The sequence below is a fragment of the Chionomys nivalis genome, chromosome 20 (genome assembly GCF_950005125.1).
Source record: "Chionomys nivalis chromosome 20, mChiNiv1.1, whole genome shotgun sequence".
NCBI lineage: Eukaryota > Metazoa > Chordata > Mammalia > Rodentia > Cricetidae > Chionomys > Chionomys nivalis.
In genome coordinates this window covers 10,805,384-10,877,472 of record NC_080105.1, presented here as the reverse complement: position 1 = coordinate 10,877,472, position 72,089 = coordinate 10,805,384, and the positions used below count along the sequence as shown (strand labels likewise).

Genomic DNA, 72,089 nt, shown 5'->3' with positions numbered 1-72,089 from the left:
TGTTTTAACAAACTAAAATGGCATGAAGGTCAAACACAATGAGTGATCTTCAATTTCTGAAAAGGTCATGCTTGAGATAATAAGGGAGTTGTGACCAAAAGGGACTCTATGTTAGTAACTATCAGCGTTAAAATTCTCAACACCGTTATAACAAGAGACTTATGTGCTTCACCGTTTTTGAAGAAATTGCTTTAATATTTGCAACACTCAAATATTGAAAAAGATAATGTAAAGCCTCTTCAATTATGTATTTGATAAGCTTTTTTGCTTCAATGGCCATTTTAGTTTATGATTGATACACAGACTTCAGTTTATGATTCATACACACTGACTTTTAATTTGATACAATATTAGAGAAGAAAGTTCTGTACGTAGAGTGTAAATCAGTGGTAGGGAACATACTTAGCTTATATAAGACATTCAGATCATTCTCAATGCTCCCTGCAAAACAAGCAAAGAAACAAAACATGATTTGTCCTGTTATATGGTACAATGGTCTCCTTAAAGTCAGCTTTTTTTGTGTGATATAGGGTCTCACTGTGTAGCCCTGGTTGGCTATAAAACCAGGCTAGTCCGTCCTCTGCCTCCTGGTGGTGGATTAAAGACAAGCATCACCACACTCCCCTTTAAAATGGCTTTTAAGATGTTTAATTAACAAATAGAGAATCTATATTTTTCTGGAGTACAACACAATGTTTTGATATATGTACACATTGTGAAATCACTTAATTAAATTGATTAACACATCCATTACTTCACATAGTCAAAACTTGTGGTGAGAACATTTAAACTGTCCTCATCTAATCTTTGGGAAGTGTAGATATGTTACAGCACATGAAGGGGGAAACTAACTATAGTTACCTATGCAATTAAGGCTGCTAGTTATAGAAGACCCTTGAAATAAGATATTTTTCCTAGATTAATAGGTAGGCCAAGTATAATTACAAAATTGCTTGTAAGTGTAAGGAGACAGAGAGGAAGTCTCAAAGTGATGTGGTATGGGAGATCGGTAAAACATTCTTGCTCTTGAAGGAGGTACATGGTGTTAACTAAAGAAGGCAGTGAGTTTCTAGAGACTGAAAGAGAGACATCGATATGGACTTCCTGCTAGAGCTTCAGGAACTTCAGCCAACACCTTGATTTCGGTGGTGGGAAGTGAAGGCCAATAGGCTTCATCTTGCTCACTTGCATAGCTGTCTGCTCGGTTCAGTATCTAACAGTCCACTGGACCAGGGACTTAGTTGCTTGCTGTCCCTTGACCAGACACTTCTCTCTTTTCTCTTTCACATAGTCCATAGCAACTCATAGCATTCTAACTGAACTGTCTTTAATCAGAGAGAGAGAAGAAAGAATTCAGTATGCTCATAGCCAAATTTTACAAATTCTCACCCAGTTTTTGAAAAGTATAATTGACAAAGAAATATTGAATAGATTTGTGTATAGAACATGTGCACTGTTAAATGAGGCAACTAATCTAATTAATACATTTCTTATTTTGTACATTCAAGACTGAAGATGCACACTCAATAACCTCAAACATCTAATATAGATGTTTGTCACCATACTATATGTTTATTCTTAAACATATGGTTGCTAAGACAAATAACAAATAACTATGGCAATTAGATTCTACTAGAAATTCTTAAATGAATAATTGAATACTATTATTGCAAATATCAGTCTACCATATTTTGCAATTTATATACCAAACTACTATTTAATCTGATGATATAAAGCTTAGATGTCAACCACAATCTTTTCTGAGCCATAGAGGGGTGATGTAGATATCCCATTTATGGGAAAGAAAACCCTCAAAATTAAATATTCCTCAGCACCTTGAGCGACCAGGGTATCTGCATTCACAAAAGGAGCTTCTCTGCTCAAGGTTGAAAGCAGCAGTAGTCCCCAAGCCACAAGACCTGATCCTATCTAGGATGTGGTGCTTAGGACTTTATGTGTCTGTATATCCCTGAGCCCATTCTCTCTTCTGGTACCCATGGTCAAACACTCTGACCACAAATGCATTTTTTCATATCCACCCTGGATTTCTAATGGTTTACCTGTCATTTCAAGGGAACTCCAATAAAGACATACAGAGAGAATAAGTAAATATTTAGGCGAGATTATGTTGAGTCATAACTGACATTACTTTTTTCAGAATTAAAACATTTGAATTCCAGATTCCTATATTCTGAAGAACTCTGTACCCCAATAAGCCTCTCTGAAAACAAAGCAGTCCAAATCAGAACAAACCAAACCAAACTAAAAAAAGCCCAGGTTTAATGGATAAAACAGTCCCAGATGATTTTCCAGCAAGCCAGAGAGGAAATGCTAAAGCAAGACTGGAAAATCACATTTTATTTTCTAGGGGGCAGTTTAAATACCGTGTGGGGGTGGTCTTGTGATGGAGGAGGGCCATTTGTCTATGTGTTACTTTCATTGGTTAATAAAGAAACTGCCTTAGCTTTTGATAGGGCAGGAAATTAGGTAGGCAAAGTAGATAGAACAGAATGCTGGGAAGAAAGGAAGTGGGTCAGACACAATGGAGCCTGCCGCCAGATCAGACATGCTGAATCTTTCCCAGTAAGCCTCCACCTCGTGGTGCTACACAGATTATTAGAAATGGGTTAGTCAAGATGTGAGAGCCAAGAAGAGGCTAGATATAATGGGCCAGGCAGTGTTTAAAAGAATACAATTTGTGTGTTGTTATTTCAGGTATAAAGCTAGCCATGTGGGAGATGGGAGGGAAAAAGCAGGCCTGCTTACCTCATTACTACAAATGGATCCCAGACATGGATAACTGAATCCACAGAAAGCCTGAGAAAGCTTGGGAAAGAAAAGCATGTTTTCTTGGTAGCAGCAATTTCTCGGGTCTACTCTGCTTGCTAGAGGCAATCAAGCGCTCTCATCTAAGAGAGGCTTCCTGACTCAGCTTCAGTTGCAAAACCCTGCAGCTCTTAAGAGGTCCTGCTACAAAACACTTAAATGGTGTTGATAAAAGCTGAATGCATGCTTGTTTGTTTTCAGTCATAGCAGGACAGCCTGGTCTACAGAGTTATCCCAGGACAAAGATGTACAAAGAACCTGTCTCAAAAAGTAAAAATAAATGAAATAGAAGTTAAAATAAAGCTTCACAAAGATGGAAAATACACAGAGAATCTTGATACTGTATGCTTTTATGCTCTCTTTGAATTGTTTGAATGCTGAGGAAGGAGCAACAGATGCTAAATGATATTTGTTTATAAATGCTGCTGAACTAATCCAACATAGATATTTTGAAAATACCTTGACTTCAAAATTTGGATCTAAGGGTAATGATGCTTTGGAAAAGTTCTTTTGTTTTCACAGAGGATCAGACCCTGTGGATTGCTTCTATCCCAATATGGTATGATAGACCACGCTCTCCTAAAAGGTTGCTGTGAACACCCTCAAAAAATTACTTCGCTCAACTACCAACTGAGATGAAACTAGCAGATAGGTTATACCATGAAAGACCTAAATAACAATGCCCCCATACAGCAGGAAGCAGTTTGGAGAGAAAAAACTGCACCCATGTTCCCAAATATTGTTTATAAATGTTCTTTTACATTTAAAGGGGGATATAATATAGATATGAATAATTTGCATTGGTATGGATTTTAAGGTCCATTTTGTTATATGTATATGTATTTTTAATATTGATTAAGGTATTGTGATTGTGTAGTTCATTTAAAAATGTAATATATAATTAAGAAATATAGGTTGTTACGGATAATTGTCAATAATAGTCAAGGTTGTAGTCATGTTAGTTGGATTTTCTAGATATATAGAGATATATTTCAGTTAGATAGGCATTCTTCATATCTTTCAAAGACTACAGAATATGGAATTTAATGTTTTAATAAATTAGGGCTTTTCATGATAATAACACATGTCTGCTCCTGGCAGCACCAATCTACTTCAAGAAGAAGATGGGCATTGAAGAGGCTACTTATAGAGTTTGTTAGCCATTTGTGCAAGAAACTGTGCTTGTCTGGACTGTTGCATAAACTGGACACAGAGAACCCGCAGAAAGAGGACTGCTGAACTTGCCTAAAGGTGAGATGGTCTTTCCTGTTTCATGAAAGAGTCTGTGAGACAATCTGCAGGACAAAGCAGAAAGTGACTAAACCTTCTTTGAAATTTCCTGCTTCATGGAAATGTCTGCTGGATACTATGGGCCTGTGGGCTGAAGATGAATGCCCCAATGATACAAAAGAACTTTGGACGACTGTCCAGGCAGTGAGATGTCTCTGTCATTTCTAGCGTTTGGAAGTTACTTACTTTTTGTTTACTTAGGTAATATTATATCCTTCTGAAGTCTTTGATGGAGTTGAAGAATAAACAGATAGTTATAGTTTTTCTTTGTTATGATAAAAGATAAAATAGATAAAAATATTGTAACTGTAATTCTTGCTTTATAACTGTTTTGCTATAGGTAATTTTACTATGTTAAAGTGAAAGCCTTTTTTGTTTAAACAGAGAAAGGGGAAATGATGGAGGAGGGTCATTTGTCTATATGTTACTTTCATTGGTTAATAAAGAAACTGCCTTGGCTTTTGATGGGGCAGGAAATTAGGTAGACGAAGTAGACAGAACAGAATGCTGGGAAGAAAGGAAGTGGGTCAGACACAATGGAGCCTGCCGCCAGGTCAGACATGCTGAATCTTTCCCAGTAAGCCACCACCTCGTGGTGCTATACAGATTATTAGAAATGGGTTAGTCAAGATGTGAGAGCCAAGAAGAGGCTAGATATAATGGGCCAAGCAGTGTTTAAAAGAATACAATTTGTGTGCTGTTATTTCAGGTATAAAGCTAGCCATGTGGGAGCTGGATGGGACGAAAAGCAGGCCTGCTTCCCTCATTACTACAATCTTGAGCATCTCTGTTGGAGGGGCATCATTTGGCAGGCTTTCATGGATACAGCAGGGTTTGGAGAGTGATGGGGGATGGGGCTTGGGGTGGAGATTCCACCAAAACATTACAGATTCTTTGGGCATATAGATGCCAAGGGCTGGAGCAAAGCTTCCACCAGAGCATATTCTTTTTTTTTTTCAGAGCATATTCTTTATGCACTGTTTCTTTTGTTCATCTTTCTCCACTTGAAATATTACATATACTTTCTTGTTAACAAAATTCTTTAGTACCCATGGTGTTACATCCTTGAATATTTTATAAAAGGACTGACATCTTAAATAATTTATATCTTATTGTAAATTTTCAGGAACTAAACTTCTAGCTTGTGCACATGAATAAGACTTTCTTTTCACATGTAAGATTCAGTTTTTATTCTAAAACAATTTTGGAGAATGAATGAAAAATAACATTTCACAAGATGCTGCATGCTGCCATCTGTACCATACATACATCATGATGACTGCCATCACAATGATAGAAATACATGTGATGCTATCCATACGTTAAGAAAGCAATCCCTAATGAGGAGAGCAGAATCAGGAATCAGCTCCCAAATGTCCCACCTCATCATCATTCACACTATTAGGAAGAGGGAAGTTAGAAGAGGAAGATCTGTGGGATCTACAGGAGATGGGAACAGGCTGACAGGGAAGGCTGCCAAAGGTATTCTGCTGAAGAGCTGGAGATGAGATGGGTGTTGGATCTAGGGGAACAAAGGGAGAAGAGAAGATCTGCAGGTGATACCTGTATGAGTTGGGGCTTGGGGTAAACTGATGAGTGGGGAGAAGGAGGTTAGCTTGGGATGGTCTTTGGGATCCACAGGAGATGTGGGCAGGAGGTAGGGTGGGAGTTTGCAGCTGGTGTTCTGTTGCAGTGCTATGGATGAGAGTAGGGAATTATATTTGGAGGGAAGAGGGAGTCTTCAGTTGACTGATTTCCCAGCTCAGCTTGTGTGTCCCCAGTGAGTACCTGCTGGTGTTGGGGCCTGGGATGATAGGATGAGGTAGGGAAAGGAAGGTTCAGGGAAAAGGTCTTTGTGAAACACTAGGGATGAGGTCAGAGAGGAAAAAGAAACCTAGAAGATTTTCTGTTACTGAGTTGTGATTAGACTAAGGAGATTGGATTTGAAAGAGCAGAAGGAGAGGTGTGTATCCACTATCAGCCTACTGGGGTTAGAAGCTAGGACACAGCAGGGAGTTGGGGAACTGAGGTTAGAAGGAAAAGATCTTGTTCATCCCAAGATCAAAATAATCACCATATAAAAGCTAAGTCCCACAGTCTTACAAATTCAAACTTTTCCACCCCTGAGACAGGGTTTCTCTGTAGCTTTGGTGCCTGTCCTAGAATTAGCTGATGTAGACCACGCTGGTCTCGAACTCACAGAAATCTGCCTGCCTCTGCCTCTCAAGTGTTGGGATTAAAGGCATGTGCCACCACCCAGCTACAAATTTAAACACTTTACAAGTTGTCTCTTATATTCAGTCTCTTTTAAAATCTAAACTCTCTGAAAAACTCCAAAATCTTTTTAAAGTTTAAAGCTTCTCAACTGTAGGTTCTTGTTATGTCAAAAATAAAATAAATGCTTTCTTATTTCAAGAGGGAAGAACCAGGACACGGCTGTAGGACCCAGCCACAACAAGCTCAATAGAGGCCTGTGTAGTGATGAGGCAAGCAGGCCTGCTTTTTGTACTGCCTGGCTCCCACACGGCTAGCTTAGCCCCAGAATAATTACATGGAAACTGTATTCATTTAAACACTGACTGGCCCATTAGTTTCAGCCTCTTATTGGCTAACTCTCACATCTTGATTAACATATTTTTATTATTGTGTATGGCCACTTTACTGTGGCTTACCAGCATGAGTTTAACCACCGACCGTCCTGGGTAGGAGAAGCATGGTGTCTGCCTGACTCTGCTTCTTTCTCCCAGCATTCTGTTCTGTCTACTCCGCCTGTCTGAGCTGCTGTCCTATCAAAGGCCAAGACAGTCTCTTTGTTTGACCAATGAAAGTAACACATAGACAGAAGACCCACCTACATCAGGCCTGAGCCTCAGTAGTTTACCCTGAGATAAACTACTAAGAAAGACCACAAACTGAGACTACCCAGGCACCACTCAAAACAGATCATCCAAAGGAAATTTTTAACACTCCAACCATTGTCGACAGGATCACCTGCCAGCACATACCCACAATTTTTCACCAGGACACCCCTAGACAAATGTCAGCCAATCAGGATTGAACCTGTCACCCCAAACCCTGCTAATGTAACTTTTCTGGTTTTTCCCTTTAAATAGTGCCCTCTGGAAGGGTGGGGGACCTCCTCTCACTGCTGTGCTGATGAGCTAGCTCCCTGTTGGGTTGTAACATGCACCCAATAAACCTTGCTTTTGCATTTTGGTGGGTCAGTCTCCCTGGTGGTCTTTTGGGGTCCCCACAAACTAGACATAACATTTAGGGGCTTACCCAGGATCCCCAGAGACCCCCATTGGGACTCCCAACCCCGAAGATTTATTCTGATAGATCATGATAAGTCTATCTGTGTTCAAAGTCTTGTCTGTCTGTCTTCCGTTTCTGTTGGCACCAATCTCAGAATTTGAATCTGAATCTGAACAGATCGGTTTGCTCTTGTGGACATGCTAGAGGGCTGACCTGAGGGAATCGGGAGATGTCCCCTTTTCTCATCTGGACAGGGGTCTCTCATCTGAGACTATCCTGTCAGGGACCAGGGCCCTGTCTGTAACTCTGAAACTAAAGAATCCGGAGATTAGGTAGCCTTACTAAAAGACTCCCATCTCATTTGTATGGTTTTTGGTCTTGTTGAGGATGAATTTCCTGGCTCTCAACAAACCAGACTATCTGGTACCCATGGGAGTCTGTTTTGGGCCCTTTGTCTAACTGTTGTGTTTGTCGCCCTTGTGTGTTCTGTCTTTGTATCTGTTGATGACTGACTTGACGAGACAAGCTTTTCATTTCACCTAATCCGACTACATCCCCTTCACCTTTGCAGGTTATTCCCTTAAACCCCCATGCTGCATGTCACCCTGCCCCCTCCCACACCCATGGATGGATTCCTTTGGCCTGCCCTGGAGGCTGCAGGCCTCAATTTCTGGCCAAACCTGGTCAAGGTTTGGTTCTGCTGGCCAAGGGCAATGAGTCACAGTCACTGGCTAGAGATGTTAAGCAGTGGCCGTGTTGTGACACTGTAGCCAGACTTCCCTCCACCAGAGCTGATTTGGTCATTCAGATCCAATGGGTTATAAATATCTGTCATCATTTAGCAGGGCTGGTTACAAGTTACTATTGGTTAGGGTATGGAAAAAAAAAACTACTGTTTGTCTCAGATGTTTCACATTGGTACAGGATTTTATGTGATGCAAATTTAAACTTATTTATGTTATAGTATATACATGTTTCTGTTCTTGTTTAAAATACTGTAGCCATACAATATATTATATACTACTGAGGGAAACCATAGGAAAAATTTTGGTAAGAGATTTTATGTTGTCTGAGAAGCGAGAAAGACTTTGGTATGTTGTCTGGAAAGCAAGGAGAAAGCAGGAGACTAAAAGAATGAAGGGAGGAAAAAGGAATTGAAAGTATGTAAAAAGTTATAGGAGGTCAGAAGAAAATGTGAACCATATTATATGTGGTTTCTCATACGTGCAAATATTGAATATGCTTGTTTTGTTGAAAAGTTTGTCTATGGAAGTTTTCTTGCAAGCATGGAGCTGAGACAGAAATGTTTGGATATTTTAACTGTGTCTGCCGCCCATCACTGCTGTGGCCACATTTACGGGCCTGACCTCAGAATTTATCATTGAGCTCTGGTTACTGGATTTGGGTTAGCAGAAATTCAGATGACTTTTTAGTATAGATAATGTTAAAATTGTTTTATGTTGTTCTTTACTGAAAAGCCAGTTATAGAGTTGGATTATGACTCTTCCTTTGCTAGGCCGCATGCTTTTTTAAAAGTTTCCTCTGCCACTCTGTTGTCAGCCCCTGAAACAATGACAGGGAGAATAAAACAAAGCAGAAGAGTCACATTCTGTAGCTTCAGTTTTATAAGTTTATTTTGTTAGATATAGTCAAAAGTCTGTCAAAATTAAAATAAAACTTGTTAAAAGTTAATTAGTAACACTGGGAATTGATAGCTTAAAATCTATGCATGGGTAATTTTAAAGAAATCATGAGGCACAATTTCATTTTAAACTTTGAATTGCCATTTTGCTAGAGTTAAAAAAAACTAGATGCTGCATGATTTCACCAGTATCCTGATTAAAGGTGACCATGTGGAGGGCGCCCAAATAGGAGGCAACAACATATCTCTAAGATAGTTTGGATTGGGATAGATTTTTGCATGATGACTCATGGTTCCATTATATATCTTTATTTTATAATATGTATTATATATATGATTTAAATATTAATGCTGCACATCAATGTTTTTATACTCAGAAATGTACCTTGCTCTGCCAGCTAGATCTTGTTAATTTAAGAGTCACCCACTTGATAATTGTTATAAAGACATAAAGGAATAGGAAACAGCTGAGGTATGGCAGGACTAGAGTCCCAAAGAATGTGCAGTTACAAGAATGGACCCTAACAGTTTTAGAAATGCCAGTGTAGGTGATAGTCACCAGAAGTACCAGCCATAAGGAAATAGAGTAGGCTGAGCTCTAAAAGACAGGCTATGTATATGCCACCAAAAATGGAGCCAAAGAGGTACTTTATTTTTGATATTACAGGAAGACATTTAAGAGATTTCAATTTTTTTAAAAAATTTTTCAAAATACTTAAATTTATAAATCTGTGGAACATGTGCTTATAATGTGTTTTATTGTTAATATTTGAACATAAAAGATTAAAAATTAGGTCATATCCATAAGCACCAAATGCTAACCAGAAACTGGATGTTCATTTCATTTATGATGCAGAAGACAGTGACCTAGTCAGTTTGATAAAAGACTTGAAACAGCATCCAGGCCCATGAATCTCAATCCTTTGAGGGATGTATAGTTGTAGCTTAGGACCACCTGAATGTCAGATGTCCGAATTGAGATTCACAACATTCAAAACTGCAATTGTAAAATAACAACAGGAAAATTTTTGTAATGGGGGATCACTGTAACAAGGGAAATTATATCAAAAAGTCATAGCATTAAAAATATTAACTAATGCTTTAAAAATGTATTTCCTTGTTCAAGGTCTAATCAGGCTTAAAAATCTAACTTTGGGCATAATACTTTTACATAGAGAACTCTGTCTCCTAGTTGGTTTTGGGGAAACCCCATGATCTGTGTATAACAATGTCACACTCTGAACAAAACCAAACCAAACTGCAACAATGTAAATACTCAATGTTCTATGTCTGGCAACCACTCCTGATCTTCTGGACAGGAGTCATGGGGTTTCAGTCACTTCTCCAGCTGTACTTTCTACAGCACACACAGCTTTTCTTCTAGAATCCAGCTGGCTCCACTGCTCTATTGGTGGTGAACAGTCCATGGTAAGGTCATCTTCAAAACTGCTAGCGTCTTCTGCTGCAACTGGGCTACATTTTTACCAATAGCCTCTCCTGGACTCTTTTCTGGGACTCCTGTCCTGCCACACAGTGTCAAGCCTCATCTTCTCTCCATGACTTAAACATACCTTCAAAACCAGTAGCACTGGAGTGACTACCAAGTTTGGCTGCTAATCGAAGGTACAACATAGGCCACTTCTAGAACATAACTTCTATGCACTGATTCTGGAAAAACACTTTCAAGATTTCACCTCAGTGACACCAATCTCTTCTTAATCACAGGTAGTTGTTCAGCCCCAGTTATCAGCATTTTTTGACCCAGCAAAGCAATGGTTTTACTTGTTGGTTATGGTCTCTTGCTGATTCTTCTGTTGTAGCTGTTTAGCAGATTCACTGTATCTGGGGTAGACATTAGAATGAATAGCTGGAGGGAGTGCGGCCCCTGCTTCTGGGGCTGCAGAGTCTGCTGTGCTCTCCTGGACCTGCCCTGCCTGCCTCCTTCTTCCCTTGGTCCCTGGCTCTTTGGGCTACCAGGTGTCCCTGTGTAGGTGCTGAGAAGTTTCATCTGGATGGGTGAGTGTGTGCTATGCAGGGGCGGACTGTCCCGGAAGAGAGCACAACCCCCCTCCCCCAGCTCCTGCTGCAGGGCTTTCTTTCCTACACACGCCCCCCCACCCCCCAAGCCTGCCTTGTCTGCAAGGTCCTTTACTGAGGAACAGCTTCCTGCTCCTACACTAAGGCTACCCACTCAGAGTGGTGAGTGCCTGCCTACTGGGCAGGCACGACCACGCCCTACCCCCCCCCGCATTTGCCCTTTTGTCCACGGGTCATTGGACTACCGGGTGTTCATGTTTTGGTATTGAGGAGTCCATCTGGAAAGGAACGGTTCCTGCCCCTACACTGAGGAGATACACCCAGAGAGGTAGTCACAGCAAAGACTGGACCAAGACACCAGACCTCTCCTGGCTCCATTTGAAGGAAGAGATGGGCAGGCGCCAATGCAAGAATTCCTCCAACAACCTGAAAGGCAACGTGACATCACCAGAATCCATGAATCCCGAAATAAGAAGAATTGCACACCATATTCCAGAAGAATTAGAAGAATTCGACTCAAAAGTGAATTTTATGAATATAATAGAGGACCTTAAACAGGAGGTGAAAAACTGCCATAATCAATTAGAGATTACAAATAAAAAGATAGAGGAAATGAATAAATCTCTCAAAGATACCCAAGAAAACCAAGAGAAACAAGAAAAAGCAATCAAACTGGTAAGGGAAACGGTTCAAGACTTGAAGAATGAAGTGGAAGTAATAAAGAAAACACAAACTGAGGGAAGGATGGAGATGGAAAATTTGGATAAACGAACAGGAACTACCAACAGATTACAAGAGATAGAAGAAAGAATCTCAGACACTGAAGATACCATAGAGAAAATAAACACACTGATCAAAGAAAACAGCAAAACCAACAAATTCTCATCACAAAACATTCAGGAAATCTGGGACACAATAAAAGGACCAAACCTAAGAATAATAGGGATAGAAGAAGGAAAAGAAGTACAGCTCAATGGTCCAGAAAATATATTTAATAATTATAGAAGAAAACTTTCCCAACCTTAAGAAAGATATTCCTTTGAAGGTCCAAGAAGCATACAGAACACCGAATAGACTGGATCAAAAAAAACATCCCCTCTTCATAAAATAATCAAAACACAAAACATACAGAATAAAGAAAGAATATTAAGAGCTGCAAAGGAAAAAGGTCAAGTTACCTATAAAGGTAAACCTATCAGACTTACACCTGACTTCTCTATGGAAACCATGAAAGCCAGAAGGTCCTGGATAGATGTACTGCAGAAACTAAGAGACCATGGATGCAAGCCCAGACTACTATACCCAGCCAAGCTTTCATTCACTATAAATGGAGAAAACAAAATTTTCCAGGATAAAAACAAATTTAAACAATACGTAGCCACAAATCCAGCCCTTCAGAAAGTAAGGAAAACCAAACCCAAGGAGTCCAACAATGCCCACAATAACTCAGACATCTAATGACCCTTCAACAGCACAACTTGAAGAAGGGAAACACACAAACTCTACTACCAAAAAAAGAAAGAAAGAAAGAAAAAAAAATGACCAGAGTTAACAACCACTGGTCATTAATATCACTTAATGTCAATGGACTCAACTCACCTATAAAGAGGCACAGGCTAAGAGATTGGATACAAAAACATGATCCAACATTCTGCTGTTTACAAGAAACATACCTCAACCACAAAGACAAACATCTACTCGGAGTAAAAAGCTGGGAAAAGGTTTATCAAGCAAACGGACCTAAGAAACAACAGGTGTGGCCATACTAATTTCTAACAAAGTTGACTTCAAACTAAAATCAATCAGAAGAGATGGAGAGGGACATTTTTTACTCATAACAGGAACAATTCATCAGGATGAAGTCTCAATCTTGAATATCTATGCCCCTAATATAAAAGCACCCACTTATGTAAAAGAAACATTACTAAAACTCAAGGCAGTCATCAAACCACACACACTAATAGTAGGAGATTTCAACACTCCTCTCTCACCAATGGACAGGTCAATCTGACAGAAACCTAACAGAGAAATAAGAGGATTAAGGGAGGTAATGAATCAAATGGACTTAACAGACATCTATAGAACATTCCACCCAAATAGGAAAGAATATAACTTCTTCTCTGCAGCTCATGGAACCTTCTCAAAAATAGACCACATATTCGGTAACAAAGCAAACTTACACAGTTACAAAAAAATATTAGTAACCACCTGTGTCTTATCAGATCACCATGGATTAAAGTTAGAATTCAACAACAATGCTATCTCCAGAAAGCCTACGAACTCATGGAAACTGGACAGTCAACTACTGAACCACACCTGGATCAAGGAAGAAATAAAGAAAGAAATTAAAGTCTTTCTTGAATTCAATGAAAACGAAGACTCAACATACTCAAACATATGGAACACTATGAAAGCAGTGCTAAGAGGAAAGTTCATAGCATTGAGTGCCCACTTAAAGAAAACTGAGAAAGCACACAATGGAGACTTAATAGCCCACCTGAAAGCCTTAGAAAAAAAAGAAGCAGACTCACCAAAGAGAAGTAGAAGACTGGAAATAATCAAATTGAGGGCTGAAATCAACAAAATAGAAACACAGAAAACAATCCAAAGAATCAATGAAACAAAAAGCTGCTTCTTGGAGAAAATCAACAAGATTGATAAACCCCTATCCAAACTAATCAAACGGCGGAGAGAAAATACGCAAATTAATAAGATCAGAAACGAAAAGGGAGACAGAGAGGAAATTCAGAGAATCATTAGATCTTACTACAAAAGACTGTATGCCACAGAACTGGAAAATGTAAAAGAAATGGACACTTTTTTAGATAAGTACCATATACCAAAGTTAAACCAGGACCAGGTGAACAATCTAAATAGACCTGTTAGTTGTGAAGAATTAGAAGTTGTTATAAAAAACCTCCCTACCAAAAAAAGCCCAGGTCCAGATGGCTTCAATGCAGAATTCGACCAGAACTTCCAAGAAGACCTAATACCTATACCCCTTAATGTATTTCACAATATAAAAACAGAGAAGTCATTGCCAAATTCCTTTTATGAAGCTGCAGTTACTCTGATACCAAAACCACACAAAGATTCAACCAAGAAAGAGAACTACAGGCCAGTCTCACTCATGAACATAGATGTGAAAATCCTCAATAAAATACTGGCAAACTCAATCCAAGAACACATTAGAAAAATTATCCATTATGATCAAGTAGGCTTCATCCCAGAGATGCAGGGCTGGTTCAACACACGAAAATCTATCAATGTAATCCATCATATAAATAAATTGAAAGAAAAAAACCATATGATCATTTCATTAGATGCGGAAAAAGCATTTGACAAAATTCAACATCCCTTTATGATAAAGGTCTTAGAGAGATTAGTGATACAGGGGTCATACCTAAGTATAATAAAAGCTATTTATAGCAAGCGACAGCTAACATCAAATTAAATGGAGAGAAACTCAAAGCTATTCCACTGAAATCAGGAACACGACAAGGCTGTCCACTCTCTCCATACCTCTTTAATATAGTGCTTGAAGTTCTAGCGATAGCAATAAAACAACGTAAGGGGATCAAAGGGATTCAAATTGGAAAGAAAGAAGTTAAACTTTCATTATTTGCAGACGATATGATAGTGTACATAAGCGACCCCAAAAACTCCAGCAAAGAATTCCTACAGCTGATTAACACCTTTGGTAGCGTGGCAGGATACAAAATCAATTCCAAAAAATCAGTTGCCCTCCTATACACAAAGGATAAGGAAGCAGAGAGGGAAATAAGAGAATCATCACCTTTCACGATAGCCAGAAATAGCATAAAATATCTTGGGGGTAACTCTAACCAAGGAAGTGAAGGATCTATTTGACAAGAACTTTAAGTGTTTGAAGAAAGAAATTGAGGAGGATACCAGAAAATGGAAGGATCTCCCTTGCTCTTGGATTGGGAGGATCAACATAGTAAAAATGGCAATTCTACCAAGGGCAATTTATAGATTCAATGCAATCCCCATTAAAATCTCATCAAAATTCTTCACAGATCTTGAGAGGACAATAATCAACTTTATATGGAGAAACAAAAAACCCAGGATAGCCAAAACAATCTTATATAATAAAGGATCGTCTGGAGGCATTACCATCCCTGACTTCAAACTCTATTACAGAGCGTCAGTATTGAAAACAGCTTGGTACTGGCATAAAAGCAGAGAAGTCGATCAATGGGACCGAGTAGAAGACTCTGATTTTAACCCACAAACATATGAACACCTGATTTTTTATAAAGGAGCTAAAAGTATTCAATGAAAAAAAGAGAGCATCTTCAACAAATGGTGCTGGCAGAACTGGTTGTCAACCTGTAGAAGAATGAAAATAGATCCATATCTATCACCATGCAAAAAACTCAAGTCCAAATGGATTAAAGACCACAATATCAGTCTGAACACACTGAACCTGATAGAAGAAAAAGTGGGAAGTACTCTACAACATATGGGTACAGGAGATCACTTCCTACGTATATCCCCAGCAGCACAGACATTAAGGACAACATTGAATAAATGGGACCTCCTGAAACTGAGAAACTCCTGTAAAGCAAAGGACACTGTCACTAAGACAAAAAGGCAACCCACTGACTGGGAGAAGATCTTCACTAACCCTGCAACAGACAAAGGTCTGATCTCCAAAATATATAAAGAACTCAAGAAACTAGACTTTAAAAGGATAATTAACCCAATTAAAAAATGGGGCACTGAACTGAACAGAGAATTCTCAACAGAAGAAATTCAAATGGCCAAAAGACACTTAAGGTCATGCTCAACCTCCCTAGCGATAAGGGAAATGCAAATTAAAACAACTTTGAGATACCATCTTACACCTGTCAGAATGGCTAAAATCAAAAACACCAATGATAGCCTTTGCTGGAGAGGTTGTGGAGTACGGGGTACACTCATCCATTGCTGGTGGGAATGCAAACTTGTGCAACCACTTTGGAAATCAGTGTGGTGATTTCTCAGGAAATTTGGGATCAACCTACCCCAAGATCCAGTAATACCACTCTTGGGAATATACCCAAGAGATGCCCTATCATATGACAAAAGCATCTGTTCAACTATGTTCATAGCAGCATTGTTTGTAATAGCCAGAACCTGGAAACAACCTAGATGCCCTTCAATGGAGGAATGGATGAAGAAAGTGTGGAATATATACATATTAGAGTACTACTGAGTGGTAAAAAACAACGACTTCTCAAATTTTGCATGCAAATGGATGGAAATAGAAAACACTATCCTGAGTGAGGTATCCCAGACCCAAAAAGAGGAACATGGGATGTACTCACTCATAATTGGTTTCTAGCCATAATTAAAGGACATTGAGCATATAATTTGTGATCCTAGAGAAGCTAAATAAGAAAGTGAACCCAAAGAAAAACATATAGTCATTCGCCTGGATAGGGGAAGTAGACAAGATTGCCGGGCAAAAACTGGGAACTTACGGGTGAGGTGGCATGGGGCTAAAGGGAAATGGGGTGAGAAACGTGAGAAGGGGAGGATGGGAGGAGCTTGGGGGAATGGGATGGTTGGGATATAGGAAGGGTGGATACGGGAGCAGAGAAGTATATATCCTAACTAAGGGAGCCATCTTGGGGTTGGCAAGAGACTTGACTCTAGGGGGGCTCGCAGGTGTCCAGGGAGATGTCCCCAGCTGGTACCTTGGACAACTGAGGAGAGGGAACCTGAAATGACTCTATCCTATACTGATGAATATCTTGCATATCACCTTAGAACCTTCATCTGGCGATGGATCGAGGTAGAGACAGAGTCTCAGTTTGGAGCTACGGTCTGAGCTCTTAAGGTCCAAATGAGGAGCAGAAGGAGGGAGAACATGAGCAAGGAAATCAGGACCACGAGGGGTGCACCCACCTACTGTGACAGTGGAACTGATTTATTGGGAGCCCACCAAGGCCAGCTGGACTGGGACTGAATAAGCATGGGTTGAAACTGGACTCTCTTAACATGGCGGACAATGAAGGCTGATGAGAAGCCAAGGACAATGGCACTAGGTTTTGATCCTAATACATGAACTGGCTTTGTGGGAGCTTAGTCTGTTTGGAAGCTCACCTTCCTGGACCTAGATAGAAGTGGGAGGACCTTGGTCTTCCCTCAGGGCAGGGAATTTGGACTGCTCTTCAGTATCAAGAGGGAGGGGGAATGGATTGGAGGGAGGAGAAGAGGAGTGGGGATAGGGGAGGGGAGTGGGGGGAGGGGGCAATATTTGGGAGGAGGGGGAGGGAAATGGGAAACGGGGAGCAGGTGGAAATTTTAATTAAAAAAGAATAAAAATAATAAATAAATAAATAAATAAAAAGTTTTACACACAAGTAAAAAAAAAAATAGAATGAATAGCTGTTTTCTAGAAGTGCTTTCACCCTGACAAATACATGTGGAAAATAACGATTGTTTCCTGTATCTGTAGAATGGTTTTACTGAAGGACATCACATGACTTTAGTCATAAGACAACTCAGGCACACTGAAGCTCCTGTATTATTGTGTATTGCAAATGACACATAATAAAGGACTAATAAAGTCATGAGGGTGTGTGATGCTTTCCTTTAGTAAGAACTGCTTTTTAGATTAGAGACCTTGGTATGAGGAAATATTTTGTGTAACAATCGATAAATATGGCTTTGTCTGACTGTTCTGGGTGTTCAGTTCATCAGAGAGGTAGGACTTTCCTGCTGCCACGTAGGCCTTAAAATTTCACCTTGGAGAGCCTTCTTTCTTCAACTGACCCATGCTACACAGAACACCCTTACATTTGGTGACATGGAACACCAGGAAAGATGGGACTGTACATCCCAAGAGTGGAGGTAAGGGAGGCCTATGGTAGTAGGTGAAACTCCAGGATTGAGCAGGAACAAGGGAACTGTCCCATCTCAGAAGCAGCAATGTATACAGTTACTGGCGTGTTGGTTAGGAGAAAATGGAGTGGAAGTGGAAGGAAAAGCTCATAAGCTGTTGGTATCGGTTAAATGACATCATTGGCTCCAGGCTACTCCTCATGTCCAGTTAAAATAAGCTTGAGAGCCTTGAGAACTCGCCAGGGAGGGGAGCCCATACCATTAAAAATTTGGTCTTTATGTAATTTAATTTCAAATACTCTGGAGCAATTGCAGAGTGAGGAGTCACTGTTAGTTCCGTTTGATGTAGAACAGGGAAGTAAAAAGAGTACAGACTGGCTAGAAATTGCCAGCCTGCGAGAAGAATGTTCTTTCACAGGAAGGTAAGAGAGCTGTTTCAGAGAAAAAGAAAGTGAGGAGAGCTAAGACACAGGAGATGACCCTCCTTTTTCTTTAGAAGAAACAGGTTTAGAAATAAGAAAGGTTGAAAACCTAGCTAAACATTTGCAAACACATGAGCTCCCAAGACAAAGAATAAAAGAAGCTTTTTAAAAAGGAATAGAAAGAAATGATATGTTTTTTTTTTAAAGGTGTTTCTCACTGGAAGGAGGAGAAATGTTTAGTCAAGTAAAAGAAGGGAAAATACTGAATCAAGGCCTAAAAATAAAAAGGTCTTATAAACAAAAAATAAAGGAAAGAAAAATCCTCTTCCCAGTAGAAATAGAGGTATAAAAAAAGGCTCTTCGGATTAAAAAAAAAGAAAAAAAGAAATTAAGGATTTCTGAAACTTGGAGCTCTCTGCCTTCACTCTGCCAGTCAACTCTTTCAGGAAATTGACCACAGGGCTGTGGCATCTGAATTGCAAAGAATGGTGAGTGCGGCCTCACTGCTGCAGCCGACCAGGCACAACTGATGGAGAGCTTAGAATCTTGTTGCTTATTTGCTTAATTTTGGTTTACATATTGTTGGGTTCAGGGGGGTCATGTAAAGATGGGGACAGACCACAAAGGTCTAATAAACCAGAAGCAAACTTTATTCCAGAAACCAGATTCCAGGAGAAATAAAAATAAAATAAAATAAAAATATCTCCAGGGACACAAAAAGTTTATCAGCTTGCTGAGACCACAGCCAGAGACGGATTCTGTAAGACTGTGGCAAAGGCCGGTTTCTGAACCCACATTTTTATACTAGGGGCACCAGGCATTAGGTCTGAACAAAGGAATTTTACAACCTCAGATACAGATTGCCTTACTTTACAATCTTCATTAACAGAGTTTTTCAGTTGAACTAGTATTTGTACTTAATCTATTGCCTTCCTTGGTACTTCCAGGTTGTGTTTACTGAAGCCCTGTGCGCTCCCCTTTGATGCTGCCCGTTTCACATAGTAGGGATAATGTGTAACCCAGAGGTCATATATCTACCTCCTAAAACTTAACTCAGCTCATATCCGTGTTAATCAAGGATGGCCGGGGTGTTAGGCTCTCAGTTTGCAGAGAGATGCTTTGGCCTTGTAAGTATACTTACGGGTTGTAAAGCAAAATAACCCACTGTTAATAACTAATCTGTAAGCTCTGAGAAAGCTGCTGACAGTCCGTTCTCATTCTCCTAGGCTTACAACTTTACATTTCTTTATTTCTACTTTTTTTTTAGAATCTACATTTTTATATTCTTATTCTTGGACCCTTCACATATTTTTGTTGTTGTTGTTCCCTCAGAACAAGAATAACTCAATATTAAAATTCCTTTTGTGGGAAATGTTTTTTTCCCTGATAATGGAAGTAAGTCATTATCAATTGTCCCTTTAAGGGAGAAAGAAAAAAATTAAAACAAGCCCAACTTCTAGTAAAATTTAAAATTAAACACACACACACACACATATAGTCAAAGCATAAAATACTAATTCAATACTGTTTAAATTTCCAGAGGTATAAGTCATTCTTTGTATGGAGAATATTCTCTTATCGTGATTGCCTAAAGTTTAAATGAATGTATAATTTTCATAATAAATGAACTAAAAACAAAATTCATGATTTTAAACTGTATTATTGAGTATGCTTTTGTGTGTTTATTAATACTGAAAATGTGACTCCAGTCTTTAAATTGCTTTTTAAAAATTCTTGGTTAAATTCTATAAAAAAAAGTATCACCTGAAACAGAGCAGGTTGTTAGCTTATAGCTTAGGAAATAATATAGTTACAAAGGAGAAGCTTACACTGATTTTTTTTTTTTACAAAGATTACCTTCAGCAGTGCGTAGAGCACTGATATTAGTAAGGTTTTAGATGAGTCTTTGGCTTTTAAAAATGCAAATACAGAATGTCAGAAAGCCATAAGGCCTTTGGAAGCTAAGGGAGCTCCTCTGGAGGAGATTAGGGCCTCTGCTGACATTGAATCCACCTTTTACAATGCCAATATTTTGGGCAGACCTTGGCTAAAGGGCTTTTATATCACAATACTCAATGTTTTAACTGCGGGAAATTGGGGCATTAAAAGGATTTTCAGCCAGCAATTTCAAAAAGAAATGTTTCTCTTGAATGTAATCATAGTTTCTCGACCTCTAGGAGTTTGTAAGAGGCATGGGAAAGAAAGACAGACATTGAATTAATAAAGGTAGATGGGTCAGAGATGTACAAGACAATCTTTTACAATCTGGACACCAGATGAGGGGCTAAGCTGGGTGGGGCAGGAATAAACAATGAAAGGGGCTTAGCTAGGTTGGGGGAGCTCTGGGAATAAACAACAGGAGCCAACAATAGCCTGTCATATGGCTCATCAACAGAGCAATGGGGGAATTTAGGCTCAGAATTAGAGAGTTAATGCTTGCTACTTCAGAAAGTACTGCTTTCTATTTATCAGGGGGTAAACATTTGAAATTTATCTCCACAAATTTATCGTTATAAAATAGCCGCTGGAGTGTATGGTTCTCTTCCCCCCAGGGACAGTAAGAATAGTTATATGAAGAATTAGTTTAATGTCTCAAAGATTTATTGTACACCTAGGAATTATAGAAGACTGCTAAAGAGAATTAAAATTAGGGCTTATGTCCAAGAAACACCAGACAGTTTCATACCACAAACCCTGGACAGGAGTAAAACAACCAACTATCCCAGGATGTGACTAGAACCCAGCTTTCTCAGATTCCCTCCTACTAAGATGGTGCCCACAAATAAGCAAGAAACAGCCTTGAGAATTCGCCGTCCCAATTCCTTTAACCTGTTGTACCTAACTTCCTGCCTTTTTATTATAAAAATAGAGATAGGAATGTATTGGTCTGTTCTGTCCCCTTTAAGAGACATTCCCCCTTCCACTGGGGCAAGCAAATCTTCCTCTTGAGTGGGCTCTCTCTCTCTCTCTCTCTCTCTCTCTCTCTCTCTCTCTCTCTCTCTCTCTCTCTCTTTCCCCGTTTCCATTTCCTTTCCTTCCCCTCCTTTCCCTTCCCTTCCCTTTGTTATTCTTTTGGTCCCTGTCCCTTTCCATGCCCACTCCCAGCAACCTCTGACTACTCATCCCATCTGGAAACTCTCTCTCTTCCTGTCCCTTTCTGGTGTGCACACATGTCTTTGCCTCTCTCTCTCTCTGTCTCTCTCTCTGTCTCTCTCTGTCTCTCTCTCTGTCTCTCTCTCTGTCTCTCTCTCTGTCTCTCTCTGTCTCTCTCTCTCTCTGTCTCTCTCTGTCTCTCTCTGTCTCTCTCTCTGTCTCTCTGTCTCTCTCTCTGTCTCTCTGTCTCTCTCTCTCTCTCTCTCTCTCCTTTAATAAATGTTTATGGCTATTTTCTCTGTCTATGTGTCTGTTTACACGCCCGCCTGCAGCTGGGAACTCACTGCCGCTTGGCCGCCTGCTGTTGGGAACCTGCGGCCGCTTGACTCTCGCGGCCCATAGCCACAGAGCATAGCTTCTCCGGACCGGCAGCCACCAGCGCCTTGGGACTAACTGCTCGGGATCCACGGGTCTCTGCGCGGCTCCACCAGCCCGCAAGGGACACGTGATATATTTTTTTAAAAAAAAACCAACACCCTTCCCTTCCATAACCCGTTAAATAAACTATACCCACGCTTTTGCATGGCATGCCTGTCCATCTCTTACCTGTCGTGGCTCCTCTTGGAACCAGCTGCTCCACCAACTTACCAAGGTCTTTCACCCACCATCTCCCGCTTGCCAGGGACCCACAGAGGTCTCTGGTGGTGGGATTGGATACCCCTCATGGCCCACTGCACCTCTCGGGGAACTGTGCCGTTTTATCTAAACCATTACATTTTTGGTGCTCTGTCACTGTGTCAGGCTCTCTCCACGTTCCCTCCCACATGTGGGCAGGCCAGCTGAGGACACGTGGAATCCTGGGCTCAGGAACCAGGTTTCTTCATAATAGCCCCGCATTCTATCTGCCTGGATGCCGACCCCCATGCACGTCAGTGGCTTCGATTGGTGAGTTTTCCCCTTCCAGTCAGCCAAACCATGTCTCTGAACCTGAGACCTGGACTGTTGAGTTCAGGGCAACCCTCTGGTGTTCCTAGAAATGAGAGGAAAGCCCCCAACCACAGCCTTCATGGCTACGGTTGAGTCCTTCACTGACATTCATCTCTGGTTGCTTACCATAACTAAAACCATGACCAGACCGCCTGGGGTGGTCCTCCAGCACTAGCATTACACATGCTGAGTGGTGTGTTTGCTTTGGGCCTCAGGGTCCCTCAGATTTTTTTGTGTGTTTTGTTTTGGACTACTTGTAAGTGGTTCCTACTGTGGGAGACTGCCCAGGGTAGCCTCTAGCCTCTGACTTCCAAGTTGCCCAGAAAGGAGCCAGCAAGGCTTCATTAACACCCCACCTATAGAGAGAAGAAGTTCTCTTACAGGCCTTGAGGTGTTTGCTGTTTTTGCGGATTTTCACATTTTTTAGCTATGGAAAATGAACCCTCAAACTATCAGCCACGCACCTGTACATGCTCTGCCAGTGTCCTGCAGGCTCCACTTTTCCTTTTATTGGGCAGCCCCTTCCCCACCCATCTGAAAATGCTCTTTTCCTCTCACTCCCATTCCTTCTATTCTATCCCTGCCACCACTACCTCTGGTCCCGCAGAAACAAGATTAGTCAGATCCGCAAGGCAACTGTTTCTAGTTCAAGTCCTTGCTTCCCACTGCAGCTGGTGGCTCTGTGACAGGGTAGCTCACAGTACTGAGTAATTTTCCTCTATACTTCACATATGAAAGAATGTGTGAATAATGTGGCCACACGGATGAAATTCTGTTTTAATTGTATGTTCTACACAGCTTCCATGTCTCTCTTGTTATTATATTTAAAACTCCTGTGGCTCAAAAAAACATGGCTTCTCCATATAACACGTGATTGCCACCATTTTGACTGAGGTCATGTGACCTTAGTCCTGCCATCTTTACTGAGGTATTTCCTACCTGGTCCCCTGGTGCTGTCTCTGTTACATGTGTGTTTTTCACAGTGGCATGCCTTTGGTAGGGCCCACCAAAAGCATCCACTTTACCCAGTTCCTATTTAATGTGTGTGTGTATATGTGTGCATACACGAGACTTAAATGCACATATGTTTACTGTTAAAACTGGTATGTATATTTAATCCAATCCTGCTTTAAAATATGTTAAGCTGTTCTCTACTATTGTCAGGTCTACTGTTAAGCTTCTATTGTAAGCAGTTTTTTCTTCTAAGTTGAGAGCCAGTACAGTTAAGCTTGGACCCAGATCTCCAGGCAGATTCAATACTGTAGTTATAACTCATCTATACCCAGTAAACAGCCCTCAACTGTTCAGAGATTTGGGGAACATGGAATTTAAATATTTAAATATTAAAAGACTTTACATAATAAAAAGAGACAGGTTGGCTCCTAGCTACAACACTCTACTTTCTCCAAAGAAATCAGAAGACAGATGGGCACAAAGCAACGTACACCCACAATTTGCTTCAACTGCCAAGCACTGACCACAGGGCAAAACTGCCTTTCATCTAAACTGAAGATCTCCAGTCAGTGAACAGATTCACCAGAATCAACAGCCTACCTGCTCAGGTCAAGGGTAGGCTTGTCCTCCTATGGAATTCTTAGGCCCTGCACTAAACAGCAAAAGGCAAATACGACCCTTACCAACCATGGAGGACCCTGCAGAGTAGCTCTAGGTGCCAATCAAATAAGTTCTCTCTTGTTTTTAAATCAATAACTGTAATAAAATTTTATCCTTCTCAAAGATCTCTGATGCAGCTTGACAGCTGAGAGGTTTTGTTGGTTTAAAAGGACAGCCTCATTAAACAAATCTCAATAAGATACAAGTTAGCAAAATTCTCTCTCATGCTGCCGTTCGTAGTCTTAAAGATACTTTCCATTATGCAAAAATATTTGCCACAGTCATTCTGATATAAACATGCTGCAGTTTAAAACTTATGTTTTCCCAAACCCAAAACATTCTTGTGAGTTCCAGGAAGCTGAATTAAAAGATCCACCTTAAACAGATCAGATACACCCCCTCTTAACTCCATAGTCTTAAATTTTGTTTCCTAAACTTAACTTTGTCCTCTGTTCTGCCAATACCTTAAGCAGGTCTAAGAGACACTGGACATTTCTATATCATAAACCCTGGACAGGAGTAAAGAGACCTGCTACCCCAGGATGTGATCAGCACCCAGCTTTCTTAGGTTACCCCCAAGACAGTGCCCACAAATTATCAGGAAACAGTCTTGAGAATCCACTGTCCAAATTCCTTTAACCTGTTGTGCCTAACTTCCTGCTTTTTTATTATAAAAAGAGATGAGACTGTTATGACTTGCTACTGACTTGTCCTGTCCCTTTAAGAGATAAGCCCCACCCACTCTCCCCTTTTGTCAAGGCAAGGGAATCTGCTTTCCACTTCCAGCCTGTTCTCTCTCTCTCTCTCTCTCTCTCTCTCTCTCTCTCTCTCTCTCTCTCTCTTTCTCTCTCTCTCTCTCTCTCTCTCCTTCTCTCTCTCTCTCTCCCTCTCCCTCTTCTGAAGAGGTCATTGCTGCATCTTCTCTCCTCTCCTCTCTCTCCCTCTCTCACTCCTCTCTCTTCCTCTGTCTCTGTTTCTCTCTCTTTCTCTTCCCCCTTCCCTTTCCTCTCCATAATTCACTAAATAAACTATACCAACTTTCTCTGCATGGCATGCCTATCTGCCTCCCACCCACCTGGGACCCACAGAGGCCTTGGGTAATGGGACCAGCTGCCCCTCATGGCCCACTGTGTTTTTCACCTGCTGCTGCCCTAAACCACACACAGTGACCCCCTGTGCACTGTGGCTCCCCGCCTGGGACCCATCACCCTTTGTGGCCTATTGCTGGCTTTTGGGGAATTGCACCATTTTATCTAAACCATTACAGACTATGCAAATAAAAGCTGGTTATAGAATTGCCCAATGACTATTGCTTCCACATAGTAAAGATAAAACAACTCCAGTGTCTAGAACAGGAGGCTTTGGAAGTACTGGAGAAAAGGTATTTCGCCAAAGAGCATCAATGTGAAAAAGCCTAAATAAAAACAAAACTAAACGGGATTGTGATTAAAGGATTATTGGATTCTGGAACTGATGTATCTATAATTTCTCAGGAATCATGGAATTCCAACTGGCCTTTCCAAGAAGTTTCTACCGAGTTTTCAGGAATTGGAATGTTATCTCATGTAAAACCAAGTGTAAAATGGATTAAATGTATAGAACCCAAAGAACAGGAAGGGATATTGAAGCTTTATGTAGCTGATATAGGTATGAATTCAGAGGGGAGAGATTTGCTTCAACAATGAGGAGCTCAAATTAATCTTCCTATAATTTCAGAAGCAACTCATAAAATGATGTTTAAAATGGGATATGTACCTGGAAAAGGCATTGGAAAGTATTATAAGGGAAAGTCACAGACTATGTAGGTTGTCCCAAAACAAGACAGGACAATAATTGGCTATCCAAATTTAGAGTAAGGGCCAATGCAGGCAACCCAACAGCTCTGCCTTTAAAGTGGTTAACTAATAAGTCTGTATGGATGGAGCAATGACCCTTAACGAAAGAAAAAAATACAGGAGTTTGAGCAACTAGTACAGGTACAGTTAGATGCTATTGAGGAAACTACAAGTCCTTGGAATGCTCCTATATTTGTAATAAAAAAGTCATCTCTAAAATTGTGAACATTAACTGATTTGAGAGCTGTAAGCAGAGTAATTCAATCCATGGGTCCTTTACATTCTGGAATTCCTTTACCTTTTTTATCACCTAAGGTTGTTGATTTAAAAGATTTTTTATTTATTATTCCTTTAAAAGAATATGATAGAGAAAAAATGCTTTTATACTTCCAACTTATAAAAATGCTCAGTTAGCAAATTAATGTCATTTAAATATTCTTCCCCAGGAAATGTTAAATTACCCCACCTTGTATCAATATTTTATAAATCAAGCACTGGAAATGGGACATAAACAATTTCCTCAGTCTATTATTTATCATTATATTGATGATATCTTGATAGCAGCTTTTGATATCAATATCCTTGAAAAAATATTTGCTGAGGTACAACAGATCTTAAATCAATGGAGGTTGCAAATTCCTTTCAAAACAATTCAAAAAGGAGATTTTCTTAATTGTTTAAGATTTAAATTGAGTAAACTAAGAATTCAGACACAAAAGGTACAGATTAGAAAAAATCAATTATACCTTCTCAATGATTTTCATAAAATATTGGAGATATGAATTGATTGCAGCATACTATTGATTTGTCCACTCAATAATTAAGTAATTTGTTTCAGATTTTGCAAGATGACTCAGATTTAAATAGTCCAAGGTATTTAACAGTTGAAGCAAAAATAGGCACCCTAATATCACTTGTGAACACTGTACTCTTCATACCTGCATTAATGCTAGTATATTATTGACTGTCACTTCTAAAAGTTTATATATTCTTGGAGCAAGTCCAGCTATCTGTAGACCAGTGAAGCTGTCCATGTCATGGCAAGACTCACCTGTGCTGATTCTAGTCCAGAAACTCACAGAAAGAATATTAATAGAACATGTTGAATGGTTGGGTTGATTATTGTCACAGTTACGGGTATTACTGCATTGACTACTACTGCTGTAAATGCCAAAGTGACCTTTCATAAAGAAATTCAAACTACTAAATTTGTTAGAAACTGGCATCAACATTTTGCAGAACTTTGGACTCAAGAGAATCAAATAGATAATGAGATAGTTGACTTGAGGCAAGCTCTGCTACTTTTGGGAGATCAATTAGAGACTTTAATGGAACAGATTAAATTGAAATGTGATTGGAATGTTACAGCTTTTTGTATTACATCGTTAAAGGTTAATGAAAGCAAGTATAATTGGGAAAAGGTTAAATTTTTTTGAGTCACCCTAATTCTTCTCAAATAATTTATGATTTATAATAAGAAATTGCAGCGACCTTTTCAGGTAAGTACAGAACGTATCTGGAATGGATATTATGGAAAGCCTTGCAGATACCATAGTTTCATTTAATCCTATGAACCATTTTGACATTTTTTTTAATCCTAGGGATTGTTATACTTGTTTTTGCTAGAACAATTTTATTGGCTTTCAAATGTATCCTGACTTAGGTACATAAGACTATGAGACAGTACAAAATAGAAAAAAGCTGCCTTTACTGTGTGGCTGTATAATCTTCACCACAATTAATATGGCTTAAACAGAAGGGGAAATATTGTAGGAAATTAGCAGAGTCGCTGTAGCTGGGGTAGACATTGGAATGAACAGCTGTTTTCTAGAAGGACTTTGACCTTGAAGAATCCTTGCAGAACACAGTGATTGTTTTCCATGATTTGTGGAATTCTCTTATTGCAGGGGCATTGCAGCCATATCATGACTTTGGTCACAGGACAACTCAGGCACATTGAGGACCCTGTATTATTGTGTATTGCAAACGATACATAATAAAGGACTAATAAAGTCACGAGGGCGTGTGATGCTTTCCTTTAGTAAGACATCTAAGTTAGATTAGGGACTTTGGATGGGGAAATATTTTGTGTAATAATCAATAAATACGGCTTTGTCTGACTGTCCTGGATGTTCAGTCCATCAGACAGGCTGGACCTTCCTGCTGCCACGTAGGCCTTAAAATGTCATCTTGGAGAGCCTTCTTTCTTCAACTGACCCATGCCTACATAGAGACCCTAACTCAGCTCCAGCTGATCGGATACCACAGCTTGTTCACACGAAAGTCCTGGTAGAGTCTGCTTCCCTCTGAAACTTCACAAGCCAGGCCTGCATCATCTCTGCGCTGCTCTCAGCATTCTCGTCCCCCAAGCTCCACAGAACAGCTCTCTCAACACCCAATAGCTTTTCTTGCTCAGGGTCCCAAAGTCCTTCTGCCACATTCCCCCAACTTGGCCAGGTCTATCCCGAGAATACCCACTTATGTTACCATCTTATTGTAGTTGGGATTACCATCGCTGAGATGAAACCATGACCAATGTGACTTGGGGAGGAAAGGCTTGATTTGGCTACACTTCCACAGGAACTCAAACAAAACTGGAACCTAGAGGCAGGATCCCGTGCAGAGGCCAGGGAGGGCTGCTGCTTACGGGCTTTCTCCCCGTGGCTTATTCAGCCTGCTTTCTTGTAGTACCCAGGGATCCTTGCTCAATTGTGGTCTCATCCACATCAATCACGAGGTAAGAAAATGCCTTACAAGTTTGTCTATAGCCCAATCTTATGCAGGCATTTTCTTAACTGAGGTTCCCTCCTCTCTGATGACTCTAGTTTGTGTCAAGGTGATATAAAACAGACAGGAAAAGTATGTTCATACACTACCTTCCTGTTTGGTATCCAAGAAGAATAGGAGAGCAAGCCATATTCCTCCCCAAGAATGACTCCACTGGCCCTTATAGCTGAGGTGGGGGGGTCTTGCACACATGCTGTCATTTGCATTTGGAGAAATGGTCTTGCTTATAAGCCATGCTTGCCTAACCCTTACGGGGATACTCTTGTATCTGTGTGCTTAGTACGGAGATTACAGAGGGCGTTCACCCTTAGCTGTTTTCTTTAAAAGTAAATATATAGGATCTTTTAGCTTTCTGCTATCTCTTCCACATATCCTCCTGAAAATAGTATATTAGATGCTGTACTTCTGAAACTTGCTTGGCATGAGGGGAGTTTACACCAGTCCTACTAAACCCAAAATTTCTATCTTTCTCTTCTTGTCCCTGGTCCATACCTTCAATACCTCCCTTTTTTTCTCTGAATGAGCAAACTACTGCTAAGCAGTGTGGCTAGGACCTCTCCCTTAGTGGCTTCCCCTGTTAGTTTCGTGGGTTGTAAAACACAAGCATTAAGCTTACAGCCCAACCTGGAAGTGTGTTTGACTAGGATCTGCGTCCCACCTTCCTAGCTCTAGAAAGTTGGTGTGTATGCTACCAGAGGCATTTATACTTAGCTTACCATTTTTATTTAGTTCTGCCAGCTGAATAGCAGTATCTCTTAAAGGAACTCTGTCCTTTTTCCTTTCCTTTATCCCCCCAGCTTTCTTGGGCTCTAGGTGGATATTTGAGTCTCATGTTTGTATGCAAAAACGTAGTTGGCACTTTTATTTTACTCTTTGGCTTTTTGGGTACCTGCCATCCAACTCCCAAAAAATTGCACACAGTCTTATTCTTGTTTATGAATGCCCAGTCTTAGTTTGGCTTGTTTCTAGACAGCTTTTCATAATTTAAATTTTCACATTTATCTTTTGTCTCTGGGCTTTTGCCTTTCTATATGCCTTTCTTTGTTTCTTACTCTGTGCCTTGGTGTGTAGCATGAGTTCTAATAGGTACTAACAATAAAGCCTGAAGTGACCACATCACTTAGGAGGCTGTCATGGTGTGCTGCCCCTGAGTGATTTCATGCAGCAGGAACTTATGGCAGATTTTTTCCCCATGGCCTTTCTTCTTTCTCTGCTCTGTATTTAGGGGGGACACAGACTAAGAATAACTCAAATTGCCTTCCTTTACCCGAGTCTTCTCTGAAACTTGATTCCATCCAAACAGAACTAGATATTGGGCACTGGAAGCTGGAAAGAGTCACTAGGGCCTGTCCTTCAGCCTGCGGCACTGCTGGGAGTCTGTACATCTTTAAAGAGTGGGGCCTGGTGGACTTCAGCTCACTGAGGATGTGAGCTCCTCGCCTTCAAGTGTTCATTAGCATCTCAGCCATGAGAGGACCCATTTTGTTCACCATGACCTCCTGCATACTGGGAAGACAGGAACCCTCAAGCAACATGAACTGAAATCTTCAAGATTATGATCCTAAATCAATCTTTTTCCCTTTAAAAGCTCTCCCAGGTGGAAAACTGACTCCGGCAGCATTAGGCATGGCTTCAGATTCTAAAGGTGTCACCATGAAGTCCAGAAGAGGCCTGAAGCAAGTGTCGGAGCTGGCTTCTCATGGGAGCTGCCATATCTTAATTCCCATTCCCTACCTTTCGCGTCACCAGCGATTACTGTTACTGTTGCATTTCAACGTCTTTATGTTCCTAGCTTTCTTCCAGAAGGCAGCTTTTCCAATCTGTATACATTCCATATATTTGTGAAAATTTATTTCACTATAAACTCCAGAAATCCCACGCTGTGCTGCCTTGAACAAGCATCAGACAGCGACTGTAGGTCCAACTGTAATAATGTCCTAATTCCTATGAGCTCTCACTTTATTTAACAAGGTTGGCGACAGATAACTTCCAGTCACATTTTACTCTTGAGAGCCCTGTGGTTTAATTTGTCCAAATGCCTAAATGCTTGTAGCAGAACTGAAGTTTCAGGCAGAGGCCCTCAGCCCCTGTGTCCTTAAGCCTTGATACCTTTCTCCTAAGGGTTGGGCCACTTCCAGAACTGTCCCCAGGGGAAAGTATTCAGGACGTTCCAGGTTCCAGATTCTCCTGCGCCCTCAATGATTGGAAATGACAACCCGGAAGACTGTGTGATGCTTCTTGCCACTCAAAGTGCACTTCCTGGCACACAAAGGCACAGGAAGTTCTGATCTTTTATTTTTTGATATTTTTAAATAGGGTGACTTAAAAGTACAACTACCACTCAAAGTACAGAGATGAGAGATAAGACAATTCTTTATTCAAGAAGGTTAAAAGGTAACTCACTTTCTTTAAATATTTCTAAGATGTTCTCTATGCCAGGAATTCTTCTGACAACCCATAAACGTCTTGGTAAACATGTTTTATTTACAACTAGTTCTTAAAATCTCAGGACTATGCACAAAATGACTATCATCTTTCTCAAAGGGAAAGAAATGTTGTCTAACAACTAGCTTGCTAGTGAATACTATTTCATCTGTACACAGGGTTACCAAGGCTGGTAGAGCTCAGGGGTAGCCATGTAAGGCTTAGAGCTTGAACCCCAACACCACAAAACAAAACCAAAATTCAAACTTCTGGTTTGAATTTGTTTGTTAATTTGTTTTTTGGCTTTGTTTTCTCTCTAGGACCACTAACTGACTGCAAAGTGGTCTAGGCATGTGCCATTTCTGTTGAAGTCATTACTTGAGAGCAACTATGGAGAAGGTCCGCTTGACTCAAGGCATGGGAGACTTCCGGACAACTTGCTTCATTGATGCTTTGCTGAATTTGCCTCGAGCTCTTCTGCCAGTGAGTGCTACATCTGTGAGTGCCGCTGATTCCACCAAAGCAGTGCAGAGGGAAGCAGGGAAGACAAGAGCGTGCTCCAACATCAATTGTTGTGTGGCCTACAAGCTACAGATGGCTTTTGACCCCCTTTATAAATGAGTGAAAGAGACAAAGAATATCTCATGGTGTGAAAATTATCCAGAATTTTCATTCCAGTACCATATAGTTTACTGGAAATGCAGCCACTGTCCTTCATTTCTGCCTAGCTGTGGTGACTTCCACAGCCTGAAGGTGAGCGTCTCATTTATATTTACTACTTGGCTCTTTTCAGAATTAACTGATGCCTGGTGTAAAGAACACCACACACACACACACACACACACACATTTGTGTATATCCTGTGCTTGTGAAAACAAAACAATAAAAGTCTGGAATCAGATATTGGGGAAAATACTGAGAGATCAGAGAGATGAAGGAGCAAAACCACAGATACTTTTCCTACTCAAGTTCCCAAGCAAAAAGAGAATGAGCTCCTGTCTCCTACCACCTTATCACTTCTTTTCATAACCCAGCCATATCACTTCCTGTCTGTCTGTATAGACCTCCAGACCTCTACAGTTAGTTAGAGGCTAACTCTGCCATCTGACCTTCAGGCAAGCTTTATTTGTACAAATGAGATATTACCACATTGCTGTGTAGCTTGGTGGAGTCCCCTGGTGTCCTCTCTCCTCCTTTTCTCTTCCCCTGCTTCTTTCCTATTTATTCTCTCTGCCTGACAGCCCCATTTCTTTCTCCTGCTTAGCTATTGGCCATTCAGCAAAAGTCAGCACGATGCCCTTCCCCATGTGGCCTTTGGATAGGGAGAGAAGGCATATTTAGCTATCCTTTCATTTCAGGGTTAAAACAGTCATGGGCCTGTCTTCCTTGGCAGTGAGCAGGTACTCAGTGAACCGAGGTCTGATGTCTCACAACCTGGTAACATCTTTTTGTGAAGAAATTATCAGTGAGATTGGTTGTCTTAATAATATACAATTTTAAGTCTAATGTCTGTGGTATGATCCCTTGGGTTGTTACGAATTCTCTTAGTATTTGGTTAAATATTCCTACTGATGCTGAAGACCATGCAGGTGGCCAAAATTAATTTTTCTTTCTGTGTTGTTGAGCAATTCGTCATCAGGAGTCACTTGGGCTTGAGAGGAATCTAAGACTTCTAGGCTTTCTTTCATCAGTTTTCCATTAATGTAGGGATAAGTCAAAGGCTTTGCTTTATGTATTGTGGCTTCCTTTGAAACATTGAGGAAAATATTCCCACACTGACCTTCCTTTTTGTAGACTGGACAATGTTTCAAATTCATTGAGTGGGGTCTCCATAGCTTCCATGACCATGACAAGTGATCGATACCCTCAGGCCCCAGGGAATCTTATAGACCTTCTAGGGAAAGGGGAGAGATATTCTTCCTTTTAGCCCCTCTAACCACATTAGAATAACCTCCAAAAATGATTATGAATCATGCAGAAGTTCAGTTTTACATCAGTTTGGTCCTTTTGATGACTGTATACTATTATAATAGCCAGACATAACTCAATAAACTTTTGTTTGATGTACATTTTAGCCAGTCCTTGAAATAGTTGATATCTCATCTTATCAAGCTTAATACAATATATGATCTCTAAATCTAATCCTTTATGTACCTTGAACAACTTACTCGAGCATTCATAACTTGTCAACGCTTTCTTGCATTTTTCATTCTGGAATCATCTAGTCATTATCACCTTATTATATCTAAGTCTTCCTTTACTAAGGCCATTTCGATATTTAAAATTTTGAACATGTGCCTTTATTACTGGTACCTTTCCCTAATACCATGAGATATTAGGCACATTAATAAATATATTTATGATCCTTTGTGAGACTTTTCTCCCCTGTGGAGAGAGACAAAACAATGCCTATTCCATTCCCCATAAGTCCCAATGACATTGCAAAGTACAAATTCACTAAAGTCAACCCTGGGGGAACCAATGAGTTTATTGAAATTAATTACTGGGCATTTTAAGGGGAAATTTACAGGAGTTTGGGTACTGTGGTGGTTTGAATCAAAGTGACCCCTATAGTCCAACAGAGAGTGGCACTATTAGGAGGTGTAGCCTTGTTGGAATAGTTATGGTCTTGTTGGAGAAAGAGTGTCAAAGTCACTTCCTGCTGTCTGTTGATCTGGATATAGGACTCTCAGCTATTTTTCCAGCACCATGTCTGCCTGCACAGCACCATGCTTCCCACCATGATGATAATGGACTAAACTCTCTGAAAGTGTAAGCCAGCCCCAATGAAATGTCCTTTATAAGAGTTGTCATAGTCATGGTGTCTCTCCACAGCAATAGAAACTGTAACTAAGACAGATACCGAAAAGCAGCCACGCAGGGAGGTCTCCACCCAGTATGTACAATGGCTCTCCCACACCTGCATGTGTGGAGCTCAGCTCCTCTCTAGTCTCTCACTGCCCACTACTTAGCATTACACTACATTTCTCAGTGTACATAGGAGCTAAGCCTGATAGCACTCAAAGTGTGTTTCCACTTTTAAAATGGCTTTCTCATAGGTTCATATGCAGAATCCACCCATTCCCAAGTCTCTCCCAGGCTATGTTGATAGCTCCTTCCCAAACCACAAGGCCACATGTCGTTAGGACTGAATTGTATATAGTTGCCTGGGAAAGAGCTGTATACTCAGATGGAGAGACCTCATTCCATGATGGAATATCAGCAGTCAGCAAACCTGGTGGTGGTCATCATTTGTAAGCAGGCACAGCTGGTCACAGGAAGTGATGATTGTTTGTCTTAAGATAGTGCTGAGCAGCAACAACTAACTAAAAGACAGCCGAATAGAAACTATGTATAAGATAATGTAATAAATTACTATTTTCTAGGTGCAATCTGTTAAACTAAACCTTAGAGAAAACACAAGACAGTCTTCATGTAATACATGGCATCATTACCATAACTATGCTTTTCTTTTATAATGGGTCTATATAGGCGATACAAATAAAAAATGAATACGTAACAAAACATCATCAAATTGATGTTTATAGCATCCAGCACAACAGAAGTAAAAGAAAAATCCCTCTTGAAACTCTGATGTTCCAGTTTACTATAGTGAGATTTTTTACACAGAGGATCTCTCTATCCTCTCCATAGTGATAAGTTTTTGCACCCCGTTAAAGCTCTCTGCCGATGCAAGAATCCAAATCAGATCAAATCAAACTGAATTAGAAAAAGTCCAGGTTTAATGGATATCAATGCTCCCGGGTGGCCTTTCGACTCCCCAGAGAGGAGACTGGGAAGGAAGACCGAAAAACCACATGTTTGTTATCTGGGGAGCAGTTTAAATGCCCTGTGGGAGTGATCTTGAGCATCTCTGGGGAGGGGTCATCATTTGGCAGGCTCTCTAGGAAGTGGAGTCCGGATTGAGGCAACTCCCAGGGGAGGGGGCTTGGGATGGAACTTCCACCCAAACATCCCAGACTCTTTGGGTATATGCATGTCAGGGGCTGAGGTGAAGCTTCCACACAAACACATAGATAAGCATCCCATTACCCGTTTTTACTACAGATATGTGACCAATAACAATATACATAAAAGATGAATAAACATTTACATCTTAACATCCTAATCTCTAGTTAACATACTAATCTTTGTATTTTAGAGGCAGCCCTCCGTTAGCTAAACACACAGCTGGAAGTGCAGAGCTTCTAGCAGATCCTTGAGAAACTAAGCCTCTCCAAGTTTGACAACCTGCCTAGGCCCTGGGAGCTTCCTCTAAGGCCCTGATATATAGAGAAAGAAACGGAGCACCTTCTCTAAAACCTGGAATAAGCTTGGGAGAGCTGGTAAATATCTGGACTCAGGGTCTGTGGGAAGGGGTGGCTTCAGATCCTGAGACCCCAACTCTTTCTATCCATGAGGCTGTGATTATCGTCCCAATGGCACTGTGGACTTTGTTTATGTTTTTGAGATACCTTGTGTTCCTCCTGTGTAACATTGTCGGATTAATCTCTTACCAATTGGTATATATTAACAAAAGATTTGCTGTTCAGTTTGGTGCAAATCTCCAGTCAGTCTGTGCTTGCGGTGAAAGCCAGGGCTGGGAATCATTGTGTTGGATCCTTTCAGCTCACTCAGTCCTGTCTCAGACCTCACCAGCCAATCAGAGCCATCAGCAGACCCGCCAGTAGGATGGGAGGGTTCTTCCGGTTGCCAGGCTGCTAGCTGAGCGCCTGTGCTGAGAGAGTAGGACGTTTGCTTGTGTGTTCACTTGTGGAGAGAGCAGTAGCGATATAAGCAGCGGCGCCATGGTGAGTGAGCGGCCTCGGTCTGCAGACAGACGGGGGCGGCGGGGCATAGTGACAGAGGGGAGGAGTGGCGGGCTGATGCTCAGGAGTGAAGTGGATCCTCCCCTGGCTGGGTAGGAACAAGCGGCCAAACAGAATTCGGCCAGGGCCTGTGTGCCCTATGTGGTCCTTCCGTGGTCCTGTGTGGGCCTTGCAACTCCCTGGGCTGGGCAGCAGCCTCTGAATACCTTAATTCTGCCGGCTGCATCTGTGCGGGGCAATGGTGCTTCAGTTGTTGACGTCACTGTGAAATGCTGGCGCCGGTAGTGCTTGTATTGCCGCTAAGGAAAGCAGAGTTGTCAAACTCAGAGAGCCCTGGTCTCTCTAGTATCTTCCATAAGTTCTGCACATTTAGCGTTTGACTGTAGGATCCGTCTGGAATAATTTTGTGGAGCTTGTAAACGGTGTCTCCTGTGTAGAGCAGCATTCCACTGCTAAACTGCGATGTAGACGAGTAGAATTAATGGTAAAAGAGTTGATGGTATGCAAGGAGACTTTAAGTCACAGAAAGTAGAATTTAGGTAACACCCCGAAGATAAATACTATGCTAATCATACCTGTTAGAGATTAAAATTATAAGATGTAAATGTTTGTTCACTGGGATTATCTACATTCCCATAACAGAGGAGACAACCCTGATTTACAATCTGCCTGAAGTCTCCCATCCCTATCAAAGACCAGGCCTCTAACAGGGTGCTCAAGGGGCCATTACGGGGTCACAACCAACGTTAAGTCCTGCTGTGCTATAAAGGTACATTAATTCTAAAACAGCTACATCTCCAGTCTTTTTAGAAAATGGTTTTGAGTCAAGTTCTCATGTGTTGATTGAAGTGAACTTGAATCCTGTCTGTAGCATTGCCTTTACTATCACCCTGACTATCTATTCTTAATCCTTGGATTAAAGGTTTGTTGCACCACAGAGTCCTAAAATGACCATCTTGAGTCAAATAGTGTCCTTCGCAGTAACGAGAAATGGATTTGCATAGGGAGCATGGCTTCTCCCTTCAGATCAGAATAGGAGGAACAGTGGTCCGCGCGCACTGCAGGGCAAGACAGACTAGACAATAGCTAGATCCCAGGCTGAAGTTTAAGGCACTGAGCTGCAGGGGTCTCCATCATAATGAAGGATCTGATAGGGCAGGGCGAGTGACCTTCTGTGCAGTTTTCCAGCATGTATTAATTTCTTCCATGTGAATAAAGACAGACAGAATTTGTGGGTGCACAATTTAGGGAGTTGTAGCTTGAACTACTGATTCTTCAGTATCCAGTTAGGGTTCTCTTCTATGCAGATATGTGCAGTCCTTGATAACACAGTTAGGTCACCTCAGAGGTTTGAGACACAGGCCACTCATTGGCTGTAACTCTGTGTCAGCTTACAGCACTCAGCAGCTAACATTTTACATGGGACAAAATCATACAGTGTCTTATTAATGGCCTTCTCTCTACCAGGGAAGTGTCTACTCTGTTTCAAAGTCAGTATACTTAAGTATCCCTCCAATTATTTCTAATCATTTAAAAAAGTTATTGAAGTATCAGTATCATTTTTAAAATTTCATTTTCTTTAAATGCATTACTGCTATAATATCTATTTGTTTCTACTTGCCAATGTTTGTGGTCATTAAGAATTCCATTCCACTTATTTCTTATGATTTATTGATTGATTGATTGATTGATTGATTGATTGATATCAAATTAGAGCAGCAGTTCTCATCCTGGGGAGGTCAGGGCTCCCTTTGGGGTCTCAAATGATCCTGTCATAGCAGTGGCCTCAGACCACTGGAAAACAACTCATAACAGTAGCAAAATTATAGTTATGAGGTAGCATTAAAATAATTTTATAGTTGGAGGGGCGCACTACAGGATGAGGAACTGTATTAAAGGGTCACAGCATCAGGAAGGTTGAGAACCTCTGGTTTAGTTCAATGCCTCCTGTAGCTCAGGCTTGCCTCACACTATGTAATTGAGGATTGCTTTGAACTTTTAGTCCTGCCTCTGCTGTCCAGTGCTGGGAGGACAGTCCTGCCACTCCTTCCAGGCTGGACCTTTATTGGTTTGTGAGAAGGAAAATAGACCAGTGAATGAGTATCCTCCAACTTCTCTAGATTACACTGCAAATTCCCACACGAAGTGGGACGTGTGTAAGAACTGCGTTCGCTGACCAGCTGTGAAGTAGGCGTAGTCAAAACACAGGATGGGCAAGAAGGAGGGTAAAGCTTTCCTGATTTGACAGTAGTTGACAGTAGCAATGAGCAGTGAGGTAATCAATTTTGGATGATCTGGCAATGTCCTGAGAACAACTTGGCTTTGATCCTCATAATACATTCATTGAACTTTCCTCAGTGGTTAGTTTTTTGTTTGTTTGTTTTGTTTTGTTTTGTTTTCCTAACTAATTTGTAATGTCAAGGTAAGGACTGCGGACATTATCATAGCTCTAGGTCAAGTTGTTGTCAATCTAAAAAGATAGCTCAATTTTAAATCATACCAAAAGTTTCTCTAGGAAGAAGCCACCTCCCTGTTCTTAGGATAAAGCTTACTACACCTTTACCAAAGGAAGTTTAAAATTTGGTACAGAATTTGAAATACTAATATTTGTTTTTCAATAATTTGATTAATAAGTATTTTTAGTCTAGTGAAAATAGAATAGTCTAGTGCTTTAAAACAACAGAAAGAATTACATTCAATAAATTTTCTCAGGTGAGCTAAAAACAACATGGGGAATATTTTGTGATCAACAGTCTAAGATTGAAGTATAAGCAGTCTAATTTTTTTGTTTGTTTTAGGTTTTGTTGACACGGGATTTTATTGTTGTAGCCTTACCCAGTTTTAATCCTCCTGCCTCAGCCTCTTTAATTCTTCTTTTTAAAAATTGCATTCACGCCGGGCGGTGGTAGCGCACGCCTTTAATCCCAGCACTCAGGAGACAGAGGCAGGCGGATCTCTGTGAGTTCGAGGCCAGCCTGGTCTACAAGAGCTAGTTCCGGGACAGGCACCAAAAAGCTACAGAGAAACCTTGTCTCGAAAAAACCAAAATAAATAAATAAATAAATAAATAAATAAATAAAAATTGCATTCACATATTTTTGTGGGTATCAGTAGTTTGGGAGACTTGCGCTGCAAGACCACCTTCCAGGGTTAAGGTTAGAAGCCACAGAGCTGCAAAAGGAAGTTAGGATATTCCTAATCTGATGGGTTATGGAAAAATCTCATATAGTGCTGTTCCCGTCATGACTCGTTATTGTTCTGCCCTATTCTTATTCTCTTGTCCTATAATTTTTAGTACTAATACCCCATCCCAGTTCTAATTCCTTTTTGTTTCTTGTCCATCTAGTTTAAATACACTTTTTTTTCCTCCAGAGCCTTGAAGCAATAACAAGTGTTACACCTCAGTGGGTGAACAATAAGGGCAAAGCCATTTCTGACAACACAAAGTTCCAAGGTTTCTGGAGTAAGACTGTGACCAGAGGGAGGGGGCACAGTGCCTGCTGCAACAAACTTTGAAACATAGGTCTTTATCAGCAGACTTGGCAAGCGGAGAACTGGTATGCTTTTTTGTAGGATGCTTTCTGTGCATAACTATGGTTATACACCTGCAATATTGTCCTATTTCATCATAAATCTTTAAAGGACTTAGATCTAACAAGGCCAGATACCTGCAATTCTGACTTGTACAGAATTGTAAAGTATTAAACCTATTACAAAAACTTTTAGTATAATTTGAACTTGCTCTGAGGTAAAAATGAGCTAATTGTGTGCAGCTTGTCTTAGACTGAGGAGAATATGATATTTTCTTGTCTTAGCTGAGTAAAAAGCACAAAGCAGGCTTATACACATCTTACAGTTCCCAAAGGACAATAGATATAATTATGAAGCATAGCCTAGTAAATTTTCTACAAATCAGAATTGTACAGTTTAGTGAGTGCTGAGGTTATATCCGGGCACTGTGCAGAGTTAAAAGCTAGTGTCAGATCCAGAGCGCCAGGTATGCTGCTCCGTGTGGAGTTAGAAAGGAAAGGGGACCAGCCGAAGAGAGTTGTATAAGAGAGCCATTGTTCACACCCATCGTGCTATCACACACACTGCTTATGTGTTTATCTCATGCATGTATTCCATCTCTTGGGCATATCCATAGATGGCCAGGAAGATGACTTACCGTTGTATCCGTAGACCAATGGAACTCACATCTCTCCACTTAAATGCTTCTAACTGAACTAGATTGTGATTAACGTGGTGGTACATGACTGGCCAGTGTAAGGAGAATAAGTGATTAGGGAATGCTCAGACTTAAAGCACACATATAACTCAATCCCCGCCTAATTTTCAGGGATCACTGTGGAAGCTGTGGCAGGAAAAGTGTAAAAGGCAGAGGTGTGCTCTCTTCCCCCAGATCTAATCCCCTGCAGCTCATACCTAGTTCTACAACAGATCGCCAGCTGAAGCCACCCTTTTCCCTGCCCATATCTCCTCTCTGGATATAATGGTAAGTTATTTTGAGTCAGTTTAAATCTATGTCCACTTGGCAGCATAATATTCTTTCCTAAGGCCAATGACCTGCCTATTAGGTTCTTAGTCTGATAATGGTGTCAGTAATGCGTTTGATCCTGTGAAGGACTTAGATACAGTCAGGAAGTGGTACTTACTCCCGTAGTATTTGTGCTACTGTTGCACTAGTGGGCTGGTCTTGCCATGCCAATCTTTACTGTAGCTTGAAGTGTCTGTAGTTAGGCATGACTGATGATTACTTGTCTCCTCTAGTAGTTTGCATAGACCCTTTCCACCACCATGAAAACAAGTCAATAGGGATAAAGATTCTGCTTCTTTACCACTTTGATTTTGCCATGAACTGACTCAAACATATAGTGTCTTCAGCAATAGGATCTTATCATCAAGTTCTTGATAGCCAAAAGCAGTAGCAATACAATGTAATGTTTGAGGGGTCATTGGTACCTAATTAGCAAGAACTCCAAAAGAAGCAACTTATGCATGGCATAGATTTATTTGTTACCCTCTGGTTTCCAGTAGGGGCATTATTGCTCAGTTTCAGAGTTACTCCATTTTAATTCTCTTTCTCCTCTCTCTACATTTCTTTTCCTATGTATTATGTTTGTATCTTTCTATGTGAGTGTGTGTTAGTGATGTTAAAGCAAATTTCCATGTCTTTTTCAAAGGTCTTCTGTGTTATTCATCTTTTTCCCTTCTCCTTCCTGTCCCCTACCTCCACTCCCCCATCCCAGTTTAACCCTCCTTGGTCCGTTCTTCACCATATATCTGTACATTCTATCTCCCCTCTTTTCATAGCCATCCCCATGGCATTTTAGTAATTTCATGAACCATGTTGGTATTACAATTGAAACACATATATGAAAATTTAACACCAACCTTCACAGTGACAGAGAATATGTGATGTTTATCTTCATTATTCTGGGTTGCCTTTGTCAAAATACCTTTTTCCAGATCCTTCTGTTTAGTTGTGAATTTCATAGTTTCTTTTTCTCTATATCTCTGAGTAGCATTACCCAGTATGACTCTAACAATTTTTATTCAATAGTTGGTGCAAATCTAGGTTGTTTCCATTTCCTGTCTATTGTATATATAATCATAATAAACATGGATAAGCAAAAGTCTCTAGAACAGGATATGGACTCCCTTTTGTGTATGTATACATTTATATGTATGTACATATATATGTGTGTGTATGTATAAACACAGCACACACACAAATTATATGTGTATATATATATATATGTAATTTGTATATATATGAGTGATACTGCTGGTTCATATGGTAGGTACTTCTAGAATTAGCTCCATGCTGATTTTTAAAATGGTTGCACCAGTTTGCATATCCTCAAGTACTAAAATGGAGTTCCATTTTCTGCAAATCAGTGCCAACACTTGTCATTTTTTGTTTGTTTATTTATCTTAGACTTTTCCACTGGGATGAGATGAAATCAGAGAGAAGATATAATGTACATTTCCCTAATAGCTAAGTATATTTAACATTTTAAATGTCTGTCAGCCATTTGTATTTCATTTTTTGAGATTTCTCCATTTAACTCTGTGTCCCATGATTAATATTTGAAGTTCTATTTAAAATATAAATACATTACAACTCCCTTCCTCTTCTTTTCTTCAGTCACTTCATGCCTCCCAATGATTCTGCATCAAATTAGTTTTCTTTCTTCTTTTGTTATTATCTTTGCATATATATTTATACTTCTGTGCACATAAATATTTAAATATAAGTTGCTGAGTCCATTTGGAGTTTCTTGTATTCATGTGATTTCAGGACAGACCGCTTTGTTTTAGATAGCCAACTAGGAAGCTCATCCCTGGGAAAACATAAATCTCCCTCTCAATAGTCATTAGTTTTCTGTAGTACTTTGTCTAGGGCTGAGGTCTCATTAGATTGCACACACACAGAGACACACAAACCTATATTAGTGTGTCTATTGGCCAGGAGGTTGGGCATTGAGAGTAATACAGACAGTGGAGATCGAGATGATAGGGTTTCAGTTGGAAATTGATTCATGAAAAATTAAGCTAGAGGTCCTTTGAGTGGTGTTTTGGTCCATGTTTTTTTCTAATTTTTCCCATGTTAGAGAAATTGAGTAAGGCCAAATTAAAATTTTATGGGTGTATTTATTATAGCATATTGGATCTGCTGGATGCCTGCTAATGATAGTAACAAGTGGGGCCTAAATAAATGAATATGAAAAGGTAGGTCCAATGGCAGTCAAGTACTGAAACAGAGGCAGGGATTTTCAAAGAGATTATCACCATTAAAGGCCATTGCTCTACAGTGGAAGCCTAGCAAGATGCCCTAAGTGTAAGACTCCATTCTATTAAGTCTGCAGTTAATGGAAGGATTAGGCAAAGTGATTCCTAGTCCCAGGAAGCAGTTTCATACAAAACCTGCTACAAGCTGTGGTCCAAGCTTAGCAGGGTCCATCCCAATTTAGAAACCAAACTTGTGCTGGTTCTGGAAAAAAGAATAAAAATTTTAGGTCATGGATTCTTAGTCTTTGGTTTCAGTTGAGCCCTGTTGCGGGCATCTATGTTTGGCAGAGTCAGAGCCCCAGTGCAGAGACCACAATAGTTCATTGCAGAAAGCTGTGCGGATGACGCCTGGGTTGCCTTTTCAGATGACAGAATGCTGAGATACCTAAGTAATGAGACGTCTGCCATGCAGAGCTGCACATAGGGCGTGGAAGTAACCAAAGAGAGAGATATAGGAAGAGCTGCGGGGGAAAATGTGGCATCAAAGGCCTTTGAAACTGAAGCCTCATGTATCTGAGACGGAGCTATCAGATTTGGTGTTTTCCCTGCTGGGTTTCAGTCTTGCCATGGTCCAGTCTTCTCTCACTATGTCCCCATTTCTGTTTTGGAATGGAAAAAGGTATTCTGTGCCAGTGTGTGTTGGGAAGATGTAACTTGTTTTTCTGATTTCACAAAATGTCACAGTCAAGTAATTGCCTTTAGTGTCAGAAGAGATTTCGGACATTTGGACAGTGTAAGAACTGTTGAAAGCTATGGATATTGATGTTGAACACATTTCATCATGGGTTGACTATAAGACTGTAGTGACCTGGGTCAGAATCTAGTTAACTGAATGAAAAACCCATGAGATAGTATAATGTATTTGAGCACTGGTCTCTCCTTGGTGGCTTTCTTTTGGGTACTTGTGAAATCTTTAGTAGGAGGAGCCTTTCTGGATAAAATTCCTCACTGGGGATGGGATTTGAGTGTCTACATCCTTATCAATTTCCTGTTCTTTGTGTCCTGCTGCCATGACTTCACCATCACTATAGACGGTATCACTAAAGCACATAAGATACAGTTGAAACACTTGCTTATTCAAAGCCATTTTGCAGACCTGATTTTTTTTATTATTTTTCTTTTTGTTTTGAGGACAAACTTTCACTGTGTAGCCCTGGCTGTCCCGAAAACTAGACTGACTGGCCTCACCTCAGAGATCCCAATGATTCTGGATCATACATGCTGGGATTAAAGGTGGGCCATTATGCCTGGGGTTTTTTTTTGTTTGTTGTTTTGTTTTTGATTTGTTTTGGTTTTATATTAGTGACCGATGAGTCTGGAAGATAGGTCTTTATACATGTCAAGCATATGCTTTTGTGCTGAGTTTCACCCACATCTTGAATTTTGAAATTTGGCAGAGGGTCTCATTCTCTTTCCCAGGATGTTGTGAATACTGCCTTAGTCTGCTGAGTCACTGGATTGCAAGTGTGTCACATTCTTTCTATTGTGTTTGTTTTGAATTCTTTTGAACAAATATGAGGTTTTTGCCTGTATGCATGGGTATGCACCACATGTGTAACTGGCCCTCAGAGTAATCAGAAGATGGCCTCAGAATGCCTGAACACGGAGTAATGGATTGCTGTGAGCCCCTGTGTAAATACTGTCAGTTGAGCTCACCTATCTGCAAGACCAGCAAGACTCTTAACTGCTGAGCCCGTTCTCCTGTTTTGTGTTGTTTATGATCAACATTTACATTGCTGATGTTTTCATTTGTAACTGTTTAAACATTCACTCCCTTTTAGTAATATTATTGATACACTTTAAACTGGGACACTTCAGTTTTCTGGAACTGGAATAAATGCATACGTCTTCGTAGGAACTTTAGTAAATATCTCTGAGTTCTTTCTACCATTTTTTAAATTGATTTTTATGGGGAAGACAGGGTCTTACTAGTATGTAACTCTCTCTGTCCTGGAACTTACTGCATAGGCCAGGCTGGCATCCAACTCAATTAAATTCACCTGCTTCTGCCTCCTGAAAGCTGAGATAAAAATCTTGAGCAACAGCGTCCAGCTTGGCTATCTTTTTTCTAGTTCGTAAGTTTTCGTACTATTTCTCTGAAATGTACTCAGCACCTTTGACCTGATTGCTTGTCTCTCTACTTATGTCTATTAATTCGCATTTCTTTTCCAAGGCTTCTTCTAGTCAAAGTGAAGAAATGGCAGATGTGAACCTCAATATTTGGTTTCTTTCTAAAATGACTTAGTGATTACATTAGAAATTCTGTATCATGGAATAAGTGTGGGGAGCACCAGAATTATATATTATCAAGGAAGTGTACATGTACAATATTGTCATTATCATGCTTTCTGTTACGCACATGCATGGGATATTTTAGGGTGCAGTGACCTATGATGATGTGCATGTTAACTTCACTGGGGAAGAATGGGCTTTGCTGGATCCTTTACAGAAGAATCTGTACAAAGATGTGATGCTGGAAACATACAGGAACCTCACTGCTATAGGTAAGACTGTGAATTTTCCTTCATGTTTTAAAATAAGGGGACAACTCTTTCTTGGTTATTGATAATCTTCTGTAATTTTGGTTGAGAAAGAGCAAGAATGAGATGAATACATCAGGCATGGTTCTAAGGTTCACTGAAGATAACAACTTAAATATTACACAGTTTCTAATAATTTATCATACATTTTCTGATACTATATTTTAGGCTACAGTTGGGAAGACCATATTATTGAAGAACATTGTCAAAGTTCTAGAAGACTTAAAAGGTAATTTTCATGTGAAAGGTAATACAAACGTGCCTATGGAGAAAATTTAATGTGTCCTAGAAGTTTTAAAGAAAAGCAACAGTATAAATAAGCACAGCTTAAGTTGTATTGATGTTTATTAAATTTCCCCCAAAAAAGTCCATATACCCCAATGTCAGGTAGCCAAAATGTGTTCGCAAGGCAATATCTAAGAAAGAAGACGAAGAAACAATGCCTTAAATGGTATCACCATTTGAATCATAGCCCTGTGAGAGCCATATTGTAGAACTGCCAATCCATTTAGTTTTATGCCACTCAGATATTACAAAACGTAAGAATGTTGGATAGATGATAAGTGTTTATTCAAAGCCTGCTAATAAGCAAAAGGTACATAGTAAAACTAGTGTTACTCATATATGTATTATAACTGCTCAGTCTAGTGAGAGGGGTAGTTTATGAGAATCAAGAAGGTTGTTGTGGAGAAACTTTAATCCCTATACCACATGTCTATGAAGAATCAAATTTTGTGAATGCAATGTGGAAACCCTTTATTTTTTATTCTTAGTTTACTAAGTATTTCATATGTCACTCTGGAGACAAGCCATGTAAATATAGGAGTATGGAAAGAATCAACTTACCCCTCTCTTTCTCTCCAACAATTAGAAATATGTAGTAATCCCCACTTTGAATAGACTTGTAGAATGTGATACAAGTTTACAATTAATTGGTTTTCCAACTTTATTGGGAATACATCGATAAACTCATACCAGAAGAAAGCCCTATGAATACTGGAATATATAAATACTTTTGTTTGTCCTGATTCACTTTGCAGATCCTATAGTGGAGATAGTCCTATCTCCACCAAGCCATATCACTCGTCTTTACCTCCCTAGTGCTGAGACTAAAGGCTTGGGATCCCAAGTGCTGGGATCACCTTTGTGTGAGCTCTGTTTCTCTTTTAGACAAATTCAATCTCACGTAGCCCAGGGTGACCTTATACTAACAGAGACCCCTCTGCCTCTGTCTCCCAAGTCCTTGAATTAAAGGTGTGTTCCACCATTCTCTGACCTCTAGTGGCTTACCTCTGATCTTTAGGCAAGCATTATTTATATAACCATAAACAAAATATTACTACATATTATGATTCACACTATTGAAATACTTGTGAGTGCAAAAGTGTGGTAAAGTTCTAAATTCCTCCAGTTCTAGTTAAATATGTGAAAAGCCTCATTTAGAAAAAAAAGATGCTATAAGAGATGCTACATTTACCCTTTTCAATCTAAAATAAGAAAAGAAATATAATATAAGAAAAACTGTATTTAATAAACACATAACTATACAATATATACAGACAATAAATATATCAACAATGTCTAATCCATTTGTAATTGAAAAATTTAGAGAAAAATACTACATATCTATCCTATCTTCTTGAGTCCAAAGTGTTGTACATAATTCATTTTGTATTCTAACTTGCATTACCATGCAAAACCATTTTTTTGATATCTCTTGCACTTCTTTAGTGAATTTCTTTTCTGAGTCAGGCAAACAAGAAAAACTATAACTGTAACTATCTAGTATTTAATTCCCTCAGAGACCCAGAAGGAAATATTAACTGAGTAAACAGGAAGTGTGATCAAGTGACTTCCAAAAATATCTGAGAAATGACAAAAGCAATTGACTGCCTGTACAGTCACCCAAGGTTCCTCAGCAATGCTGGGGCATCCATCTTTGGCCCACAGGACTAGAATATTCAACAAACTTTTCTATGAAGCAGAATTTTTGAGGGACTATCCCTCCTTGACTTGGCAAAGTTTTGTAGTCATTCTCTTTTGTATCCTACTTGTCCAATTAGGACAACATATCATCAACAATCAAGGCAAAAGCACTTTTTTACCCACTGGCTTACTTTTGCCACAAAGAAAGTAAACTCTATGTAGAGTTTCTTTGATGCCCATTATCTTCTCTGAAGTATTGATGCTACAAGGAGCAGACATGGCTCATTGTTGTAAAAAAAGAGCCTATGTTATTAAAGCATCTTAAATGCCATATTCTGTAGATCTCTGAAGTACTTGAAGATGACCTGTCATTTAAAATATATCTGATTGGGGCTGGAGAGATGGCTCAGAGGTTAAGAGCACTGACTGCTCTTTCAGAGGTCCTGAGTTCAATTCCCAGCAACCACATGGTGGCTCACAGCCATCTATAATGAGATCTGGTGCCCTCTTCCGGCATGCAAGCATACATGGAAGGAATGTTGTATACATAATAAATATATAAATATATATCTGCTTGACCTTGAAAACATACCTCAAGTTCAATTGGAATAGGTGACTAATTGCTAACTTGCATTTCCTTATTATCTTAAATAGTTGGTAATAATTTCAGGAACTAGAAATTTGCGTTACATTGTTAAATGAGCTGTATAGGTATAATACCTTGAACAAGAATAGAAATGTATGTGCAGTATGTTCTAACACAATTAGTCTCAAATTTGTATCAATAAACAAAAATTTTATATAATATACAAAAGTCCAAACCAATGTGAAATATTTAAATCTAATAGTCACTTTTAAAAAGAAGATTCAATATTCTACATTTCTATCTTATCTATACTCTTCCCTTTCTTATTTTCAAAGTAGATTCAGTAATCTAACCTTTTATCCTATTATATCTACATCCTCCTTTTTTTCTTTTCAAAACAAGAATCCTGAATCTAATCTCCTTTGTTTAGTTTTTCTCCTGACTATTACCAATAAGAACTTATAACCAATTCCCTTAAACAATGACAAATAACCATAACCCATAGTATAATTTAAAACCACCAACCCTACCTCTTGGGAATGTGGACATGTTCTTAATTTACTTACTGCTGTCTGAGGGCAACGCATCTTTAGGAGATCCTGAAAAGAAAAATTTGTGTTAATTGTCAAGTCCTGGGAGAGGTAGCTATATCATTTGTTGTCTACTCTCTGTGTAGTGGGAAAGTGTTGGGCTTGTCTCAAGTCCTGGCAAGAGTAGTCTATGAGGCTGGTTCATCTCAGCTAGCTACCTTGAAATTGCTCTGAGTCATTTGTAGTGCAAAGCCAATCTTCAGATGGTGTTTTTCAGCTTGGTGGTGTTATCATAGTCCTGATGGAATCATCCTCGTGGAGCCCCATCTTCCTTTTGGAGACTTCAGAGGTCACTGTTAGGTATGATCATGGATCACTGTAGAAAACTGATAGGTTGAAATCTGAAATCATGTGCAGGAAGGTAGATGAAGGTAGAATTAGTACTCTATGTTAATATCAAGACAAAAACTTTAAAATACATATATATTAATCTTATAAATTTTGAGATAATATTTATGCCATAAGAAAAGCTGTTAATGAGTTAATATAAAACCAAAGGATTATGAGATTAGTGGAAATAAGATAGCCCTTGATTTTTTTCTTCTGTCCCTTATCAGGTAGCTCTTCCGACATGAGACAGAGATTTTTGGATATTACTTTAACATGCATGCTTGGGTTTAGAGAAGGAGAGAGCCACACCCCAACTTCAAAGTCAATTTTAATCTTTAATTGGACTGGAAGTACAAAAAGACCATTTTCATTATATGTCAGTAGAGAACAGCAGAAACAAACATTTTGGAAGATTTATGAAAATTCTATCTGATTGGAAATATGATATACCAATAAGCCAACTTACTCTTTTTCTTGGGAATTTTTTTTCTGGATAATTTTCTATTTCTTCAGATGTCTCATTTGTCCAGTGTTCTTCAGATTCTCTAAATGTCAGTTCTTCAAAGATTATTATAAACACAAACTTTTCTTCCAAAAGTTTCCCCAATTAAATCAAAGACACATCACTCCAATAAAATACTTGTGACATTAATTCTTTTAGGTTATAATATTTTTACACTTTTTAACCAATTACAGTGTTCTGAAAATAGTTCACATTTTAAACATCTTTAAAAGACATAAGCACTTTTTAAGAGCTACAAACACAATCATAAATTGTGAACAATAGGAACTAAAGAAAGATCTAATCAACCTCACTCTAGGATGGAGAGCCTAATATTACATCAAACTTTTCAGTTGGCAAAGGGATCTGCCAAGTTTACTGTCAAAGTAAGACCTTATCTCATTAAAAAATGAAAATGTTCTCCTTAAAAAAATTCTGTTATCAATTATTCCCCCAGTTTTATACTTTGTTTTCATTTAGTAATTATAAATTCTTAAGAACAAATTTTATTAGAGTATAAAATGTTAGGAAGATTACAAACACTCAGTTTTTGAAAATAAAGCATTTCCCTCCTAAAATGCAAATACCCAGTAAGTAAAACATGCCCATATCCCAGGCAGAACAACAGAAGAGATGCAGCTTAGTAAATTTGGTGGTGAGGTTTAAGAAAAAATGATTTTGTAGACTCTAGGACCATGCAACAGAGAAAGTTATTTCTTGGGACCTGGTTGCAGTGCAGCGAACTTCTCCCTGGAGGTCTTCACAGTAAAGCACAGGATCTGGGTTCCCAGAAGGGATTGCTTCCAACGAATGCCAAGCTGCAGGACATCCTTGCAGGCATTCTGCATGTAGTACTGCTGAAGCTCTGTGGCTGCCTGTGAGAGACCTGATCCTTTGGTGCCAGCCTCCAGCTTAAGCTCCTCCACCAGGCACTGCAGGGCACTTTCACTGGCCCTGGAAGACATGGCAGCTACCAACCCTAATTTTTGGAACATTCCCTTTTGGCAAGTTATATCTGATCAAATGAAAAGCATTTGTTAGTTTTATAGGTTAGTTAAGATTAAATAGACATGCTGCTTGATGAACTGTCATTTCTTCTAATTAAGAAATCTCTCTTGTTCAATAGAATCTTTATCAATTTTGATGGTATCCATAGCTCTTCTTCTGTAGAAAGAAAAGCAAAAACCCCTTCCCCAACATAAAACATGTTCTGGTTTCCGTTCTGAGGTCAACACGACTTTAAAGTATACCAACTGATTTAATTCCATAGCTTTTTCTACTATTCAGTGTCTCTCCACAGCTGTTGTGCCTTTCTCATTAGCATTTAGAAAATTCAAAATTAATAAAGCATTATGCAGTCTATTTCTGGGGGCCTTTATCATCCTTTTCTGTTTATTCAACATATCCTTTAGAATTTGATTTGATTGCTCTTTAACTTCCTGCCTTGTAGGGTTGTGTGGTATACCTGTAATATGCTTTATATTATAATGAGCAAAAAACTTTCATTTTCTTAGAGACATGTGCTGGAGCATTGTCTGTTTTTACTTGTGCAGGTATACACATAATGGTCATAACTTCTAGCAAATGTGTGATTACCAAATGAGCCTTTTCCAAACTTAAAGCAGTTTCCCGTTGAAAACCTGAATAAGTATCAATGGTGCAGTGTACATATTTCTTACAAATTCTACAAAATGAAACACATCTATCTGCCATATTTTATCCCTTTGAGTATCCTTTGGGTTATTTCCTGCAGGCAGTAGAGTTTGGTTATATAAAGAGCAATTAAGACATTTCCTTATAATTTCTTTGGCGTGTTGCCAAAATTTTTTAAAGTGTTTTTTTTTTTTTAAACCTCGCTATTGACATGATTTTTGGTTTTTTGACATGGTGTTTCTCTGTATCTTTGGAGCCTGTCCTGTAACTCACTCTATAGATCAGGTTGGCATTGAACTCAGACAGATCCACCTGTCTCTGCCTCCCAAGTGCTGGAGTTAAAGGCCTGTGCCACTACCATCCAACTGTCATGATGCTTTTTATGAAGTTCTGAGGCCTCCAGCACATTTCCATTTCCAATCAATAATTGATCAGTTTCTGCATTACCTTGTGCTAGAGGACTTGATAGACCAGTATAGGATCAGATATGTGTTATATATATATGGGATGACTCTTATTCCTAATTATTTGTTGTAACTGAATAAATAATAAAGTCGATTATGTATCATCTGGTATAGATTCAGCAGTTTCTATATGCAAAACAACTTTTTTTTCGCATATTGTGAACCAGTAACTGTGTTGAAAGATTCCTTAAAATACATTGGTGACCTGAGAATCGCATATAGCTCTTACTTTTGGACAGAATCATAAGGACTTAGATCCATTTTACTTAATTTTTCTAATGCATAACCTGCCTTTCCTGAATAATTTGCATCAGTGTAGAATGTAGGGGCTCCAGATATTGGTGTTTCTTATACAATGTGAGGAAGGATTCAGCTAGTTCTTTTAATATGTTGGATTCCCTTGCTTTTGCTTTATTTGTTGTAAATCTTTACCAAAAAATTATTACAAGCTCTTTGCCAGGGTTCACTTTCTGCCTAAAATTTGTCAATTTTATCTTCAGTGAATGGTACAACAATTTCTGCTGGGTCACTTCCTGCTTATTGACAGTAATATCATTTTTTATTTAGAATTTATTCAGAGACATTTTACACACAAGTTTTAATTTTTACTTGGTTTAAATGGCAAAAAGGTCCATTCTAAGATAATATTTCCATCTGCTTTAAAAATTCCTATAGGGGAATGCTTGGAGAGTAATATGACCAGAATTCAGTTGACTTTTGGATCCACATGATTGACATGTGCCTTCTGTAATTTCTCTTTCATCAGAGCCGATTCTGTCTCAGTTTCAGTTGGGATCATTTAAGTTCTTGTCACAATCTAAGGTTTTGACCAATTACTTAGTTCCTCAGGGCCTATCTTATTGGGCCATAAATATGAAATGCCTCCTAGTAATCTTTGTAATCTTTGAATGGCATTGAGAGTCTAAAATTGATCTCTCCTAATTTGCACCTTTTGGGGGTCTAATTTTTTTGTAAAGCTTTTTTTTTTTTTTTTTGGTTTTTCAAGACAGGGTTTCTCTAGTTTTGGAGCCTGTCCTGGAACTCGCTCTTATAGACCAAACTGACCTCAAACTCACAGAGATTTGCCTATCTCTGCCTCCCAAGTGCTGGGATTAAAGAGATGCGCCACCACAGCACAGTGCAAACAGATTTTTATAGCTTAAATAATTAATAGAATCTCCTCTTTGTAGTTTTTCAGGAGCAATTTGTAATTCACAACAAGGCAAGATTTTCTTTACCTCTTCAAACATTCTTTCTAAAGTGTCTGCCTTTGAACCAGATAGTAAAAAGTTCATGTAATAATAAACTTTAGATTCAGGAAATTGCTTATGTATCATTTCCAAAGACTGCCATACAAAATATTGGCACAGGTGGGGCTATTTTACATTTGCTGTGGAAGAATCTTCCATTGATATATCTTAGCAGGCTAAGAATTTTTATAAGCAGACACTGTGAAGGCAAATTTTTCTTTTTCTTGTAAAGGTGTAGTGAAGAAACAATCTTTGAAATCAGTAACTGTAAGAGGCCATCCTTTAGGCAATAGAGAAGGCAAAGGAATGCTAGACCGTAGAGAGCCCATTGGCTGAATCACCTAGTAACAGCTCTTCGATCTGTTACCATTCTTCATTTTCCGGATTTATTTTTTAACAACAAATACAGGAGAATTTCAGATACTAGTTGAGAATTTAATTGCTCCTTTGCCAGCTGTTCTAATTCCTGCAGTTTCTCTGTTATTAAGTGCCATTACACAGCCCATACAGGTTTGTCTGCCAAATATTTTAAAGGTAGAGCTGTTAATACCTTTGAAAGATCAGCAGCTATTGTGCCCTCTTCTTGTACAACCTGAATGGTCAGTGACAATTCTTTAAAATACCTTGTAATATTTTCACCAGAAACATACATTAATTTATGGTTTGTTTCTAAGATTAGAGGAATGTTTATCTGAATATCATTGTTATAACAAATCATATCCCCACAAATTCATTGATGTGTCAGTCACATATGATTTTAATATTCCTCTTTGTCCTTTGTCCCATCTCATGCTCTGCTTTACCTGAGAAAAAATTCTGATCCCTAAAAACTGAACATACATCCTGAAGAGGCAAATTTGGTTACCAAGATTCTGGTGCACTTGTTGTTACATCGGCACCTGTGTCTACCAAATCTTCAATGATGACGTCATTTATTTGTATTTTTTAAAGATTTATTTATTATGTAGACAGTGTTCTGACTGCAGATCAGAAGAGGGCACCAGAAATCCTTACAGATGGTTGTGAGCCCTCATGTGGTTGCTGGGAATTGAACTCAGGACCTCTGGAAAAGCAGCCAGTGCTCTTAACCATTGAGCCATATCTCCAGCCCCTATTTATTTGTATTTTTAATTTTAGTCTTTGTTCATTTACTGAAGTTTGCCAAAATACCCACTTTATGTTTTTTTCTGAACTTTTGTTCTCTTTTCTATAGCTGTTTTATCATCCAGAACAGTATGACTTCTTATAATATGCATTAGGTTGTTCAGTTACTCTGAGGAGGAGTTTCCTTTACAATAACAGGAAACAACTGTACCAAATTTCGTATAGGGGCCTGCAAAAGGCCTCTCAAGGAGTTCCCCAATGGCAAAGAGTTGCCTTGAATGTCCCTCATTAATCAACATTCATTGCTCCAGTGCTTACCTATGCCATATTTTCTGCATAACCCAAAAGAGAGGGGCATTATGTTTGAAGTATGTTTAGAAAAAACAAATTTTCTAGGAATGCCCTGTTTATAGTCCCCTTTAAGGTAATATGTTTTCCATTATTAAAACACTTGGCATTTCCATTTTTCCTCAAACTTCTGGAAATCACCTCTCCTATCCAAGCATCATCATGGTCAAGCGATTGCATCTTGGATCCTCCAAGGACTCTGGTCTTGCCTTTAAAGGCCTAATTCTCCTTTTACAATGAGAATTAACATCTTCAAAAGCCAGAGATTCAATTATTTTTGTCTGCCTTTTAAATTTGATACCATTCTATTTATTGCTGATGCCCATCTTGTAAGAAATCAAAGATTGTAGTAGTGAAGGTTTCTTTCGGTCCCTGTATGACTTTAGTAAGTGAGGCAATCTTCTTTCCTACTTTTTCTATTACCTCCCAAGAATTGAGAGCTGTTGCATTGCATAAAGCCAGGATGTGGCCATCATATGGGGATTGCCTTTCTATATTCACATAATCTCCTTCTCTAAGAAATTAATCTTGAGAGATTTCCATACCTGTAGTTCTACACTGTTATTCAATCATCTTAGCCTCTTCTTTCAACCAGGTCTTCATGGGAATTGTGTACAAGTTTCCAAGAATACTTTAACCAAGTCTTTCCAGTCTTTAGGAATAGTTCTATTACAAGATGACCATGAGTTTAACACCTGGTTCACATACGGTGAAAGCATGCCATATGAGACTATCACTTCCTTGAATCTCCTTAAATCTAACATTGGCAAAGGAGTCCATCCAGCTCTTACAGAGCCTCTATCATTGATGGAGATGGGTCTTGTATTAATCTGTTGCTTTCATTGGTTAATTAATAAAGAAACTGCCTTGGCCCATTTATAGGCCAGTCCTTAGGTGGGTGGAGTAAACAGACAGAATGCTGGGAGAAAGAAGCCGAGTCAGGAGTCGCCATGATTCTCCCACTCCAGACAGACACAGATTAAGATCTTCCCTGGTAAGCCAGCTCATGGTGCTACACAGAATATTAGAAATGGGTTAGATCAATATGTAAGAGCTAGCCAATAAGAGGCTGGAACTAATGGGCCAGGCAGTGATTAAAAGAATACAGTTTCCGTGTAATTATTTCGGGGCATAAGCTAGCCATGCGGGCGGCCGGGTGTCGGGGACGCAGCCCTGCCGCTATTATTACAATAGAATGTTCAGCACTTGTAACCTCTGGGGCCCCACCAGGATGTGGTGGAAAGCTATCAGCTCTGTGTCATCCTTAGACCAGACAGTGCAGCCTGTGCTGGCACCTCCAGGCACAGAGCAGAACAGCTCCATGGTGTCCCCGCAGCCAAAGACCACTTGCTCTTGCTGGCTAGGCTCAGGGCCTGGGGCCTCTGTGGATGAAATGGAAAGTTGTGAAACAGATTCTTCAAAGTAGCATGCTGAAGGCCCATACTTTGCTTTGCAAACTAGCAAAGCTGTGGCAGGCAAGTGAGGGCCATGCTCCTGGGGCTTGGGGTTCTGCCAGACAATGTTCAAACCAGGAGTGGGCAGACTATTTCAGTAAGAGCCCAGGGGTGTGAGTGCCTCAACTCTGTCAGTGGTGTGTGTTAAGGTTTCTGTCTCTGTCCTGGAGGAGGAAGCTGTCTTCCAAGGATGATATGGAAGAGACACAGCTGCTTAGGAGAAGCCTAGATTGGATTCACACATTCCAGGGTAGGAGTGTGATGATTAGAATTATTAAGCAAAGAGAAACAGAGATGAGAGAGAAATAAAAGATAAACCACAGAAGAGCATCAGGAGGGAAATTTCGTGAATACTGAACCACTCCTTTATTTTCCATATGTCTTTTCACACCCCACTCCAAAGAGGTAAAGGGGGAGGCAACAGACTTCATCAACATGATGAAACAAATAAACAGAGCACCTCTGATCTTTGTTCAAGATGAAGCTGATACACCTCTGTAGTTAAAATACCAATTAGTCACTCTAGGTCAGGACCTCTTGTTTTGTAGTCACTTGTTGTCAACAACTTTGAAAAAGCAAAACAAGCTCAAACTCTCTGACCTCTAATCAAGGTGGAATGGACTCACATCTGTGTGCCCTGACACACAGCAGCACTCCTGGTAGCTGAAAGATCTGAAAATGTCAAGAAGGGTGGGGGCAGCTCTATGGTACAGCACCTGCCTGGAATGTCTGAAGCTTTAAACTCCTATACCTGGGGTCCCCATTTCACAAATGAGGACCATGCTTTGGCTAGGGGATGTCAGAGGGGCCATGTGAGCCAACCAGAGCTAGAATCACAGTCAAGTGGAGATAGTCACCCATCCTGAGAGGTAAGAAACTGGATTTGACTATCTCTATGATCTGTTTTATTAAGTTTTTCTAAGGTCTGTATCTCAGTGTTCATATCAAACAATATTTTAAGAGATAAACCATGAATTATCAAAATTACAACAAGGATTATCAAAATGATAATTAAAAGTATGTTAACCCCAGATAAGTTGATTATCCCTTCATTTAATTTTTCCACTTTAAATTATATAACGCTTTATATAATTATACAGAGACCTAACTTTCTCCATAACTGTTTTCCATTTTTTAACGTAGGAAAAAACTCTCTTTTAACTAATTCCTCCCTTTAATAATTTCCTATTTTTTCTCCCCAAATCTGCCAACAATGATGATGACAATGTGAGGTTTACTGCTGTTGTGTAGAACAGTAAAAGTCTGACCAGATTTCAAGGCAGCTGCCTAGTTTGGAAGCAGCCCAAGAAGGGGATCCAGGGAAAACCCACCAAGAAAGAAGAAAGGAAAACCTAGCCAGTAGGGAAGTGATTCCATCCACATGTAGCTCCAGCCAAAGCCAGTGGCTGCAGAGCCACAGACAAATGTCTTTTTCATAAATCTGTACCCCAAACTTTGATCACAAGATGTAGCACAAGTATTAGTTGGTCTTAATAATAAAAATCCAGAGTCAGATACTGGAATGAATGCTGAAGATCAGAGAAGCAGAGAGGTCAGCCACTAGAGAGTTCTTTCACCTATATAGTGCTCAGACTGAACAGGTGATCCTGTCCTCAGACTACATCTCCAGACTCCATCTGTCTCCACCAAACCTCAGATTGCACGGAGTTCCTGTCTCCTGCCTTATAGTCCTCTTTCCATCAAGACATATCATTACTGTCTTCACATCCCTAGTGCTGGGATTAAAGGCATGGGATCCCAAGTGCTGGGGTCACCTTTGTGTGAGCTTTGTTTCTTTTTTAGACAAATTCAATCTCACGTAGTCCAGGGTGGCCTTGAACTAACAGAGATTCCCCCTACCTCTGTCTCCCAAGTCCTGGGATTAAAGGTGTATGCCACCAGTGCCTGGCCTCTGCTGCATAACTCTGCACTCTGATCTTTAGGCAAGCTTTATTAATAGCCGGGCGGTGGTGGCGCACGCCTTTAATCCCAGCACTTGGGAGGCAGAGGCAGGCGGATCTCTGTGAGTTCGAGACCAGCCTGGTCTACAAGAGCTAGTTCCAGGACAGGCTCCAAAACCACAGAGAAACCCTGTCTCAAAAAACCAAAGGAAAAAAAAAACCATAAACAAAATATCACTACATAGTATGACTCACAATATAGGAATACTTGTAAGTGTAAAAGTGTGGTAAAGTTCTGAATTCCCCTAGTTCTCATTAAATATGTAAAAAATCTCATTTAGGAAAAAATAATGCTATAAATGTGGGCCATATAATAAAGGTTGTTACCATCACAGACATTTCAGATATGTAAAACAACCCTTAATGAAGGGGAACACCATCACTATAACTCTTAAGTTCTAATTCCTTTATACAATTAGATCAAATTGTAAAATTCATACAGTTATCATGGTTCATCAGTGTAATAAATATGATAAAGTTTTTTTTATTTGCCAATTATCTTTGCAGGTATGAAAGTAACCATATTGGAGAGAAAACTTTTGAATATCCTCATTGTAGCAAAGACTTTGCATATCACAAGCATCTTCAAAGGCAAGAAAGAATTCATGCTGAAGAGAAATCCTATGAAAGTATTCAGTATGGTAAAACCTTTGTACATTACAGTAGTCTCCGAAGAACACATCCTGGAGAGAAACCCTATGGATGTAATCAATGTAATAAATCTTTTGCACATCAAAGTAGTCTCCGAGTACATAAAAGAATACATACTGGAGAGAAACCTTATGTATGTAATCAATGTGGAAAAGCCTTTGCACGTCACTATCTTCAAAAACATAAAAGAACACATACTGGAGAGAAACCCTACAAATGTCATCAATGTGGCAAAGATTTTGCAGATCACACTCACCTTCAAGTACATAAAAGAATACATACTGGAGAGAGACCCTATAAATGTGATCAATGTGGAAAAGCCTTTTCACAAAACAGTAGTCTTCGAATGCATAAAAGAACACATACGGGAGAGAGACCCTATGAATGTGATCAATGTGGGAAAGCCTTTTCACAAAACAGTAGTCTCCAAATTCATAAAAGAACACATACTGGAGAGAAACCGTATGAATGCAATCAATGTGGTGAAGCCTTTGCATGTTACAGTCGTCTCCGAATGCATAAAGGAACACATACTGGAGAGAAACCCTATGAATGTAACCAATGTGGTAAAGTTTTTGCACATCATAGTAGTCTTCGAGTACATAAAGGAACACATACTGGAGAGAAACCCTATGGATGTAATGAATGTGGTAAAGCCTTTTCATGTCACAGTAGTCTCCGAATACATAAAAGAATACATACTGGAGAGAAACCCTATGAATGTACTGAATGTGGTAAAGCCTTTGTATGTCACAGTAGTCTCCGAATACATAAAAGAACACATACCGGAGAAAAACCCTATAAATGTAATCAATGTGGTAAAGACTTTGCACGTCAAAGTCATCTTCAACTACATAAGAGAACACATACTGGAGAGAAACCCTACAAATGTCATAAATGTGGTAAAGCCTTTGCATGTAGCAGTAATCTTCGAATTCATGAGAAAAGAAAATCATACTGCGGAAAAATCCCATAAATATAGTCATTGTTATAAACTTTGCACTTCATGGTAGTCTTTTGCCATAAGTAAAAGTTTTAATGTGTAGTTGGTCTGTTCAAGTTTTGTATATCACAGCAATCTTTGAGGACCTGAAAAATCCTAGTACAGAAGGGAATCTGACTATAAGGGATTCGGTAAGATCTTTAGCCAACACACTTACATTCAGTTAAACAAGATTATTCTGGAGAAACAATCTTAAGGATCTGACAGATGTCAACAATCTGTTCAAGCATTATGATGACCCTGTGAATTTATATGAAGAGGTAACCCGTTTAGATTTCACACTTCTCTTCCATTATATGAGCTAATTCATCCAGGTGTAAACTCTATGAATGTGTATTAGTGCTTTTTCTGTTGCTTTGATAAGCATGTCTAAGTCAGCTTACAAAAGAGTTTAATTTGGCCCTTGGTTGCAGAATCATTATGACAATGGCATGACAGGTGTGGTAGGCACAGCAGAAAGCTAAAAACTCACATCCTCATCCTGCACCATGAAATACAGAGTGAGATATGAAAATAGCATGCAGACATAAACTCTAAGGCCCATCCACCCTTGGTGACATATTTCTTCTGACAGGACAGCGTTTTCTAAATCTTCACAAATGACGCCACCAACTGAGAAGGATTAATTTCTCTGCCTTCAAGTCGGCATGCTTGCTTTCTGTTACATGAACCAATTCATGATGAAGATAAACTCTGTAAGCAGACCTTCAGATGCCTCAACACCTGTGTTACAGTAATGAATGCTTGGGAAAAAAATTCATGAGTGAAAATTTTTTTAATGATTTGTTCTCCTTTTCATGTTGTGATATCAATGTGTCTCTGTGTGGGTATGTGCATGTTTGTGCTCATTCCCAAGTGTAACATGAGGGCCAGGCCTGCTTGGTTGGATTCTGTAGTCTTGTAGCAAGAGGAATTTCAGGATGTTGTCAAAAACCTGACCTTCGACCTGGGAATAAGCCTGTCTTAACTCTGTGGCCGTGTCTCCCACCCTGTAAACGTTTTTAAAACTTTATATGTTAACTTAATGTTAGATAATAGGAAAGATTCATACAAGGTAAAACCTATTCGTGTAAATGATTTCACAAAGATTTTAAAAATCAAAGTTGTCTTTACTTTCAAGGAAAAAAAATGTTGTTTCATCTCTTTTTCATCATATCCTGAAAGATGTAAATTATTTTTCATGTTCATGCAAGTGTAGTAGTGAAAATAACAATTGTGGTTGTGTTTTGTGTTTTGAAACATTTGAAGTGGGTATGAAATTTGCAGTACATGTAGCAAATCCATTTAGTGAAGTTTATTTTGTGGCTCTGCTATTCCTTGTGTGGCTATTGTTTTTCTTTTGCACTTTCACTTGGTTGGTATAAATTTTTTGTTGCAATATATAGAATGTGATGCCCATCTTCTAAGTGAGCCATTGTTTATTTAAACATCAGGCAGTGTGTGATCACACTTTCCAAGTAAAGGCGTCTGTGAAAGGGTGTTGGGATTCTGTTTCTGGTTTTGTTTTTCATGTACTCACAAATTCCCTTGAGATGTTGCTTTTTGTTACCTAGCCTGATATTGGGGTCTAGCCTCGAAGGGGTTCACACATTCCAGGGTAGGAGCAGGAGGATTAGAATTATCAAACAAAAGAAATAGAGATATGAGAGAAACGAAATACAGAAGAACCAGGAGGGAAATTAAGTAAATACTGAAATCACTTGTGTTTATTTCCTACATGTATATATCCTACTCCAAAAAGGAGTGGGGAGGCAACAGACTTCATTAACATGATAGAAGGAATAAACAGCATCTTCAGTCAAGCACCCTGTTGTTTAGACAGGATACATAACAATCCATCCTTAGATCAAGTACCTGCAGGCAGCCACTCCCTGGAACTTCCTGCCAATCTCCTTAAAGAAACAGGAATAGACTTGTATTTTCTGATGTTTGGTCTAGGTACAGCAGATCCACCTTTATACTCAAAATACTAATTCATCACATCCTAGGTCAGGATCTCTTGTTTGTAACCACACCTGTTGTCAACAACTTTGAGAGAGCAAGAATAAGCTCAAAGTCTCTAACATTTAGTCAAGGTGAAACAGACTCACATCTGTGGGCCCTGGCAGCCTGACTTGGATATCTGCAAGTAGTCAGGGATACATTTCAACTCTTGATCCCTGTGTCAGTATCTTGAATACAAGTCCAAGACAGAAGATGTACCCCTAATGTGTGCTGATTTTTCTACACATTTTAACAATGTTAATGTTAAAATGCTTAATAGAAGAGAACATATAAAACAATAAATACCTCATGCTTATATCCAAAGCAGTATTTTCTTCTCTCTGGTTGAGATATGATAAAGTAAGATAATCAGCACATATATGTCACACAACATAGCTCTATTTGATATGGATATGGTTATATTAGTTGATGTTCCATGCGTCTTCATGTCCCAATTAGTTATCTATTTGGCACTTCATCTTGGAGTACTGTCTTCTAGGGAATTTATCTAAATATGCCAGATAACACAACAGCAATAGTATTTACTTTTTAAAAAAAAAAAAAAAGCCTGGTGTGTGTGTGTGTGTGTGTTGTGTGCACGTGTTTATGCATGTGTGTGTGTGTAAAAGCCAATGTAATTATCAGTTTTTAGGCCAAGACAGATATGTGGAGATTAAAGACAATTTTGTGCGGTCTACTTTTTAGCCTGGTCTACAAGAGCTAGTTCCAGGACAGGCTCCAAAACCACAGAGAAACCCTGTCTCGAAAAAAAAACAAACAAACAAAAAAATAAAAACCATCTTTATATGTATATTAAGGACAGGTTCCAGCCTTGCACACCATAGACATTTCCCAGGGAGCTCCCTCACTGATTCTCAAAAAAGATTAGTTGAAACATTACATCAATAAAATATTGTCTTTTTATATTGTAAACATTGCCATCTAAGGATGGGTGAAAACAGGAGAGTTTGAATAATAAATCATATTTGCAAATGAAAATGATATATTGCTTTCTTTTTTCTTTGTTCTTTCTCTCTTTTGATTCTGTTAGTTTACTCTAAGGACTAAACAAATGTTCATAACATTTCATCAGAACCACAAATGAATGCCAGAAATCTCAGTTGGTAAAATTGATTGCTGCTAAGTCTGGTGACCTCAGTTAAATCGCTGTGAGACCCGCATTACTCCTACCAGTTTTTCTCTTATATCTACACTTGGACTGTGCACACTCCGATGCCAACACATACATAAGTAAATTTTAAATCCAAATAAGGGCTAATGAGGTTATTTTAGCCAAACCTAACTCCCTAGGTTTCATCTCTAGACCTCACAGAGGAGACGTGGATAACTCATGTAGGGGAAGTAGATAACTGACACCTGTAAATTACCTCTCACTGTTACATGTACATCATAGCATGGGTATATACAGACACAGTTCAAGCATTTTTAAGTGACTGAAATTTAAAAAAGTAAAGAAAATAACCCAATCATTGGGAATTATGAAATAATTTTCAAGTTTAAATTTATTATTATTATAGAATTTCAAGGAGTATTACTGTCCATCAAAACAGTAATGGTTCCTTTGTAAACCTCATTTTATTTTTTCATTATTCAAAGATAAGTCATTCTTAAAAATCTCAGCTGGTCTTAGTGGTGCAAACCTGTAATCTCAGTACTTAGGAGATGGTGGAAAGCCATTCTCTCTAAGTTAGAGGCCACCTTGGTCAACATAAATGAGTTTGAGGGCAGCCTTGACTATATAATGATAGCCTGTCTCAAAAAAAAATCCAAAAAAGAAAGAGTATATATTGAATTATGGAACGTTTCCTAATATAACCTGACTGAACTCTGACTGGTTTCAATAAAACCTGTTGTGGGGAGCTGCTGGCTGCGTTCCTGCCACTCAGCTCCTGATCGCCTGGCTAGCTTATACCCCGAAATAACAACACACAAACTGTATTCTTTTAAACACTGCTTGGCTCTAGCCCTTACTGGCTAATTCTCATATCCTGATCAACCCATCTTGAATAATCTGTGTAGCACCAGTCTTACCAGAAAAGATTCAGCATATCTGACCTGGTGGCTGGCTGCATCGCTTCTGCCTCTGAGAAGAGCTGCCCTGCATCTGAGCTCACTTCCTCTTCCTCCCAGCATTCTGTTCTGTTTACTCCACCCACCTATGTTCTAACCTATGAGGGCCAAGCAGTTTCTTTATTAGCCAATGATCTTCATCAAAAACCTTTTCTTATCTTTGATTAATATTAACCATATTAATAATGAAATTAAGAAGCAATGTGGAGATTCTATTTGTAGAGGAAGAGAAATTTATTGAATCATTGGACAACCATCTAACAGAGACTTTCATCTCCTTCACATGATATAAGACAGAAAAAATAATTTGGCATCTTCATCTTTATTATAATCACATATTTGGGACCTGGAGAGTTTGTTCAGTAGTACTGCTCCTCTTAAGTACCCAAGTTTGGTTCCTAGCTCCAACATCAGATGACTCAAAACTACTTGTATTTTTAGATCCAGGAGATTAGGTGCCTCTTCTCGCCTCCTAGGGCACCAGATATACAAATGCTAAAAAGACAAATATATATGTCATTACAGATTGTAAAAATAATATTTTCCATGTATATGTTATTTATTTACAAAATTTAAATGAATTTAGGTATATAAATCTTTGCTATTTTCTATAACAAATGCATGTTAGGTACCAGTGGAGACTGTAAATTTGCTACTGTTAGAAATCATAATGTAAATATCTGATATGCAGGATATCCTATGAGAGAGTTATCCAATACCTAAAGGGGGTGTGGATCACAGATTGAGACTCACTTATCTAGGCCATCTCATTTTCATTTACATTTTATTTTTACTCATTTTCAATTAAAATATAATTACATCACTTTCCTCCTTTACCATCCCTTCACCCCTACTCAGGTTCCCTATTCACACCTTTTTTGTCAAGTCTCTATACATTTATATGAATGTGTACACAAATATATGAATATATCTTGTTTAATAAATTTCTTTGTTGTATATACACAGTTTTAGGGTTAACCACCTAACTATGTATTAGGTAACCAGTTCATCCCTGCCTTAGGCTAATTCTTCCATTTGAAGAAGATTCTAGTCTTTAATGAAGAACATGTCTTGAACAGAAAACATAGTCAAGAAAAGAGAACATGGGCTGAAGCAATAGCTCAGCAGTTAATAGTATTAAAGACTCTGGCGGAGCATGCAGGGTGCATTTCGTTATACATAAGGTGGTTCAATCTATCTATAAATCCCAAGAAATCTGACACTCTTTCTGCCCCCCTCACTACCAGGCATGAACTTGGCACAGAGATAAAATTACAGGTGAAATATCCATACACATTAAATAATAACAAAAAAATTAAAGAGAACTGCAGAATAAAACTTTTTTTTTCTAGCCAAGCGTAGTGGTGTATGCCTTAAATAGCACAAAGGATTCAGAGGCAGAAAGATCACTGTCAGTTTGAAGAAAATTGGTACTACATCAATACATACACATGAAAAGAAGAAGAAAATTGAATAACAGAGGAAGAGGAGCCTTGGGAAAATGGTAATGTATCTCCTAAAGTCTTTTCAGTTGTAAATCACTCATTCCCATATAATCCATCATTTTCCAAAACAAAATTATCCAGCAAATTAGCACATGTTATTAATTCCAGAACCTGGGAGACAGAGTTAGGCTAATCATGATGAGCTCCAGGCCAGATTGGTCTAAACAGTCTGTTCTATATTAAGACCCATCGGGAAAAACAAACACTGGAAAGGAAGTATATGTTTTGTGTGTTAAACAGTGTTCTATTGTGGTTCATAGGCACAATAACTTCAGAAACTCTTACAAATGAAAGCATTTAACTGGGGCTTTCTTACAGTTTGAAGTTTAGTCCATTATCATTGTCTTAGTGTTCCTATTGCTGTGACAAAAACACCACAACCAAAAAAACAAGTTGGGAAGGAAAGGGTTTATTTGGCTTACACTTCCAGATCATAGACCATCATTGGAAGAAGTCAGGACAGGAAATCAAACAGGGCTGGACCCTGGAGACAGGAGCTGTTACAGAGGCTCTGGAAGGGTATGGCTCTGGCTTTCTTCACATTGCTTGCTCCGACCACCCACAATATGCTGGGTCCTCCCCAAATGATCACTAATTGAGAAAATGCCTTACAAGTGGATCTCATGGAGGCATTTTTTTTTTTTTAAAACTGAAGCTTCTTTCTCTCTGATGAATCTAGCTTGTGTCAAGTCCCAGCCCATACAAACATCATGGCAGTGATCCTGGCAGCTTGAAGGCAGCCCTGGTGCTCATGAGTAACCGAGAGTTCTGCACCTGAATCTACAGATCAGAGACCAGAAAGAGACTTTTGACCTGGCTTGGGCTTCTGAAACCTCAAAACCCATCTCCAGTAACATACTTCCTCCAGCAAGATCAAACCTAGTAATCCTTCCAAATAGTGTCTGTGAAACTATGGGGACCATTCTTACTAAAAACTACTACATTCCATTCCCTGGCCCACATAGGCTTATGGGTCATACCATAATGCGAAAATGTATTCAGTCCAACTTCAAAAGTCTCTGTGGTCCACAATAATCTCAAAACTGGTTAAAGTTCCAATATTCAAAGGTCTTCTGAGATTAAAGGCAATCTCTTACCTGTACCTCCTGCAAAATAAAAATAAAAAAGCAGATCGCATACTTCTGACATACATCACAGGAAAAACATTGCCATTCCAGAATGGAGGAAAGGGAGCAGAGGGGGAAAATACCGGACCAAAGGAACACATAAAACCAGCAGGGAAGTCTTCAAACTTTGTATCTTCCTGTCTAACCTCAAAGGGCCCTTCAAATTTCCAACTCCTCTCAGTTGTCTGCAGCATACTACTCTCTCTTGAGTTGGTCTCTGCCCAGTCTGATTTTTTTTCTTAGGTTTCCCATGGCTCTGGTGTAAATGGAGACTGCTTGTGCATTTCCCAGTCATTGAGACACAAATAATCATACAAAAACTGTATTGATCACAACACTGTTTGCCCGATGGCTCAGGCATATTTCCAGCTAGCTTTTACATCTTAAATTAACCCATTTCTATTTATCTGTTTCACAATGAGGCTGTGGTCTACTGATAAGGTTCCAGCATCTTTCTCCTTCAGCAGCTACATGGTGTCTCCTCAACTCAGCCTACTCTTTCTTTCTATCTCTGTTTGGATTTTCTTTTTTTTTTTTTTTTTTAGCCATAAAAGCATTTATTAAAAGGGGAGAAAGGGGGAAAGGAGGGAGGGAGAGAGAGAGAGGGAGGGAGGGAAAGAGAGAGAGAGAGAGAGAGAGAGAGAGAGAGAGAGAGAGTCTCTTTGGATTTTCTGTCTGGCTATATTCTGCCCTGTCATAGGCCAAAGAAACTTCTTTATTAACCAAGGGCATAAATAAAACATATTCACAGCATACAGAAGCGAATTCCACATCATCTCCACTTTTCTGTCTAAATAAAAAGGAAGGTTTTTAACTTTAACATAGTAAAATTACATATAACAAAACAGGTATCGAGCAAGAATTACTGGTACAGTATTTCTTTGAAAGTCTAAACTTTCATATCTAATTTATCTTTTATCATAACTAAAGAAAACTATAACTCTCTTCAACTCAATCAAAGACCCCATAAGGATATAATATTATCTAAGAAACAGGAAGTGCATTGTAAGCAACTTCTGAAGCTCTAGTATTGACAGAGACTGCCTGGACAGTCACCCAAAGTTCTTCTGTAATGTTGGGGCATCCATCTCCAGCCTACAGACCCATAGTATCTGGCAGACCTTTTCAAGAAGCAGGAAATTTGAAAGACTGTTTACCTATATTGACAGTTTGTCAGTCACTTTTTTCTTTGTCATGAAGAATGTCTGGAAGACTCATGAAACAGGAACCCTGAAGGACTATCTCACCTTCTTTAGGCAAGCTCAGCAGTCATTTTTCTATGGGCTCTGCATGTCCAGTTTATACAGCATACTATGTAGAAGTTCAGGCAAGAGAAGTTTCTTGCCCAAATGGCTAGTCTTGTCACATTGAAGACAAATTCCATAAAAAGTTTCTTCAGTGCCCATCAACCTCTCTGAAGGAATTGGTGCGGCACGAAGCAGATATGTCTCACTATTGAGAAAAGTCTTAGTTCTTAAAACCTTTTAAATGCCATATTCTGTAGTTCTTTGAAGTGTTGAAGCTTATATATATATACATATATATATATATATATATATATATATAAATTAAATACATCTCTGTATATCTAGAAAACCTAACATGACTAAAAGTTTATTATAAATGACTATGTATTAATCTATAATTTTAATTATACATTATATTTTATATGAGCTGTATAAGCATAATTCTTAAATAAGAGTAGAAATATACATATAACAAAAGTGATCTTAATTTTTTATCAATAAACCAAAACCCATGCCAATATAAAATATTCATTTCTATATGATATCCCCCCTTTTAAAAAAGAAATTGACTATGATCATTAACCACTTATAATCAACCCCATTTAAATGAAAGCAAACATTTATAAACAATCATTTTGGGGAAATTGGATGTCATTTTATCCAAACTTCTTCCTGCTGTTTGTTGAGCAAAGTATTTTTAGGGTTCATGGAGACCTTTCAGGGGCTCTTGTTCCATCAAACCACATTATCCTTGAAGAAATTCACAGTTCTCATCTTCTGTGGAAACAAAAGCAGAACCTCTTTTTCAAAGTAACATTTCCTTAGACTCAAATTTTTAAGTCAAGATAAATTCATGTTGGTTTATCTTAGCAGCTCCCACAATCAAATGTCTCTCTGCAGTCAAAAATTTCAAAGAAAACACAATCATGAATATAATCCAGACTCTCTGTGTTTATCCGATATTTATGTGGCTTTTTTACTCGATTACTTTTAATATTTATTTTATTATCTTTATTCCTCTATGACTGTCTGTACTCTTCTCTCTCTCTCTCTCTCTCTCTCTCTCTCTCTCTCTCTCTCTCTCTCTCTCTCTCAAGCCCATGTACATTTATCTAACACTGTGACCCATTCAGACATCTTTTTTTATCTGAATCTGTCTTATTGTGTATCTGTAATCAATTTGTGACAAGGAGTGTTCTTTTTAATGATAAGTGGTGTGGTCACAGAAACCCTGGATGCTGGATCCACATCTCTCAGCCTTTCAATGTGGCAGAGGTATGTTTATGCCAGCTCTGTGAGCCATGTGCACCGCCACAGCTCCAGGGATGCAGCGGGTCTATGCCGCTGCCATTAGCCATTAAGCAACTTGCTGCATGCTGCTCACAAACCCCATAAGTGCTCTGTAGCAGGACTTCCTCAAAGAGCTAGAGTTGTTCCTGCCACCAGCATGAACCAGGAAGCCATCTCTTAAAAGAGCTGTGCCTCTGCTCACCTCCAGCAAACAGCCTATCGGAAAACATGTGGCTACTAAAAAGCTCCATTTGACTCCTGTTTTTGTGGGTCTAGATGCGCCTTTTTAAGCTTTCTTAGGCTTTATGTAGATGTACATTGCCAAACACTGGGTGCCATTTTATAAGTGGAGACTACTTGTTCATTTCCTGGCCACCCAGACCCAAATAATCATATAAAAGCTATATTAATTACAACACTGTTTGGCTGATGACTCAGGCATATTTCTAGCTAGCTCTTAGATCTTAAATTAACCCATTTCTATTAATCAGTGTATCACCACATGGCTGTAGCCTACCAGTAAGATTCCAGAATCTTTCTTCTTTGGCAGCTACGTGATGTGTCCTTGACTCCACCTACTCTTTCTTTCTATTTCTGTTCAGATTTCCCACTTGGCTATATTCTGCCCTGCCATAGGTCAAAGAAACTTCTTTATTAAAGAATAGCAATAAAACATATTCACAGCATACAAAGGGGAATCCCATATCACTCTGGAATTTCAAGCATCTTGTAGTCTCCCAGGCAATGTAGGCTTTACCTTCATAGCTTCATGCAAAGGCCTCTCTAGACCTCTGTGCAGTGATAACCTTGACACATACCGGGACTCAGTGACTTTCCTTAACCATGGAGAGAGATTCCATAACTGTTTTGTCGAATCCTTGACCTTAAAGCCAGAACTACATGGCCAAAGCTGTCAAGTTCTCCTGCTCAATGGGGCTGGAACATGCCCCCCCACCCCCTGTTCAATAACAACTACATCAGCTTTATATTTTTGGTGATTTCCTTCCCTGCTCAAACTTTTCTTTAACTCCTTTTCACAAATTGAAAGCTTATCCCTGAGGTCTTCACTCCCTTTAATCCATTTAGCATCAGGATTTTCTTTCATCTGTTTATATCCTTGAACACAGGTCCATTCCTTACAGCCGTGTATAAGATGTGCTAATAGCAACCATGCAGTATAGTCAATACTGGGCCATTTTAAAATCTTATGTATCAATGGCATTAATCCAAAACCTTTCACTTTAGCCTTAGATAGATTTCTCAGACAGAGGCAAAATGCAGCCACATTTTTGCCAAAATATCAGAATGTACTCTAGTATATATACTAATATTCTTCCCCTCTGAAACTTCTTGAGCTGTTCCCCCACAATTCAGATCACTCTCAGCACCACTGTCTTCCATGCTTCTTCTAGGATGACCTTTACGGACACCTTAAAGTGTCTATTATCTTTTCTAGTCCAAAGTCTCAAAGTGATTCATATTCCTTGAAACCAAACCTTAGTAAAGCCTATCATAGCAATACCCTAGGCCCTGGTACAAACTTTTGTCTTAGTGTTTTATTGTTTGAAGATATACCTTAACCACAGAAACTCTACTAAAGAAAGCATTTAATTGAGGCGTGCTTATAGTTTCAGAGGTTAATTCCGATATTATCACAGCAGGGATTATGGCTTCACATAGGCGTTAGAAAAAGAGACTCTGGACATTGCCTAGATTTCCAAAACCTGTAATCTTACTCCCTGTGATGTATTTTACTGCAATCTTAGGTAACCATCCCCAATGCTGTACACAGGGCTTGTGTGACGTTTTTATATCGTAGGGAATTTAGGGGATAGGGAAAAAACTCAAACATATTCTAGGTGGTTACTTGTCTTTATTTTCTCACATTGGTTCTTCTGCTTCTCTTTGTTCTTACAGCTATGAAACTTTCATGTTGAATATAGGAGCTACATTTAAGGTCACATTTCATTTGATAAGAAACAGAGTCATCCTGACAATTTATATGCAATAAATCTTAGCTTCCTAATTGATGGGCTGTAATCTCACAGCTGTAGCTTCAAAGAAAGAACTAGTCACTGTTATCTATTTAGAAAGATAGCTTTATAAAACTAAACTACTGAGGAGTCTAAGGAAATTGTATATTACATTATCTATTTCTGAGTTTAATAAACACTTTTAACTAACATTTTGTAATTAACAGGAATGCTGGGCTTTCTCAGACTCTGTCATAAACGCTTTGGTTGGAACTCAGCTATACCGTAAATCTCCTAATATAAGCCCATTTGGCATGTTCCAAGGCACAGTGACATTAAAACTATTTTAAATCTTGAAATACATTTTTCCTGCTCTGTGTGTAACTTCTAATTATCTAAAAACATCTGTAGCCCCCACTGGTGGCTACAGAGTCATTATTTCATATAATCTTGACTATAAAGAATATATTTTCACAAATTAAGGTCAGGAATGGGTGCAAGGACTAAATCATTTTCCATCTAGCAATAATTGGGCTTTTGTATCTATATCCTAACCAGTTATGTCAGTATATCGTTGTTAACTAAGATAGGTAATTCTTATCTTAAAATACCACTAGCAAGGCACCTGGTCTTAATCTAAAGTTACTTTGAAGCAGTAATTCAACTTTTGGTATACAGTTGTCTTAGAGCTGGGGTGGATACAATAATTTTCCAATGCCGGTCTAAGCTATGATATAAAACAGGCCCTACCTATCTTACAGTCCTCATGGAACAATAGGCCTAGTTATAAAAATGTATCTTAGTATTGTTGTTTTTCATTGAAATTACACAGATTAAGAAGAAATCATCTTCCTGACAATCCACAGATGTAAATGTGCCTAATAGATGGAATATATTTATGAGATGAACACATTAAAATATAGGCAATGGGAGACTCCCATACCAAGTACATAGTAGCAACAAGCATGCAAAGACACAACAGAAGCAAAATACATTCTAGAGTCTGGAGTCTGATAGCCTTGCCTTAAAATGAGATTGATTTATCAGAGATTTTCCTCTTGGTGGACACCTGAATTTCAATTGTCATCTGCTGCACCTCTAATATGGCCATCACCACCAGTAATATTTCCTCCAATGAAGCCATACCAACAACCTTTTCAAATGTACCAATTTCCTAAGCATTCAAATATATGAGCATAAGGTGGACCATATTATTCAAATCACCACAATTTTTCTTTGTTTGAGACATGGTCTCATTAAAAACCACAGCTTACCCTGTTTCATGTGTTCACTATAATGTATAAAATATAATGAGTATCTGAAAATAAATACTGATATTATATTTAATTTTGTGTCTTTGGCCCATGATTACTAGCATGACAATCTCCTATAGAACAATTTCCAAGCAGTTTGATGTTGGTCCTGGTAGAAGTAAAAAAAAAATGTTCTTAATATTGTTGCTCCTTCAAGGCAATGAGATTTGTGAATCTTGAGTTCACTCCTATTCTAAAAAACATAGAGTTTATGCTACCTAGTGTAGCGCTAAAGTCAGAGAAAACAAGTTCTTGGTTTCTGTAGTTTGAGGAAATGTAGTTTTAAGAAACGAATAGTCTTCTAATCTCCCACAGAATATTTCTATATTTGTTACTGTTCTATTGCTCTGATAAAACACCATAATCAAGGCAACTTTTAAAAGAAAACATTAAATGGTTCTAGAGGGTTAGTTTATGAAGATTGAGTAAGGTAATGGCAGCAAGAACAGCTGAGAGCTCACCTCCCAAACTGACAGGGAGCATACTTGGGGTGGTAGGAGGATTTTA

The 72,089-nt window shown here is 39.1% G+C and overlaps 1 protein-coding gene and 1 pseudogene across 2 annotated transcripts; one reads left to right on the top strand and one right to left on the bottom strand.

Moving 5' to 3' along the window:
* Positions 1-35,796: 35,796 nt before the first annotated feature.
* On the top strand, positions 35,797-61,995 carry LOC130862868 (zinc finger protein 844-like). Of its 2 annotated transcripts, none has more exons than XM_057752701.1 (3): positions 35,797-35,878; positions 45,400-45,460; positions 57,907-61,995. In XM_057752701.1, the coding sequence occupies exons 1-3, from the start codon at positions 35,876-35,878 to the stop codon at positions 59,061-59,063; spliced, it is 1,221 nt and encodes a 406-aa protein (XP_057608684.1). In that variant the 5' UTR covers positions 35,797-35,875; the 3' UTR covers positions 59,064-61,995. The 2 variants fall into 2 exon arrangements, with proteins under 2 accessions (XP_057608684.1, XP_057608685.1); XM_057752702.1 differs by lacking the exon at positions 35,797-35,878 and adding an exon at positions 45,120-45,195.
* Positions 49,926-50,130, bottom strand: LOC130862871 (guanine nucleotide-binding protein G(I)/G(S)/G(O) subunit gamma-10-like; annotated as a pseudogene).
* Positions 61,996-72,089: the final 10,094 nt, after the last annotated feature.

What these genes read in the sequence shown, in the direction of transcription:
- LOC130862868 (XM_057752701.1), top strand. An exon ending in AGTTCTAGAAGACTTAAAAG is followed by an intron (nt 45,461 to 57,906) that starts GTAATTTTCATG and finishes TTATCTTTGCAG; the next exon opens with GTATGAAAGTAACCATATTG.